Below are 72,089 nucleotides of genomic sequence, written 5' to 3'. Positions count from 1 at the left end.
AACATTTTCATCCTTCCTCAAACCTCCCATAGTTCCCTATACTCCTACCCTCTCAGCAGAGAATCTTGCCTCATATTTCACTGAAAAACAATTGAGGCCATTCATTGAGAGCTCCCTTTTCTCCCTTCCACCTTATCTCACATCATTTAATTGCCTTTTGAAGCTATCTACTCCTTCACCACTGTCTCACATGATGAATGAGGTGGTGGTTCTCCTTGCCAAGGCAAACCTCTCTACATGCATCCCTTCATCTAAAGTAGTTTTCTTCCTTTATCTTTCCCATTCTTTCACTTACCTTCAATCTCTCCCTGTGTACTGGCGGTTTCATTATTACCTTAAAACATGATCATATCTTATCCATTCACAAAAAAAAAACCTCTCACTTAATCTATCAATCCCTACTAACTATTGTCCTAAATCTCTCCTACCTTTCATGGTTCAAATCCTAGTGAAGGCAATCTAGAATTGATTTTTCTATTTCCTTTCTTTTCACTCTCTTCTTAACTCTAGCCTGTCTTCTAATCCCACCATTAGACCAAAATTCATGTCTCCAAAATTACTAATGATCTGCTAATTGCCAAATCTAATGGTTTTTCTCAGTTTTTATCCTTTTTGACCTGTGTGGTCTTTGACACTGTTGATCACCTTCTTCTCAGTTTTTTGTGATACTATTCTGTCCTGGGTCTCCTCCTACCTATCAGACTACTCCTTTTCAGTCTCCTTTGCTAGATTTTCATCCAGGTCAAGCTCACTAATTGTAAATGTCTTCCAAGGCTTTACATAAGCCCTCTTCTCTGCTCTCCTTATACTATTTTACATGATGATCCCATCAGCTCCCATGGGTTCAATTATTATTTCTAGGCTAATGATTCTCAAATCTACCTATTTAGTCCTAACCTCTCTTTTGACTTCCATCTGCCTATTAAGCACCTAGCATGTCCCCATAGCTATCTTCATATGTCCTATTTATGGCTTAGCATCTAGTATGTCCCATAAAGATCCAAAACTCAACATGTCCAAAATGGACCTCATCTTCCTGCAAAATCATCCCCTCTTCCTAACATTCCTATTAAAGTTAAAGTTACCAACCATCCTCCAAGTCACCCAGGCTAATAACCAAAGTCTTCACTGTCACCCTCTATAGGCAATTTTTGTCCAAGTCCTTCAATTTTACCTTTCGAACATCTATGTTCCCCTTTTTCTCCTCTGACACTGGTAACCAGCCTAGCACAAGCCTTCATCACCTTATACATAGACTACTGCATTAACCTGCTGATTGTTCTCCCTGCCTCAAGTCTCTCCCCACTTCTGTCCATCCTCTATTCAACTGTCAAAGTGATCTTCCTACAGTGCAAGTCTGACTCTTTCATCCCCCTACTCAAAAAAACTCCAGTGGTTCCCTATCCCTTACCTTCAATCTCTCCCTGTGTACTGGCTGTTTCATTACTACCTTAAAACAAACCATGTGTTATCCAGGATCAAATATAAAATCCTATGGTGTTCAAAGCCCTTCATAACCACCCCTCCCCCTTTTCATTCTTCTCATGTTTTTCTCACCTTCTTGTACTCTGTGTTACAGTGATATCATCCCCCTTGCTGTTCCTCACATAAGACACTCTAGCTCCAGGCATCTTCACTGACTGCCCCCCGCCTGGAATTCTCTACCTCCTAATCTCTGCCTCTTGCCTTCCCTGGGTTTCTCCAAGTGTCAAGTAAAGTCACACCTTCTGCAAGAAGTCTTTCCTGATCTCTTTTAATATTGGTGCCTTCTCCCTGTTAATTATCTATCCTGTATATAGTTTGTTTGTACAAAGTTGTTTTCATATTGTCTCCCTCATTAGACTGAGCTTCTTGCATGCAGGGACCATCTTTTGCCTTTCTTTGAATTTCCAGTAGTTAGCACAGTGCCTGGCAAAGAATAGGAACATAATGTTTATTGCCTAACTGACCTTCCCTTTCTGTACCCTCCTTATCCCTTATGCTTCTCACTCCTACAGAAAACCAATCACTTCCTACTTTCCCCTTAGGCTGTCCAGGACTCCACACAAGTTTGATCTTTCCTGAGCAGGAACATCAGACAGATTCTGGGACCAGATTGCACTCAGCTTGGTATCAGGTAAAAAGGAGTTAATTAATTCATGACTAGGTAAAAGGAAAACTGGAAAGGAGCTGATTAATTCACAACTAGGTAAAAGAAGGAAAAGTAAAAGATGACATCAAGGTTTCAAATATGGTGTTGCCACTGACAAATAGAGATGTCAGAAGGAAAAGTTGGTTTTCAGGAAAAGATTAAATTCTGCTTTGAACATGATTCTGTGGTGCCAGTTGAACATCCAGGCAAAGATAGATTAGTGATAGTTTGAGACATGAGTCTAAAGCTCTGAAGAAAGCTCAGGATTTTAATCTTCGGGGACATTTGCATTTGGAGAGTAGAAAATGTTTAACCCAAAGAAATGGTTTTCTAATGTTTGAATTTCAAGACTTAGAGGCAGGCCTATGAGATGAACATTTCTGGTAATTCTCAAATATCTTCTTTGATGAAGGAGTTCCCTATACCAATAAAATCATTAGTCAGTCCCTATTCCAATTTCCCAATCCTAAAATATTGCAGTATAGGCAGCCACTATTCCACCTACTTAAAAGATCAGGCCCTGCAGCCTAGCAAAATGGCTTGCTTAAACTAGTCATTGAGATAAACAGGAGTCAGATAACTGAGGCATTACTTTAGTTTCCTGTTCATTAACAGTGAACAACCCCATAAACAAGCTGTGTTAGGTTCCTGCCTTCCTTGATTTAGCCTTAACAGTTTGCTATTAGTCAAATTTCCATTTGTCATTCCATTTGTCATCTCTTAAACAGTAATGAAAAGATTAGAATCCCTCCCCCACCTGACATAATGCAATCACAGAAGACCTAAAAATCTCACCTTAATCAATCAACAGTTTAAACTAGATGTTAAGGAATTTTCTCACCGTAATGTGTGAATTAGTCATTAGGCGATTTGAAAGGATTATAGGGTTTTAGCCATCAGATCAAGGCAGGTGACACCACAATAAAATAAAATAAATAAACTGTATTTTGTGACTGGCTAAAACAATCAGACATATCTCTGGGTTTATGTATTAAAAATAGGATCTAGTTAAGTGTTGAATCAGCCTAATAGTAGAGGAATCTAAATTAGGGAGTGGAGGATTACAGAGCTGGAGTTTGATCCCCTAGACAGATTTGATCTCCGGGATAGTAAAGTTTCTCTTGTTTTCTTTACCTTCCCTTCCCTCATTGACTAAGTCATCAGACAGTACGGGCAAGTACCCAACAATGAATCCAGCTGGAATAAAAAAAAAAATGGACTAGTAGGAAACAATAGATTTATGCGGGAGAAGAATGATACACTAAATACGGATACAAAAAGACAGTCACCCAAGGTGGGAAACAAATTCAAAGAGCATGACTCCTTTTACCAAGAAAAACTCTGGTTTGGGACTTTAAAAAGAAATTACAAGTCATGAAGTGTCAGGAGCTCAGAGTTACCTGTTTGCTACAAATGTATTCAATGCATATGCTCCATTACCATTATTTTGGTGGGTTGAAGCCCACTCTTCCCATGGACTTGAGTGTATTTGTGTGAAAATTATGCCCCAGGCTTTTAGGGAGAATATTTATCATACCACCTTAGCAAATGCCTTTTCTCAAAGCTAATTAAGTTGACTGGGTGATTTTTAATGGGAAATACAAAAGTGGGAGCTTGTGAGCAGCAGTATTAGGCAGTGAAATAACTCAGGACACAGAGCACTAGACCTGTAGTCAAGACTTGATTTCACATTTGACCTCAAGTACTTACTAGCTTTGTGATCCTGGTGGTGAAATGGATAGAGTGTTGGAGCTGGAGGCAGAAAGACCTGAGTTCAAATCCACCCTTAGTCACTTAAAGCTTTGTAACTCTGAGTAATTTGCTTAACCTCTGCCAGCCTCATATTCTTCGTCTGTAAAATAAGGATACTAATAGAACCTACCTTAAGGTTGTTGTGAGGAGTAAAAGAGTTAATATTTATGAAGTGCTTTGTAAGCCTTAAAGCATTAGATAAATGCTAGCTATTATTATTATGTCACTTAATGTCCCTCAGTCTTAGTTTCCTCATCTGCAAAATGGGAATAATAATAGCACCTACCTCATAGGGATGTAGTGAGGATAAAACGAGATGATATTTATAAGCACTTTACAAACTTTAAAGCATGAAAAATGTAAGTTATGATTATTGTTATTGCTATTATTACAAGAAACTCAAAAAAGCAGCTAATTCAACTCACCCCCAACTACAGGTTCAACCCCATTTCAGAATATAGGATCAACAATGTCCCTAGGCAGGATACAAGGAGTCCTACAGCAACAGTTTACCACCTCAGTAATCTTGTAAATCCTTAGTGACTGATTTCTTTGCCTGTATTTTCTGCCACCAGATCCTAAGCTCTCAGTGACAAGGTCCAACAAGTGTTTTCAGATTTTCCCTTCCGGGACCTGGCCTAATAACCCACCTTTCTTATCAAGACCACTGGATCTATTGTTTTGTGTATGCCTTGATTATTGATTGTTCACACGCCACCTTGTCCCTTGGCTCCAACTCCTAGTTTCAAAACTATTTTCTAGATTCACATCTTTATCCCTAGATCAATGTGACTATGATACTCCCATGTATAGATCTCCTCAGCTTTCTCTTGGCTCTGCCTGGATTCTGGTGTTGGTCTCCCCAGATTGATTCATTTAAGACTACCACCACTACTATCACCACTACCACCACCACCCTTTGACAACCCTTAGGTTCTCCCACAAAAGACAATACCTCCCAAGGCAAACTGCATTTTCATAGGAAACTCCAGCAAACTAAAAAGGTTTTAAGACACAAAGGAATAGAGCTAGGAGAGCAGAATGACAATTGTTGGTTGGGGGATATTAGAGATTGCCTAAAGCACTACTCTCTTCCTAGCAAGTGGGCTATTAATTGCCTAATCCAATTGATAAGACTAGGCCTGGGTACTCATCCCTGACTCAAAGTGACTTGGACTTTTTAAATTGAAAACCTTTTAATTCACAAATGAATACACTATTCCTACATACAAATAAGCCCTGTTTAACAAGTGGGGGATGGGGTGGGAGGAGAGAAACTATAGGATGCTTTTGCATGACTTTTAATTTTTCCCTAAATTTGTATTCCCTTAAGCTTATTGATCACTACCCTCAGCAAAAGATTTTAGCTTATTACCCCTTCAAAGGACCTCTTCTTGCTTCTTATACTAGGCAGCAGACCCTGTCTCTTTCCTATCGATGTGTTAATGGATGAATTATTACCACTTTCTCAAAGTTAAAGGGAATTGATCCAAACATTACAAATGTAAAAATCTATCCACGAAACCATTGGACTGGAGAGATGAAATGTCTATACAAGTAAAACAATTAGGAAAGAATTTGAGCAGGGGTGACAGAAAACTCTATTGGGATATTCGAACTAATTCCAAGGACAAGTCTTTGTAGAGTTTTTTAAAACATTTGAACCTTTAGCACCCTTCAAGTACCTTGTAACCGACTCCCTGTCCAAATACATAATAAAAATGAAATGAGGGTTGTGAGTTGAGTGAGGAGAGAGAGCAGAGAGTTATAAAAATGCTTTATGCAGTGAGAATGGTAAAAATGAGAATGTAAATTGAAGACAAGATGCACATCTAGGCATCAGCAAGAGAACCACATGGTGAATCTGGTTATGCTAATCCATGACCTTAGAGAAAGTGATGACGTAGTTAAACAATCCACTCTCAATTATCCATACTAAAGGAGAGTCCCAAATGGCTGTGAAGTCAGTCAGCACCTTCCTCCTCCATATGCTGGGGGAGGGCTTTACCCATCTGCAATGTTACTTGCAGCTGCTTCTGTGACATATAGTGGCTACTCTTTTGAGTACCATCTAGGACCTCACACTTTAAGCTGGAATTTTATGCTTCCATTTTCCTTTCCACTACCCTTCCAGTTTAAGGAAATTAAATGTGTACCCCAACCAGAGGTAGCAATGATCATCTGAGAACATAAGAACCTTTTCTAAGAATAGCAAGGGGGAGTAGAAACCACTGAATTTAACTGTTTGGCACAAGGAAGGTGTGGGCCTTGAGACTTCTTGGTGCAAGAGGGCTGTCCAATTAGGACTGGGCAGCAATTCGACTCCCAAATGTGCAATGAGATTTCCTTTAGGACAAGTTATCTCGGGCTGTGAAAAGAGCTCTCGAGTCAGAATTTGGTACGGTGAAAAGACCTCTGAAATCAGGAATTGGACTGAAATCTAGTCTCTGATGCTTATCTTTGTTACCTTGGCCAAGGCAAGTAGGGGGCAGAGTAGTATAGAGTCAGGGCCCTGAAGTCAGATGGAACTCATTTTCCAGAGTTCAAATCTGGCCTCAGACACTTACTAGTTGTGTGACCCTGGGCATGTCACTTAACCCTGTTTGCCTCAGTTTCCTCATCTATAAAATGAGCTAGAGAAGGAAATGGAAAATTACACCAGTATCTCTGCCAAGAAAAACCCCAAACGGGGCCATGAAAAGTCAGACACAACTGCACAATACATCTTAGACAAATCATTTGACCACTAGGTGGCAAAGTGGATAGAGTTGCTGGTCCTGGAATCAAGTGAACATGAGTTCAAATATGACCTCAGACATTTACTAGCTATGTGACTTTGGGCAAGTCACTTAACTTCTGTTTGCCTCAGTTTCCTCATCTCTATAATGAGGATAATAATAGTACCTATCTAGAACGGTGCTTACAAGGACCAAATGAGATAACAATTATGAAGCACTTAGTAGAGTGTCTGGCACACAGTAAGCACTACATGAATGTTAGCTATTATTATTGTTGTTATGTAATCTAGCTGATTATTCATTTTGTTTAAAAGTCTCTCTCCTCTCTAATCCAATATTCATAATGACATGCCCAAGTCATTTTCCTGATGTACCACTGTGCTCATATTACTAATCTACTGAAAATTAAAAAAAAAAAATCGGTGGCTCTTGACTAGCAGAAAATTAAGTATAATATCCTGGTTAAAGGAAGTTGAAGCATTCAAGGCTTTTCATAGTCTGACTCCAAATTACCTTTCTAGCCTTTTCATACATTCCCAGCTTTATCCTAGTTTTACTCCCCTTCATTGTACTGTATGTTTCCTCTAAGTATTATACATTTTCTCTAAGTTCAACTAGTCAATAAATCAACAAGCAATTTATTAAGCTCTTATTATTTGCCAGAAACTGAGCTAAGTGCCAAGAATGCAAGTACAACTGAAAAGAAAAGAGGGTCCCCAAATGAGGGCATAAGTCCAGACAGTCAAGAGAGGAGCCCAGAGAATAATTAAAACATGGCCCACCTGGGTGTTTTCATTAAATGGAGGTCTTGGGAGGAACCAGTGAGTCAAAGAAAGAGTTCGCAGGAGCAGACTACTACTTATCGCCTATATTTGCACTGCCTTCTCCTGTATCTGTTCCTCATCCACACCATTCTCCAGGCAATAAATTGAGAATCTCTCTCTTCTTCCAAGGTCTAAATCAAAACACCAGCTACTCCAGGAAGATTTCTCTGATTCTGCTCCACAATCTCCCACTCTCTGCTGAGAATCATCTCTATTTCCTCAAAAATATCTCATAGCATTTTCATTGCCTGAGTCCCCCCCTTTGCACTTGATATATATTGCTTGTTATCATAGTTAGTGCATAGTTGGCTACTTCCTTGAGAACTGGATTTGTCTTATGTCCTCTAACAGTGTTTTGCACACATTAGGTGCTTAATAAACATTTGTTCAATTGGATTATCTTATTCCTCCCTTAATGTTGAGGAGAGCATCTGGAATCTTCCCTTGGAAGCCACACCCCAGGCCAGAAATCTTTCCAACATACGTCTCTTTTGGTCTGAAAACTCTGAGAGATCACAAAGAATGAAGACATTCCTAAATTAATCCACCTTAAAATGACAATATGAACAAATCATATTCAAGTTTTGGGGAATGACGTCTTGTAGCAACATACTCTAAAAGATGTCAATCTGATGACTGCACAAGGAAGGTAGAAATAACTGAAGAAATTGGCCAGCCCTGTACATCACATGGCAGCCTTTGCCATCTGCTTCCTCTTGTTAGGATGCCAGGAAGCAGTGCCTGCTGTCCTCATAAAGGAAATGCAAAGAGCAAGTCGGCAACCTCCCAGAGAAAAGGAAAGGGCCGGCTCCTCTTCAGAGGTGACAGCGGGTTCAGATGGAAACTTAACACTGAGTAGAGTTGTGCATGGTAGTTGTTGTTCCTTAAAGGAAAATAATTGAGCAGACTACTAAATAACAAAACAAAGAAGAAAAATGTGTGTGGGAGGTAGGATTGCAATGTTAGAATAATTTAATTACTGTCAGGTGGTTTTGGAGCTGTTACAGGGAAAGGGGAGGGTGGAAGTTTCTGACAATATCTATTACCCTGAAAAGCAGTTGAGTTTCTAGCTCTGTTCCTTTTAATCAAATGAACCCAAACATTTTAAAGGACTTGATTGACTGCAAGTTGATACATGCAATAGCTGCTGCTTGCTAGAGCACAGTGTTAATTGAGGTCAAAGTCTTAGTTTTGGCTTGGATCAGTCACCTTTGCTCTGTTCCATGGCTATAGACTTGTGATCTGACCCCAACCAGCCATCTCACAAATTCCTCCCATTGGTCAAAAGGGAGACTAAAGAAGGGGGAGAGCAGAGATAGCTCAGCACCAACATATCAGCAGGACTGGAAAACAACTCATTGCCTTACTGACAACGGATTCCATTCCCACACAAAGGACAGGCTTTTTGGTGTAATGGAAGTGGGGGGGGGGAAGCCCACTGGACTGGAAGGCTGAAGACCTAGGTTCAAGTCCAAACCTCAGCTCTTTCATCTGTAAAACTGGATTAATAAATAGACTATCTACCATTAGGTACTTGTAATGAAGGCAGTTTGTAAATTGCTATATAAACATCAGCTATAGGCTTTGATATAAATACTATGGAGTCATATATGCACATTGAACTTAAATTCAACTATTGGTGCTCAGCAAAAAAAAAATCATAATAATTGTAAAAATAACAACAATAAGGATAGAAAAATATCACTGTAAAGCGTGTAAATGATTCTATCCCACCATTCCAATCAATGAGCTCACATTTTATATGCATGATAGGTTCCAAAGTCATCATCTAAGACATGATTAAATATGGACAAAATTACTCTATGAAGAACAGGTGCATAATACCTGAAATTTATCTCCAGGTTTGTGGTGGATATTTCTTCCTGCAACAGATTTTCTTCTTTGAGCTAGTGAGACACTGCTTTACTCAAACCAGCCCTCCTACACTGCCTGTCTTTCCTGGATCCCCTTAAAGGTCTCATCCCCCAAGAGGGGAAGGGTGATGGGGGCCCCAAGGTTCACTGAAAGAATGCAGAATAGGGGATCTGGAGGACTAGAGGCAGTATCAACTCTGTTCACAAGGCAGGATCTTTCAGCGTATCGTCCCATAGGGCCCTGGCATCACAGCCACACCCATAGTACCATGTAGGAAGTGTGACACGGGTCTACTTACTGGTGTTGCTGAACGGTTTTGCATATGCAAACCTATATGACAATAAGCATATAGTTTTCTCTTTCTTTGGCCAGACTTACATGTTTGAATTTATAAGTTAAGTGAATCTATAAATTGAGTCCATTATCACATATCCTGCACCCAGGCACACTACAGCAGGAACAATCCACAAGAAGAGCTTGACTGTCATTCAGAGTAACTGAAGCTGCCTTCCCCAGTCCCTAGTGTTCTTGCCATCCCCACTGGTGGACTCATACATTATGGGCTGATCCTTTAGTACCACCTTGGCCAGATTTACTCCATCGTATCCAATTGCTAGTATTATTTTGCGCTAATATTTAAAATGCTATGCACATCACATATCCCAGTTTACAGTAGCCATACAACATTGGTTGTAATGACATGAATGACTAGAACTAGATCTATCGTTTTCATCCTAGTGATCTCAGAGGGATTAAGGATACATTAATGGGAACAATTACAGTAGGACCAATAGTTATCAGCTGCCAAAATCCAAACATTAGGTTTCTTTCTAATGATTGAGTTAAAAATGCTATGGCCAGCTAATATTATTATTTATATTATATTATATTATATTTATTATATTATATTATATTATATATATTATATATATTATATATATATAATGTAACATTATGCATTACCTTCTCTTAGGAGTAATATGGCATGGTATTGTTTTCTTTGGCATACACTATGTAAGTCAGAGGAAGAAGCTCAAGCTGAACCAGACTCAGTGACTACCAGGGCATCATGAGTCACACACTAAATCCAGGAAATACAAGACCATCAGGAAATGTGTTTGATAATGAAGCCGCTATAATCACAAATTAGCCAATAACTTGTATTACTCTGTGTCCTAAAATTGTGATTGTATTTCACAAGTAACCTAACTAGGTGACAGATCAATTAACCAATAGACATCTTGAATCCCTGTTCCTGGCTTTGATAGCCGCTCAGGTGACTTTGGGGAACTAAGGAGCCATGTCCATCTTATCATAGATAGATAAATAGATAGATAGATAGATAGATAGATAGATAGATAGATAGATAGATATGCACATATATCTGTATATGTATGTATATATACGTGTGCATGTATATGTGTATATACATACATATGTGTGTATGTGAGTGTGTATGGGGGTTAGTGACTTTACTTTGTTGAATACCCTCAAAAACTGTAGAACTGGAAGAAATCTTAGGAGTTATCCAGTCCAACCCCCCGCCCAAAACACAGTCCTGTGTTTGTTATATGGACCCAGTGCCCATGGTAAAGACTTCTTCTCTAGGGTTGGGAAACTAGGAGCAAGCTCAGCTGGTATGAGTCATACGGTCATAGGCCTAGAGCCAGAAGGGGCCTCAGAGACCATCTCATCCAATCCCCTCATTTCACAGATGAGGAAACTGAGACCGAGGGAGATTGAAGGACTTGCTCAAGGGACGCATAGGTAGTAAGCCTCAGAGATGGGATTTGAACCCAAGTCCTTTGTTCTAGAGGCAGTACTCTTTCCACTGTACAAAGACTATAGCCACAATCACTTACTCCTTCAAGTCTGCCACGCTTTGTGTGAAGTCATGAATAGCCCAGGCCATGACTCCCTACCAACTAAGAACATCTTCACACACGATAAATGGAAGAGAGATAGGGATTGGTCTAGGAAACTAGCGGATGAGGAAATTCCATCTACCAAGGAAGGCTGGCAACTTCTCTATAGCTTAGAGTCTTAGAGAGTTGCCCAGCACACTGAGAAGTTAAGTGCCTTACCCTGGGTCACAACAACCAGTACATGTCAGAGGTGATACTTGAATCTAGGACTGAACGCTACAAGTGGCACAGTAATGTGTGATTACACCCACACACCCAAACCCTCAAGCAGTCTTTTGCTCACATTCTTCTACCACCTTAATGTGGAGAATATTTAAAGTGCCCAATCCCCAAGTGCCCAGTCAGAGGAAGAGATATGCTACCAACCTTCCCATGATCTAGCTCCCTTAAAATATCTCCAGCAGAAATGCTGGCAATTATACCCTTTTCCAGCCATCTGGTTGTAGGGCGTCAGGGGCTAGTAACCTGGGAGCAGAAAAGTGCAGTTTCTCATATGCATTCCCTATTACGGATGTTGCTATCTGGGAGTCAAGTTAATAGTATTTATTAGGCACCTACTATATGCAAGGCATGGGATCTGAAAAATACATAATAATACCCCATGGAAGTAAAAGAATGACCCTACCTACAACTCCTATGTTATCTTAAGCTTTATTTAAGGATAGAACACAGCCAACTGGGTCTTAAGTGAATTCATGGTACCAGAATACAGATGGTTGGTAGCCCTCACTATTATCATCTGCCATAAGGTTGCTGTGCCTTTCAGGTACTTGAGATGGCCTACACCAACAGACTATGTCAACAACCAATCACGAGCGCATGTAGACCATATACAGGGCAGCAACAATACAAGTTTGGTTGTTCGTTCCTATTGTTTGATAGTCCTTTCTGGAGTATTTTCTCTCAACCTGGCTTTCCTATCTCCACATGGCATCTTACTAATCCATGGTTGGACTGATGAAAAGTCAAAGCATTATCTTCTTATTTCACCTCCAGATCTGGGCATTGGAGGCTCTGAGCAATACAACTGGCTAACTGAGCTGAGGAGGGAAGACCTCCCTCACCCACCCAAAGCTTATTATATACTTGTCATTCATAGCTTGTGGACAGCCTTGCAGTTGGTCACTTATCTGCTCTTACCAAATTCTTTGGAGAAGGAAGTTTGACACAAAACAATACTCTTACATACTTCAGGAACACAACAGACAAGCAAAAAGAGTATTGTTACATATCTTGATAGAGGTTTAGAGCTAAAAGGGCTGTAGAGATCCAGTCCAATTCCTTCATTTTACAAACAAGGAAATAGACCAAGAGAAGTTAAAAGATTTGCCTAGAGTCACATAGCTAGTAAGTATCTAAGCCAGCATACGGTCTTTGTGGTAGCCAAGTCAACAACATTCATTAAGCACCTACTAGTTGCCAGATTCATAACTTAGAAATTTGCCTGGGGCACTAAGTCAAATGGCTTGCTCAAAGTCACACTGCTAGTAGTTACGTGTTCCACCTTCTTACCACATTTTTTCCCTCTAGCTTCCCTTTGCCTTTATAGGTTATGGCAGAGACTACCTGGTTTGCTTGTTTTGTATCCCCAGTATTTAGTACAGTGCCTTGTATTTCAATTCATTCATTTATTCATTGGCTTATTTTAGGTTGCTTACCTCTTAGGTTTTGTTGTTGTTGTTGTTGTTTGGAGGCAATCAGGGTTAAGTGACTTGCCCAGGGTGACACAGCTAAAATAAGTGTGTGAAGCCATATTTGAACTCAGGTCCTCCTAACTTCAGAACTGGTACTCGATCTGCTTTACCGCCTAGCTGCCCCTACTTACTTCAAGGATTAGTTTTGAGAAAGGAAGGGAGGAGCTTACAACGAGAGTCATGCTACTGATGCCTAGTAGAAACTGTACTTAACAAACATTTGCTGAATTAAATTGAATTATGAATTGGTTACTAAGTAGCAAGCATCCCTGGAGTACCCCAGAATCCCAGCACCATTAGCACATAGGGGATATGCAAACAGCAAGAATAAAAGTATCACCCTCTGAAAAGGTTTCATCATTTAACATCAACAAAGGTTTCTTAAGGGCCTAACATATGGGATGCACAGTCCTAGACACTAGAGGGGATTACAACAATAAAGTGCAGTTCTTGCCTTCAAGGAGCTTAAAGGTTAATAGAGGTGATGACAGATGTAAATAACTATTGGTTATGTATTTAATTTCATGTAACATTGTACTGGGTCCCATACAAAGAAAACTCCAGAAACCTGGTCACTGTTCTCTAGAAATTTTCCATGTAAAACCCCACTACATCTTATGTAGACAAGGTGCCTTATTTTGAAAAAGCATTACAAATCTGCATCAGGAGAAAGTTAGGCAGCACAGTAGCACTGGACCTACAGTTAAGAAGACCTGAGTTCAAATGTGACCTCAGACACTTATTAGCTGTGTGAACCTAAGTAAGTCACTTAACCTTGATCTGCCTGATTTTTCTCGTTGGTAATATAGGCATGAAAATGGTATCTACCTCTCACGGTTATTGTGATAATACAAGGAGATATTTGTAAAGGACTTTGTAACCCTTCAAGCACTTTATAAATGCTAAATAATATTATTAATCTGTTAATGAGCACAGATGCCTATGTTCTAGTCATTCCTTTTTTTTCTTACAGAGTTGGAAACTAGAGATCTTCAAACTGGGGAGAAAGGTAGGACTTGAAATCAGTAATTCTGAAAGAGTTTCCATCAGTGCTGTAAATTGGATGTGAACTATGATGTTATATAGTGGCTGCAAATCGAATCCTCATCTTCCCTGTGCACAGAGACATCACTGTCACCCCGGGAAGGTAATAGCTCACTCCATTCTGCACAGCCCTGTTAGATTCTAACCAGAATCCAGCTCTCCATTCTGCTACCTCCAATAACAAGGAGATCTCAACACCTGGGGGGATAGGAGAATGACTTTGGATTAGCTCTGGAATAGTTCTTTAAATATTTTTAAATGTCATTTTTATCCCTTATACCTTAGACAGCTAATGCAAGATAAAGATCTAAAAATCTGAGGTATCAAAAATGCCATTGTGAAGATATGGTCATTTCTTTGGATTAAAAGGCCCCGATTAAAAGTCTGGAGCTCTATGACACTAGGCTGGCTAAGGAAACTCCTGGTCTCCACAAAGTACACCTTTTGTGTACTATGAACATTGTCTCTTGTTGCTTAGTGGTGGTGGTGGTGGTAGTTGTTTTAAGGTTGCCACCCCCATGCCTCTTTTATGAGTTTAAGTGCCTCTGATACTTAGAAGGATTGAGATGCTGATGAAGTGCTATCCATGCTTATTATGTATTTTTCAGATCCCAATGCACCCAGAAACAGTTTCCAGCCTTTTTCCACACACAACTGGGAGGATGCTATGCAGCAGATTTTGCTGAGGTAAATGTTTGAGAGAATCCCTTTAAACTCATTCTCATTCTTATTTTCTATCCCTCAATCCCTTGTCCCTTTGGGATCTTCTGGCAATTTTCTTAGCTCTCTGGAGGCTGAAGGGAGAGAAAACAGATGGTGCTTTATCTCTGCTCTCGGAGTTTTATAAAGCTATAGCTGCTGAGTCATGTAGAGGAAGGTCCTGATCGAGTATCAGAAATGAACACATTTCTGTTCCTCCAAAGAGGATGAATGTATCCTCATGTCCCCATTCGAGATACAAGGAGGAAATCCCTCTTGAGGGTCTAGTGAGGTCTCTTTCTACCACCTGTGACTGCTCTAACAGGCAGGCTTCTTCCTTACTGCAGCTAGACTTTGTCTCTATGGATACAGACAGACAACAACAGCCACACAATTACCTGCACTCTGGTGAGGAAGGAAGGGAGCAGGGCACAGGCTAAAAGCCTTTGTAGAGGGCTGCTCCAAGAATCACTTGATGGGAGGGGAAATAAGGAAGTATTTAAGGTGGAAAAGGATGGGGTAGATTAAGGGAGTTGAGTTAACTGGAAAACCTTACTTCCAACCTGATTTTTAAATATCTCTTCATTGGGAATATTGGAGAGGATAGCTGCTAGATGAGAAGACTGGAGATGCAGTTGTTCACTTCCTCCAATACAGCTGCATCAGGGACAGAATTTTCTGCTCCATTTTTCACATTTGTCACCCAGATCTGCTCAGTTTTCATGTCGCTATGGCTGAGAGCAGTCAGACCCTGAAACTGCTGCCCATGCTTCCCACATGGATACATGCTTCTAGGGGCCATGTGATAAGACCTATTAAAGTCTTGGTTTTAGCCAGGTTCTCATTCATTTTAAAGGCAGCTAGGTGGTGTAGTGGAGTGCCAGGCTTGGAGTCAAGACATTGGGCAAGTCCCTTAGCCCTGTTTGCTGCAGTTTCCTCATCAGTAAAATGAGCTGGAGAAGGAAATGGCAAACCACTCAAGTATCTTTGCCAAGAAAACCCCAAATGGGGCCACAAAGAATTAGATATGACTAAAAATGACTGAACAACTCTCTTTCAGGTGGCACTCACAGCATGGGCACCATGTACTAAGTGGGGGTGGAGGGTGGTGGTAGGGGAAGCCTTCCCCTTCTCTTTAGGTTCCTGTGGCTCCAAGAAACAAACCTGACGTTTGGCTCTGTTTCAGTTGTCCTTTTTCAAGTTTAGGAACAGGACAGTGGAGTCCCTGACCTAGGAACTAGAACCATGATTACCTTGAAGTGAAGATTTAAGACTGAATGTTGCTGCCAGCCAATCAGCTAAGTCATGAGAAGCCAGGTGTGACTATGCTTTATATAGAAAGTGAATTAAACCGGGAAACTAAACCTTCCCTTCCCAAAAGGCGGGGGTGGGGGGGGGGGGGGGGGGGGGGAGGATTAATCCCTCATACATACCGGAAGCTGTGAGGGGATAGGACAGAATGTTTTGCAAGTTTCTTTGGCTATGCCTTTGAAGTAATTATTACTTTGTAAAAGCTAATCTGACTGTTGAGTAATTAAATGGAACTGGACTGCTAGCACTCCTAAAAATGAAGGAACACAAATGGTGGGAGCTTGAGCCAATGGCATAGTATTGACAGCACCTCCCTCCCCAACTCGTTAAGGTCCTGGAAAACCCTGAGGGAAGAGTGAAATGTAACACACCTGGCCTTTGGGCATGGGGAGGCCAAGCAGTTAAAAGTATAAAGGCTGTTGCTTCCTTGCACTTGTCCTTATGATTGACATTTCAATGAGACTAAAGCCTTCAAGATAATTTACAAATATCTCATTTGAGCCTCACAACAACTCTGTGTGAGAGAAGCTACAGAGATAACTATAAATGTTTTTGTAATATAAATAATTCATAATATATTTTAATATAATATATAATATAATATATTTTAATATAATATAAATAAATATTTACAGATAAGGGAAATGAGGCTCTGAGGAATTGTTTACCCAGGTTTACTCAGCAGCAGACGATCTGAACCCAAGTCTTCCTAACTCCAAGATTGCCACTATACCATACTATCTCTCAATTAGTTGTGTTTAAATTGAATTATAAGAGATAAAAGTGTACAGATTGCTTAGCTACAGCATTAGTACATGAAATCACAATACCCTGATGATAGAGGGATAGAAGTTGAGAATAATTTGAAGTTACTACCGTGTCTTTTAGCAAATATGTGACACGTAGGATAATGAGATGCCAATCGTTTCTGGAATATTGCTTTTCAAAAACACAACGATTTTAGCAAACGGAGATTTGGCCTGTGTTTCATATCTCCATCCAGAAGCAATCTTAGTAATTGTTATTTTTTCTACACTAAAACAGTAAGTAATAAACAATAAAGGAATTGAATGGTGGAAAAAGGGCCGGTATATGGAATGCATTCATCCAGAACCTTCTACTCCTACAGAGTGAGACCGATTTATCCCTTGTGACTTAAAAAGCAGGCGAGTTGGAAAATGGCACAGAAGGTTACATATTCAATGAGTCCGATGGCCTGGGCCACACCAGCAATAAATGTTTTGGGGGAAAAGGTTTAGTCTCAGGGCCAACTTCATTTTCAAAACTTAAAATAGAAGTTGACTATATCATTGCAACAGAGTACTTAAAAGCAGCCTTAGGATGTTATGAAATGATGTTGTGAGAGGTTTGAAAGATCAAATAGTCAGTCACACTTAATAACTATCCCAACTATCCCAAATAACAAACAATATCTCATATTCTCCTCTCTCATGGTTGAGCTTATTAATGCAATTCAATCTTACAATTCAAAAAATATATAGTAAGCAACTATTGTGTGAAAAATATTGTGACAAATATTGTGCCAACAACAGGTATCCTAGTAAAGTAGGTAGCCTCTATCTCTGGATATAAATTTTGAGTCCTATTGTCTCATCATCATCCATGGGGTCAATTACTAGCTCAATTCAGATTATGTCCAACCCTACTTTCTGCTGCCTTCCAGACTCCCTATTGCATATTTCTAATTGAATATTCCATAAGCATCTCAAACACACATGTCTAAAACAGAATTTATCTTTTCTCCAAAATCCCCCTCTTTTCTGAAATTCCCATCTCATATATAGATCACCACCTTCCTTCTGGCCATGCAAGTTCTCAAGACTCAACTCTTTACTGCCATCCATTAGTCAGTTCTACCACTCACATCTATCCCCTTCTCTCCACTCACAGGGCCATGACCTTTATCACCTTCATCAGGCCTTTATCACCTCTTGTTTGGAATATTGCAATGGCCTCCTAAAGGGTATCTCTGTCTCCATTCTACCACTTACTTGTGTAGTCTACATCCATTTTCCCTCTGTCTAGTCATAGAATGACCACCCAAGATCAAGCTCTCATCACCTCTTCTCTGGAATTTTGCAATAGCATCCTGAATGGCTTCCATGTCTCTATTCTCTCTCATACTGTACACAGCTACCAAAATGATATTACTAAAGTGCAGGTCTGACCATGTCACATTCCTGCTCAAAAGCTCCAACGGCTCCCCATTGCCTCTAGGATCGAATATAGATTTCCCTCTTTGGCATTTACAGCCTGTCAAAATGGCGCTCCTGCCTACCTCTTCTCAACTCATTATACATTACTCCCCTTCTTTCACTCTTGGTGTAGCCAAATTAAACTACTTGTTGTCCCTCATATGTACCATTTCATCTCCTGCCTCAAACTCCCTGCACAGGCTGTTCCCCTGTCCCTAAAATGTGCTCGATCCTCCTTTGCATCTCTTAAAATCCCCAGCTATCTTCAGAGTTCAGTTGAAGTATCATCTTTTTCATGACACCTTTCCTGATTACTGTTCCATAACTGCTAGTACCTCTTTGTTGATGAGTTGTTTTTAGTCATGTCCAACTCTTTGTGACCACATTTGGGGTTTTCTTGGCAAAGAAAATGGAATGGTTTGCCATTTCCTTCCCCAGCTCATTTTACAGATGAGGAAACTGAGGCAAACAGAGTGAAGTGACTTGCCCAGGGTCACACAGCTAGTAAGTGTCTAAAGACAAATTTGAATTCAGGTCTCCCTGAATCCAGACCCAGCAATCTATCTACTATACCACCTAGCTGCCCTGCCTCTCCACCCCCAAACTACCTTGTATTTATTCTCTGCCTATTTTGTGTCCACTGTTTCTCTTCATAGATTGTCAGCTCCTTGAGGAAAAAGACTATTTTATTTTTATCTTTGTGTCTCCAGCACCTAGCATAGTGCCTGGTACACAGTAGGTACTTAATGTTTATTGTTTGACTACTTAATTATGTGACATTTACATGTGACTATGGTGCACAATAATACACAAGTTCATCAGAGAAAGGCAAAGCATTATGGGAGGTCTGAGGCCTGAGGAGGTTAAAGTCATTATCAACTAAAAGGTTAAAGGAAGGCTTCATGAAGTTGTTAGTAGGACTAAGAAGAAACGATAAGATTCAATAGAGTTGGTAGGAGAGGACATTCTAAGCACAAAGGCTAGAAAGGAGGAAAAAACAGAGTATGCACAAGCAATAGTCCCCAGAAACGTAGCATTAATGAATATAATCCAATCCAATTCACATTTTTTAAATGTCTACTCTGTCACTACCTGAAGGACTTGGGATACAATAAAAACAGTCCCTTCCCTCAAGAAGCTTATGTTCTACTGCAGGAGAGGAAATTAGTAGGAGATAAAGTTTGAAAAGCAGGGTGGCACCAAAGGCCAGAAGGCCAGACCTGGAATCGGGAAGACTCATTTCCTGAGCTCAAATATGGCCTCAGACATTTCCTAGCTGTGTGACCCTAGGCATGTCATTTAACCTTATTTGCCTCAGTTTCCTCATCTGTAAAATGAGCTGGAGAAGGAAATGGCAAACCCCTCCAGTATCATTGCCAAGAAAACCCCAAATGGGGTCACAGAGAGTCAGATACGACTGAAGTGATTGAACAGTAACAACAATGGGAAAGACTTAGAATGTTCTTCCATATGAGGTAACCAAGTTATCAGAGTCTCTAGATATCATAGAGAATGTCACCCTCCCAACTCCTTAGCTCAGCCCAGTGGAAGGTGGGCTGGATTTGAAGCCAGACGTTTCTCAAGAAGCTCCAGTAGCATTCCAGCACAATCATATACCACAAATACCCAAATTAACTACAAAGGACATATGAAGAAAGACATTATCTGCATCCAGAGAAAGAACTGATAAATAGGAGTATGTATAGAATAATTTTACATATATATGTGTGTGTGTGTGTGTGTATGTGTGTGTGTGTGTGTGTTGTCTAATGGTAGCCATCTCTAGGGCAGGGGGAGAAAAAAGTAAAAAAAAAGAAATTTACATGATAACTTTATTATATATCTAAAAGGAATAGCAAGTTGCACATAATAGATTGCAGTTTCATATACAATCGTCTTTTTATTATACTAAATTAAGGAAATGCTTATTTTATTCCATAAATTTAAAAAAAAATTTTAAGAAAGAACAAACTCTAGTAGCTCCTTTTTGGATTCAAGGATCAAAATTCACCTTCTCTGTTAGGTATCACAGCCCTTAATAATCTGACTCCAAACTCTCTTTTCAAATTTAGTGTACATTACTCCTCTAAATGCATTTTGCTTTCTCTGGGCATCCTTCTAAGACTGTAGAGTCACAGCTCTGCATTTGTAAAGCATGTTCCCTCCCCAAGAGCACTCTGCACTGATTAAAATCTTCGAGATTAAAAAAAAAAAAAGAAAAACAGCTTTCTTTCCCACACTCTATATTTTAACCAAAGTGACCTTCTTGGTGTTTGGTCTTCATTGATGATGTTCCATCTTCTGCTTCAGGGCCTTTGCCCAGGCTGCCCCTCATGCCTAGCATGCTCTTCCTCCTCACTTCTGTCTTGTAGAATCCCTGGCTTCCTTCCTTAATATATGATATTAATATATTAACCTGTCATATATTTTATTATATGAATACATACATGTATGATATGTTATGTATAATATATAATTACATGCATATTCTATATACATATATAAGTATACTATATATACACATATACATACATATCTATCTGTCTACATCTATATCTATATATATAGATAGGTAGATAGATATAGATATAGATAGATATGCATTGTCGCCCATTAGGAAGTGAGATACCTGAGGGTAGGGACTGTGTTTTTGCCTTTCTTTGTATTCCCAGTGCTTAGCATAATGCCTGCCACAAAGTAAACACAAACTGCTTATTGATTAACTGACAGGGTCCTCTGAAAAAAGGAGGGACTCAGCTAAACTAAATGATCTGAGGTCTCTTCTCACCCTAAATAGCCTGTTGCTCATCTGTAAGATGGAGATAATACATACTTACCTCACAGCTTCCCAAGCTGGCTGTGATGAAGCATGTACAAAATAATGCATGTAAAAGCATCTTTCAAACCTTTAAGTTATTAAAGCTTAAAACTGCCCTAAGACTTTTGGGATACTTGGTAGGGAAAGACTCTGACATATGTGTTAGTTATACCTGGCAGTACAACTTCTTCCTAGCTAACGTGTTCTCTACGAACTATGGAAAGTTCCTTGTACTATTAACCATTTTCACAGATCACTTTAATTTTTTTAAACAATTAAAATGATAATTTTATAAATTTTAGAGGCTTTTAGATGCACTGTGGTTATTTTAGTAGATTCTGACAAATTAGTAGCCATTTTCAATTATGCCACTTTGGAATGTCCAAAATATTAGAGAATTGGCTTTTTCTTTTCCCTTGACAGGCTTAGACGTGTAAAATTTGCCCCTCGACTTGATTAAACAAAGCTGAAGTTCTTATTGATACATATTTTTGTTAACTATCTATAGCTTAGGAATCAAGATTTAATTATTGAAAGGACTTAGGGGTGGAAAAAGAAGCAATGAGGTCTGAGGATATACACAGAAACCAAGGTGACAATACAATATGTGAATGGATTATGGGAAAGAATGCCCAATTTGGAGGCAGGAGAGACTGATTCCAAACTCTGCTCTGGGTTCTTACTAACTAGGTGACCAAGAGCAAGTCACACATTCTCTCTGAGCCTGGATTTCTTCATCTATGGAACAGAAATAATAATAACTGTCATATGTGCTTTAAAGAGCTGTTGTGAGAATCAGATAAGATGGTATATATAGTGTTGTGTAAATCTTAAAGCTGGAGAAGGAAATGGCAAAGCACTCCAGTATCTTTGCCAAGAAAATCCCAAATCGTGTCAAGGAAAATCAGATACAACTGAACAACAAACTTTAAAGTATTATATGGTTTGTTGGGTTTGCGGATGTTTTGTTTTGTTTTGTTTTGGGATTTCTTTGTTTTGCTTTGGTTTTGGGGTTTGACCTATGTTTCATTTGTGTAAATGACTCCCAGTTAGGAAATGCCATCTACTAATGTAAAGTAGCAATTGTTCCACAATCTGTAGTCATAATCACCTAAGGCATTTAGAGACTGAATGACTTGCCCAAGGTCATACTACCAGTATGTGTCAGAGCCAGGCCTTAAATCCATTTCTCTCAGACTCTAAGGCCAGCTGCCTCTCATAATAAAATCTGTCATCTATGTAAATGTTATCTATAAATTCAATTTGGTCATGGCAATGCTAACAGAATCACAAAGCATAAGCTGTCAAGACAGAGGAAAATAGAAGCCACTTCTGGTGACAATAGTAATTTACAAGCCAAATTGTCAAGCCTGGTGTTTTACCCTTTTCCTTAAAGAATCAAGAATATTTTAATTATTTAAAATATGACTAAGAGATTACTTTGTAAGTTATTAAAACACATTTTGGAACATCTAATACTTAGTTATTCATGCAGATATAAAAAATATATGCTATTCTTCACTGTGGCTGATACATATGGACACCATCATTTTATATGTCAGTTTCTTCATGTGACAGTCAACAGGTTGTAGATATTAGGGGCAGCTAGGTGGCGCAGTGAATAGAGCTCTGGCCTTGGAGTCAGGAGGACCTGAGTTCAAACCCAGCATCAGGCACGTAACACTTACTAGCTGTGTGACCCTGGGAAGTCACTTAACCCCAATCGCTTCACCAAAAAGCATAAAAATAAAAAAAATTTTAAAAAGATATTAAATACAGAGTTTCTTAAATGACCTCTATAACTGGTTGGACTTTAAGCACAGATGGACAGGGGTTTTGTCTCATCCTCTATACCGAACTCGTTGTTTTCTTCCAAGATATAAACTCCACATATGTAGGTTATCATCCCTTTCTTAGTTCTAGATATTGTCTCTGTTCCTATTGATATATACCTCACGGAAGTTAGCAAGATATAGTAGAAAGTGGCTCTGTCTGTAAATCAGATTATTCATCAGAGCCATTTCCATATTATCCCAAAGTACACTAGTATATCTGCAACAGGCCTTTGCCTATTTCATATATTGGTTTATATTATATTAATATAAATATATGTATATATACATATTATATATATAAAACCACATATAATTATATATGTATAATATTATATGAAAACCATATATTGGTTTATATGTTGACTCTTTTACACCATAATAAATGAGATTTCTGTAGCACTTCAATGTGACTTTAATGTTTTATGTTTGCTTCTTTGTCTTTGGGTATCTTTTAAAGATGTTGATTGGTTTTCTTGAAATTTAGCATGAAATACTATCAATATATATCTTAAATACAGGCTATAGTTCAATCCATCATCTTGAAACAAAATGGTGGCTAATATGTTATGAAATGGAACTTCTATTCTGAAATGCCCATTCCAGTTTCTGAATTTCAAGGAAGATTGGTAATTGGGTAGAGGGCACAGAGTTTGAACAGAATACACTCTACAGTTGGCAGAACTTTATTGAGTCTGTGTTTTCTACTAATATTTTTCTATAAGAGAAAGAACGTTGTCTTTTCTTTCTTATCTTTTCAAAGTTTGATGCAGCGATTCATATAGAGAAAAGGGAACATGAGCCTTCAGAGAGAAACTAGAATGAGATTATGGCTTAAGTGAAGCCCAAGTACTAAATAGATGTGTGAAATCTTACAGTTGATACTGTATATAATGTCCCAAAATACAGTTTTGAGACAAATTTTAAAAAGCTAGGAAAGTCTTGAGAGATGGTAACATTTTTATATTGGATCTTATGGGAATTTGTGCAGTAACTATGAAATTACTGTGAAATTGCTGTATGTAGCATGATGGGACTTGCAAAATTCTGATATTGGAATTGGATTTGCTTAGGATGTTTTTCATTGGAAAGCAAAGAATTGTGGCTTGATGGCAGCAGGCTTCTGAAAGCAAACTCTTTCATTATTCATATTCGGGAGGAATATGCAAATGTATTCCACACAAAGAAATTTATTTCTTTTATAGAACAAAAGAAATATTGGGTGCTAATACATTAAGTGGTCCATGCATAGACTGAAAAAATGAATTCTCTTCCTTAAGTGTTTCACTAACTACCACAGAGTGCTTTAGGCACCGGGGAAATTCTGTCTCCTTTTGTATGTGATTAATCAATCACTCAGGAGATTTAAGATAAATGTATTCAGAACCTTCTGTTTCAGAATAAAAATGAAATGACAACTTTTAGGAATACTCATAAATGGAAATTTTCTATAAACAGATAGAAAGACAAGATAGATAGATGGATGGATAGATAGATATGGAAATGAAAAGGGAGAGAGAGAGACAGAGAGAAAGAGAGAGAGAAAAACATGGGTATGGATATAGATGTGGATATAGATATGGAAGTAGATCTAAATATGGCTATAGATATTAGTACAATGGAAGGAGTTCTGTGTTTGGAATCAGTGAATCTGGGTTCAAATCCCAGCTCTGCCAATTACTACCTATGTGACTTTGGACAAGTCACTTCCATTTTCTGGGCCTCACTGTCTTTATCTATAAAATGAGAGAGTTAGACTAATTCCAATTAAATTATAGATTTAGAACTAGAAGGGTCTAATTTAGTTAGATAGTAATAGAAAGTTGCCAAAATTAACAAGTAATCATGAACAGAAAGCCTTTTCACTGTAATTCAATATCAACCAGATAAACAATTACATCAAAGTTTCTTATAAACTAAAAAAGAAATGGCACCTAAGTTTTTCTTTTTATAATAATGGGTATTATAAAGTGTTAAGATAAGCTGTCTAAAGGAGAAACTGGAACTATTTATTGAAAATACCTCATCTTTTGACAATGAAGAGAGAAGTATATTAATGTTTACATGAAACACACAAGTCATTCTTATGTATGCAGTCATAAATAAAATACACCCACTATGTACATAATGGCCCTTTCTTGTAGGATTTATAGGCCAGGTATGACTTAACATTCAAATACATCTTTCTCCAAAGGCCCAGCATCCTCTAAGTACATAAAGAAAAAGCAATGCCATAATATAGGCTTCTGAGCTCTAAGAATAAAAGAAAATCTCCCCAGGCATTTTTGTACTTATTATATGCAATAGTAAATCATCAAGTATTTATTGAATAGTAAGTAGGAAAGAAGGAAATAAGCATTTTTAAGTGTCCATGATGTGCCAAGAACTGTGCTAAGCACTTAACAAATATTATTTCATTTAATTCTCACAACAACCCTAAGAAGTAGGTACTATTATTATCCCTATTTTACAGTTGAAAAAACTGAGGCAGAGGTTAAGTAAGGAATGATTCCTCTCTTCCTCCAGCTTTCTAAGCATTAACCAAGATGCAGCACACCTGCTCTTCATTTCTATTGAAGGACAGTCTATCACATTTACCATCTCAAATAAACTTTTAAAAACAAGAGGTTAACACCTCCCAAACCCAGAAGGAAGCAGAGAGAGTTTATCCTGAATACATGTTAATTATTCACCATACATTAACTCTCTAAAGAGAGGAGGAAAGGGGAGAAAACGAAAAGTCTTTATCCTCAGACCAAGCTGGATCTGTAACACAGGATTCATCCAGGACTTAGTTCATGCTTAAAACACCCTCACTGCCTGGGCTCAGGATCCCTTATGGTTTCTTAAAACCTCCTCCATCCTACTTTCTAGGGGCCCACGCTCCTATTATCCACTGTGGTGTCCACTCCCTCTTCTTTCCTGCTTTCTTTTCAGTTGCTTGACTTACTTCCCTCTTATCTATAAGTGCTTTTTGCAAAGAAGGGAGGGAAGGATTGTCAGGCCCTTTGCCCAAGGGGTAGTTAGTTTAAAACACCTTGAAGTAATAAGGGCAAAGATTTAGGATACTGAGATAAATGCTCAAGTTCATCCTTATCTATTGTGTTTCATTATCATTTACCAGACCCTTAGATCAAGGGAATGCCATAGTCACGAGGGAAAGAGCATTTGTATATACCTATTACTTGCAGGCATTGAACTGAGCACTTTACAAATACTATTTCATTTAATAAATATGCATAGTCAAGCAAAACTAATTCCCATATTGGGCATGTCCAAAAGCTAACAATGCCTATCTCAATCCGCACCCTGAATACATCACCTCTCTGTCTGTTGGTGGGAAGATGTTTCATCATGAGCCCTCTGGAATTGTGGTTGGTCATTCCATTGATCAGAGTTCTTAAGTCTTTTAAAGCTGTTTATCTTTACAATATTGTTGTAATTGTATAACATTTTCTTCTGGTTCTACCTTCTTTACATTAGTTCATACAAGTTTTCCTAGGTAAATTTCTTTAAAACCATTCCCTTCATCATTTCTTACAGAAAACAGTATTCCATTATTTGCATGTACTGTAATTGTTCACCTACTCTCTGTTCAATGGGCTTGATTTCCAGTTCTTTGCCACCACAGAAAGAGGTGCTATAAATATTTTTGTATATATAGGTCTGTTTCCTCTTTCTTTAATCTCATCGGGATGTTTTTTACAAAATAAATAAAAATACAATAGAACATAGATGATGTTAACATGTGATTTTCCAAGCCAACATGCCTCCCAGTAGGGATCCTTATGTACAGGTTAGTGGCCTGTTTCTATTTGAGTTTGATGCCACTAAAGTAGAAGATATATGCTAAGTATGAGTGAAGAGTGGGGGGATCTGAACTTAGATATGATGTGATCCTTGCCCTCATGGGGCTTATAGTTTAATAGTGACATAAGATATATACTTATAGTCATGAATTCTTACACATATAGTTAATGGATATGTAGGACTAGATTGTTGGTTTTTGTGGGGGTTTTTTTGTTTTTATGTCCACAATAATATGTGATAAGCAAATTAGAGAAGACAAAAATGAAATATGTGAGGTCTGAGGAGGCTTATTGGCAGGGGAGATCAGGGAAGGCTCCCTAAAAGAAGTGACTTTTGATCTGCACTTCAAAGATGGGTAAAAATTCAATAGTGAACACAGGGAATATTCTGAGCAAAAGAACGGAGGACACTGTCATACACATTGTAGGATTAGGGAGCATTCCATTTTAATTGGAGCATAAAACATAGTGAAATTTATATAAGACTTAAAAGGTAAAGTGTCCAAATTCCCAGAAGACCTTAATGCCAGGCAAAGGAGTTTGAGCTTCATTCATTAAAAGGGACCATTGAATGTGTTTAAGTAGAATGATACAACAACTCTCTGCCTACTCACTTCGAGTGATCTCTCTCTTTTCCAACTTCCTTTATCACTTTGTTCCACTTTTTGAAAACATTTAATTATGTAATGCTTTGCATTATTACTTCACTATTTTATATGTGTATGCCTTGTCTCTCCAAGAAGATTGTAAATTCCTAAAAGGCAAAGACTATGTTTTAATTTTTTTCCCTATCAACCTCAGTGCCTATCACAGTCAAATGCACCCAGTAGGGATTCATAATTACTTAATTACCTAATTAAATACTTTAAGTGAATGAATGACTTACTATCTGTACCTAGAGGAAGATATAGTAAAATGTCCTAAGCTGGGGGCAAAAAATTAATTGACCAATAAAACAATCTACAAAGCTGTTTAATTTATGTGTTCCTTCTTCCTCCTAAAAAGTTGATCATTTATAATTTATCCAGTGCTTCACACTTCATGCATGAAACAGCAAATAGGCAATGAGATTCTGTACAAGTTGATAAGTAATATGTCCTACGAAGGATTACCATGTTAAAGATGAAAAATTAACATTATTCACCATAATCATTATCACTCACCCTCTCAGTATTATTTAATATCACAAAATGAAAGAAAATAATAAAAGGCTTTACCAGATACAAGTAATATTTCTTGCCAACTCCCCAGAATGTAAATATATGATAATAAACAAATTTCTGAAAAAAATTAATTTCACATGATCTCTACATATTTATTTAGGTTCCTTCTAACTCAATGAATTACTGAAAATTGGTTCATTAATTTTGCCATAGCAAAATCTTGGATTTTGCAATCCAAGGCTACGTGGTATGAGAATTTCTGGAAGCCTCTTTTCTAAATGTCTTGGAGAATCTTACATATGCTCTGACCACTAAGAGTCCAACCAAATGTGCCTGACATTATAAGGCCTTATCATAGACTGTAAAGTCCTTGCTTTCTCTGTACCCAATGTTCAGAATCAGGCCAAACTGAATTAGTGACATTATATTTTTTATGATGAAGAGAAGGGATTTTTTTTTGATGCAAAATGAAGTGAAAAGGAATCAAGGGGCTATCCTGCATAGTTTAGCTTTGAAGATAGTTTAAGAAACTTAGTCCTGGCCACATAAGGTTAAAAAAAATTTTTAATTTAAAAAAAAAAAAGGATCAGGGTGACTAAAAGTGTGAGGGAGCACTTCTAGAGAAACACAGATAGCTTATGACCAGGAACTAGGAATTAAAGAAGATTTATAAGACGTACAAGGATTTAGTGAGATTGTACATAAGAATAAAAAGAAGAAAAATGGGGGAGTTGATGATTTTGCAGATTCTTGTTTTGGAAACCCAGATAAATAGGGGCGTGAGGAGTGGTTTCTGAGGAAAACTGAAAAAGCACAAGGCAAGAAAATATTTTATTGTAGGTTTCACAAAAGCAGAAAATGAAATGAGTCCAATATACCACACTGCAGACACTTCTAATAAGTTAACACAAACTGATAGACTATAAGCTCCTTGAGAGCAAGAATAGTGTGATTTTAACCTTTGTATTCTCAGCACCTAGTACAATATCTGGCACACAGTAGGTGCATAATAAGATCTTAGTGATTGATTGAGTAGAAGGAGTGAGCCTGGGAACCAGGGACATGCAAGGATTCTTCTTAAAGAGTTATTCCTGAGGGGCAGCTAGGTGGTGCAGTGGATAGAGCACTGGTTCTGAAGTCAGGAGGACCTGAGTTCAAATCCAGCCTCAGACCAAACACTTGACACTTACTAGCTGTGTGACCCTGGGCGAGTCATTTAACCCCAACTGCCAAAAAAAAAAAAAGAGTTATTCCTGGTGTGTACCCCTAAAAAGGATATATTGTGACAACTTTGAAATGGCAAGGTGAAATCTTTCCCCACCTGCCCCTAGCCATCATGCAGTTAGGTGGTTTCTGGAAATCGTTTCTGTTTCATGTGAGCCTGCACTCCAGGATGAGAGAGAAATATTGGAAGATGGCCTTTTTCAGAGAGCTTCCCTGTTGGATTGTCTTATTCGGTGGAAAGAAGTTAAGACAAAGAAGTCAAGAGATCAAGTCCCAGGTTTGCTACCAACAAGCTGTATGACCTTGAAAAAGCACTTTACTTCTCAATTCCCTTGTGTATAAAACAATCTAACTGGAATGAATAGTCTCTAAGGTCCCTCTAGCAATCTATGAATCTTTGAAGGTTTTACCAGCAGATTCAAGTAAAGTAACTATTTCTTCCTGAAATTCCTCTTTTCTTCTTGGGTTGCCATTAAGATTTTTTCCCCATTATTATTTTCTATTTTTCTCTTATAATCGGAGGGGAGATTTCAGTGTAATTTTGACTTTTTAGTCTATTCCGGTTTACAGAAATATAAAGAAATTGTCCCCTTCTTTGTATTTACTTGATTGCACTCCAGTTACCCCCTGGATCTTTAGTACCTCCCATCATTTTGGATACTTAAGGATTCAATTAAAGTATTTGATAAAGGACCTTATTCAGTCTTTAAAGACAAAACCCTCTCAGTTCTTTTGATGCATCATTATGCTTTTTAAGATGTAGACACTGCATAAACTTACTTGCTGTATAATTGGTCCCACTTTTGAACATCCATTTTAGTGAGATTTTTTTTAAATTTCTCTTACCTTTTTGTTCTGTTCTTGAAAGCATATGATCATCTAAATCCACTTGCCTATTGATGGGAGTTTTTTGAAGTGACTCTAGTCATAAGTGGCACACCTGCTGAGAAACTGTTGGCTCATTGCTGAAGCTTTGCAGTGTGCCAGGCTCGCCAGCAAGACTACAAACAATTATTGCTGGGCAAAGGAATCTGTGTAAAATAAACCCTGAGAGACACTGAGAGGTCTACAGGCCAAACTGTACCAAAAAAAGAAACTTTCAAGGGGTTTAACCACCAAAGTGGTAATTGTTAGAGGACATAGATATGTCTACTTTCATGCAGCCCTACATTGATGGTCTTTTACATGATGGCATCTAATTGAGACAGGAAATGTCAAAATATTATAAAGACAGCTGTCATCAAAATCTCATTTTTTTAGCCTAGTCAGAAGAAGGCTACCTTGCAAAGCAGATTTCAATTCCTGTACCTTTGATACCTTTGGTACCTTTGATTTTGATAAATACAGACCCATTTTACAGACTTAAAATGGTCTCAAAATCAGGTCGACATTTGAGGAGGGATTAGCCAGCATTTCCAGGTATAACCCTCACATTACATTTTTAAAGGAAAATTTTGTGATGATATCTTGCTAGAAGTTCAAGAAACTGAAAAAATCCAAATAACTATTACTCATCACCATTTTTTAAATTATAGATTCCCCACACACACACACACACACTTAGATTACAGTTAGAGTGTAAGCTCTTTGAGGGCAGGGATTATCTTATGCCTTTTTCTGTATCCCCAATGCTTAGCACTGTGCCTGGCACATAGTAGGCATTTAATACATGTTTATTAATTGATTAATTGACTGATTATATATCTCATAGAATTTCAGAGGTGAAAGGTCATCTAGTCCTATGCTCTCATTTTATAGATGGGTAAGCTGAGGTTCAAGAGAAATTAAATGATTTACTTAAAAATCATAGAGCTAATTAATGGCAGAGGTAGTACTAAAAGTAAATTCTTCTGTTGACCAGTCCAGTGTTCTTTCCACCATGACTAACTGACCTCAGGTTGTTATTTTTATTTGTCATTTCTTGAATGCTAGAAGAATAAGAGCACTGAATTGGAAGTCAGAAGGACTGAACTCTCAGCCTGGCTCTGCCACTATTTCTGTGACCTCAGTCACAGTATCACAGAATATAAGGGTTTGGAGGGAATGGACAAATATGGACAAGAATCCTCTATGCAAAATCTTCAATAAATGGCCATCTAACCTCAACTTGAAGAACCCTAGTGAGGGAAAAGACACTACCTCCCATGTTAGTCTCCTCCACTTTGGGAGAGCTATAATGGTTGAGAAGATTTTTCTTTAGTCAAGAGTACCTCTTCTACCAATTGCTGCTAGTTCTGCCCTCTAGGGCCATCTTCCACATGGAAGCCTTTCTAATAAGGTTGTCCTGTCTTACTACCTATTATTTGTGTGACATTGGGCAAGTCATTTAATCTCTTTGGCCTTCAGTTTCCTCATCTGTAAAATAAGGACTAGAAAGCTTCTGAGATGTATATGAGCTCTATACTGATTATCCATGATTCTGTGTTCCCTCTAAGTCTTCTCCAGATAAAATACCCTAGTTCCTTCAACTGACCAGAGCATATTTCCTGATTTTCTCACCATTCTGCTTTTCCACTTCTACACATGATCCAGCTTGTCTTGCCTTTCCTAAAATGTGATGCCTAGACCTGATCATAGTATTTCTGATGGGGCCTGACCAGGGCAGGGTATAGTGGAAACATCAACTCACTCACATAACATTAATTTATTGCTTGTCATCTGATATTATTGATTCACATCAAGCTTCTAACAATCCAAAATCTCTAGTTCTTTTTCACAGGAACTAGACATGCCTTCTCTATCCTGTATCTGTAATACTGATCTTTTTCTTTGTGACTTTCAGGAAGACCAATAATTTTTAAATTGTCTTTCCTGGATCTATTTTCCAAGTCAGTTGTTTTACCAATGAAGTACTTTACGTTTTCATCTATTTTTTTTTCATTCTTTTGTTTCTGTTTGACTGATTCTTGCTCTCTCACAGTCATTAGCTTTCACTTGCCCAATTCTAATTTTTAGCAAATTGTTTTCTTCTATTAGATTTTGTACCTCCTTCTCCATTTGGCCAATTATGCTTTTTAAGGAGTGGTTTTCTTCAGTGTACTTTTTTCCAGTTGGCCAATTGTATTTTTTAAGGACTTGTTTTCTACAGTTAATTTTTGTCCTTCTTTTTCCCAAGCTATTGACTCTCTCTTGCATACCTCTCATTTCTTTTCCCATTTTTCTTCTACCTCTCTCATTTGATTTTTAAAATCCTTCTTAAGCTCTTCTAAGAAGGCTTTTTGGGCTTCAGACCAGTTCACACTCCCTTTTGAGGTTCCAGATATGGGTTTGTTGACAATGTTGTCCTCTTCAGAATTTCTGCCTTGATCTTCACTATTCCCATAATAAGAATCTATAGTACATTTCTTTTTGCTCATGGTGTTTGCTTATTTCCCGGCCTTTAAAAAGATTGAGCTCTCCTGCTGGGGAGCAGGGGGCATTCACCCAAGCTTCTTATGTTGGGAGCCCAGGGCCTGGTCACTGGCTTTGTATGCTAGGGCCTCCAATGCTGGCAATTGGAAGCTGTAGGGTTCTGGCAGCTTACCTGGTGTTGGGCTGCAATCAGCAACACCGGAACTCTAGGGGTAGGATTGGGTAGTCTGGCCCCTGGAGGTTGCTTGCTCACCCGGGGTCTTTCCTTCCTTTTGCTTTCTTAGGCTCCTTTCGATGGATGTTTCACTGCTGCGGGATGTTTCTTTGCTGTGGGTTTGTTTCTCTGCCGGGGACCCTTGGAGCACTTCCCAGAGTTTTGCTGAGGCACTGGGAGACTTGGTTGCCATATGAACGCTGAGGCACGTAGTGGGCTTCTTGAGTCAGTTTCCACTGGTTCCCTTGCCCTTACTGAGGCACTCGGGGGTCCTGGTGTTAGTGTTTGCCTGCTCCACCTGGTATGCTGAGGTAGAGCTTTCCACTAGCTTGCTAGGACACCTCCCGTTCTGTACTACTCCCCTTCCCCCAGGACAAGAGGGGCCATTCCTGTTAATCTCTCAAGCTACCTGGGCTACCAGACTGCTGTACTCTGTCTTTCTGGTGGTTCAGCTGTTCCAGGGTTTTTCCTGGGGTGATATTTTCTGGGCTTTCAGAGGTTAATAAGGGAGGGTAAGAGCAACTTACTTCTTACTCCACCATCTTGGCTCCCCTGGTGATGCTTCTCAACGCTGATCTTTTTTTGCCTCAGCTCTATAGAACTTTATATTTCACCTTATTACATTTCATCTTTTTCAATTCATCCCATCAATCTAGCTAGTTAAGATGCTTTTGGATATGGACTCTGTCAGTCAATGTGTTAGCTGTCTCTCAAAACTTTACACTATTTTCAAATTTGATGGGGACCCCATATATGACTTCCTCTAAGTCATTTATAAAAATGTTAACCAGCCCAGGGCCAATAATAGATCCCCAGGACATTACAGTAAAGACACCCCTAAAATGTTAAGTCCTTTCATCTCAATAGGTTTCAGTTTTCCTCATCTGTAAAATAAGGGGTATTGACTAGTTGATCTCGAAAGTCAATGATGACATGACCAAAGTCAGGTGTTAAGTAGATTGTAATATAATCCTGATTCTAAAATAAACAAGGAGATTAAGATTTTGACAAAAATTAGGGAATGACTTCATGGGCTTTCAGGAAGTCAGTTAACCATACCAAATGGATCCAGTATAAATTTATGTAAATCTCAACTGGGCCTTCAACTGTCACACAATTCTTTTATTCTTCCCTGATTGGTTCTTTGTCACACTCCACAAAGCAGTTATTAAGAACCGTTTCCTATCTCTCTCCAAGGCTTGAAGCCCTTCCCTATTTCCACCTTTCCACAAATGACCTTCTCTCCTACTTTACTGAGAAAATTGAAAATGTCTTTCGTAAGCTCCCTTATCTCTCCTATTCCACTCCTCATAACCAGTATACACCTTAGTTCATCCTTTCTCCCTTTGCTTCTGTCTCTGAGGAAGTGACCCTTCTCCTTCTCAAAACTAACAACTCCACTTATGCCCTTAAATCCATCCTCCTCAGCCTCTTCCAAGAGCTTTCTTGTCCCAGCGATCATTCCTTTCCCATCTCTCTCCCTTTCTAGTTGTTCCTTTCCTGCTGTCTATAAACATGGTTAGTTCTTCCCTCCTCATTCCTCTATGCAAAAAGTTTCAGAGCCTGTCAAGTGCTTCCAGGATAAACACAAACCCCTCTATTTGGCATTTAAAACCTATCCCAATCTGGTTTCAGCCTATCTTTCCAGACTGATCACACATGACAGTTTCATGCATGCACGAAAGGCAACGTGATATGGTGGCTAGAAAGCTAGCCTTGAAGCCAGGAAGACTTGGGTTTTCTGATAAATTCTGTGGCCCTTGGCAAGTCACTTAACTTGTCCATTGTCTAGACAACTCTTTAAGACCATATGTTGCAGAGAATATGCTGGCCTTCATGTAGAGAGCATTTCTTCATTCAGGAATTTCTTCTATCAGTGAAATCACAGTTCTAAGACTCCTCTCTCTCTTTTGTATACTGTGCTCCAGGAAAATTACCTTCTTTCTCTTCACCATATATATTCCATCATCCACCATTGCCTACGTTGTCATCCAATTCTTGAATGCCCTTCTCCTTTATCTCTGCCTCTTGAAACTCCTAGTTCCCTTCAAGGTTCAGGTCAAGGACCACATCTTTCCAGAGGACTTTCCTGATTTCCCCCAACGGTCCTGCTTCTACATCCAAATCATTTTGAATTGATTTTGTTGAGTATATCATAAAAAGAATTCTTGTTCCAGTATGGTTTGTATTAGGTGGTCTCTGAGGTCTCTTTTAACTCTGAGATTCTGTAATGCTATGGTTCTATAAGTCTTGAAAGGTGACATTCACTGTGATAGTAGTAAAGATGGAGAGGCAAGGAAGTGATTCAGTCAGGAATATGATACATCATCTCAAAGCTGTAGGAAAAGATAAGGGCAGTCTAGAGAATAAAGGCTAAAGTAAATAATTGTGTTTCCTAATGTGGACAAAGATAGACTAGATAGAAAGCAGGAATCCCAATAAATTTAAGAGGGTGATTACAATGTTGACTCTATAATAGTTATGCTATTGAATTCATGTTTTCAGAATTTCTTTACCAAGAAAAAAAGGGGTGCATGAGGTGTTCAGGGAGGACTAGTGCTTCTGATGTGAGGACTAGCAAGCCCTTTTCAGGGCTGCTCATTCACCTTTGGCGTCCACCTGTCACCCAATTCTCACCTGTGACTCCAAGAAACTGTAGCATGCACAGTGCCCACACCCTGGTAAACCATCTTGGCAGATGGGCTAAACCAGGTTGAAAGTAACTTATAGGCCTCAAACACATTGGTGAGTTAGAAGGATGTCTACCCCAAGCACATGAAGACTTCCCCCAGTAAAAGGGGCAGATGAGAACAATTTGTTCCAATGGCCATGACACAGGCACTATGCAGCACTTAGAGCTTGGTCACACATCAAAAACACCAAGGTCTTTCACTGCATCCTGGGCCATCACTAGTCATCCTGACTTTTGTCCTGCCACTAGACTTTGATGACTCTGGAAGAGAGAGTGAGGCTGAGGACTTTGTGCAACTCTGCCTCTCTTAAATCCAATTTATGTGCAAGTCAAGACATCACCCTATGATGTCTTCAGTACTCTTTGAAAATGAAAGATAAACAAGAACAATAATAGTCACTAACTATCCTCTGAAACAGGTAGGTGATGAATAATAATTTTGATTCTTTTTTTTTTAATATGTGCAACTCTGCCTCACTTACATCCAATTCACACACAAGTCAAAACGTGGCCAATCACATCATGACATCACTGGTCCTCTTTGAAAATGAAGGACCAACAACAATAACAACAATGACAACAACCAAAAAAAATGAAGGAAAAAATAATGACCATTAGAAAAAATAAACTAAAAACTTTGTAAAAATAGCTATTGAAAACAAAGACAAAGTGACTACAGGAACTTACTTATTTTCATAAATTCACCCATTAAAAGAGGCATGCTTTCATTTTCATTAACTCAATTGTAAAATATTTTATTTTACATACATAATCCATTCCACAATTTTAAATATATCCTAACATTGGCAATATTTTATTTGTTTTTTTTAAACAAAATTATTATGATTACTATATAATTATAGTTGAACTAAAATATGGAATAGAGAAGAGTGTGGGATTTGGAGTTAGAGGACCAAGATTCAAATCCTAGTTTTGCTACTTAATACTTTTATAATCTGGGGCAAGGGAATTAAGCAAGAGAGTAAGACCCACTCTCCTTGGGTCTCAGTTTCCTCATTTATAAACTGAGAAGGTTGCATTAAATAATCTCTAATCTTCTTCCTCATTTCCTCCTATTATGTCCTGTTGTTGTTTACCTATAATGGTGGTCAGCACAGTTTAGCATTCTCCCCTGGAATGGGCATTGACCTAATTCTGCTTACACAATGACCATGGTGGTCCCAACTCTGGCACATATAGCTGTGTGACCCTGGACAATTCATTTAGCCTCTTAATTCCCATTGGTAAAGGAAATTTCCTCAAGTGGAAGCTCCCTATACCAAGTCAAAGGTCAAGTACCTATAGAATATAGAGAAATGCAGAATAAGTGGGAAGAGTGACATCTGTGGAAAAACTCTTGCTACATCCTTATAGTCTGTAATAACAACCAAGTTCCTCCCATTTAGTACATATCCTCTTGTTATCATTTTATTGTGAAGTACTTTGTTCATTTTGGGCAACTAGATGGTGAAATAAATAGAGTGCTGGGCCTGGAGTCAAGAATACTTGAGTTCAGATCTGGCCTCAGACATTTACTACTCAGCAAGTTGCTTAGCCTCTGTTTGCCTTAATCCATTGGAGAAGGAAATGGCGAACCACTCCAGTATCTTTGCCAAGAAAACCCCAAATGGGGTCACAAAGTATTGGATGTGACTGAACAAGAACAACAACTTTGTTCTATTACTATAATAGTTCCGAAAAACTAACCTTCTTATATGAGTGTCTAAGTTTACCTTAACTTAATCAGCTACCAACAAACATTTATTAACTGCTTACTATGTGCCAATCATTATGCAAGGAACTAGAAATACAATTAAAAGGAAAAGTGGTCCTTGGTCTCAAACAATTTATATTTTAACAGGAAAGACAAGTAAATAAATAGATACAGGTAGATAAAGTAGAGAGAAAATAACCTTACAGGGGAAGGCTCTAGCACCTTGGGGATTAGGAAAGGCCTTCTGCAGAAGGTGGCATTAGAGCTAACTCTTAAAGGAAATCAAGGCAGATGTGAGGAGGAAAAAAATTCCAGGAGTGGGAGACAACCTATAAAAAGACACACAGAGAGGAGATGGAATTTCACGTGCAAGGAATAGTAAGTAGACAAGTATCGATGGATCATAGGGTATTTTGAAAGGGGAATAAAGTATAACATTAGTAAGGCAAAAGGGGGTCAGGTTAGTAAGAGCCTTAAATGCCAAACAAAGGTATTGGATTCTGGGTATAATAGCGAGCATTGTACTTTTTTGGGCAAGAGAATGAGGTAGTCAGACTTACTAGTTAGGAACTATAAAGTTTCATTAAGAGCTAAAGCTAGAAGGGACCTTCAAGATCATCCCTTCATTTTACATAGAAGAATTTCATGCCCAGAGAGATTACCAAAGATTGACCCAAGATCAGACCTGCTCTGCTACCAGTAAGTGAGAGTCAGAATTTGAACTCATTTCTTCTGATTCCAAATCAACTCTGTTTCTACTAAACCAAGCTGCTGTTACTGAGTTTGCTCTTTGTGTAAAGTCCTTTAATTGGGACAGCTAACAATGTTCATTGAATGCTAGCTGTGTTGCCCTTAGATTTTTCTTATCTGTATCTAGCCTTGAATCTAGCTAAATGATGCTGGAATTTTACAAGCTTTAGAGAAACCTGGCTTTGCAATAGTTAAACTAACTACAGATAGGAAGTACTCTTCTGGATTTTCATCCTGAGGCAGACCTGAGTAGTAGCTCAGTTATTTCTGATGGCAGTGACCCTCCAAAGTGAGAGTATTACATCATCAGCTCCCACTGGCTCTTACCTTTGGCCCTACTCCAATGATAGTCTGTATTTGACCTCTAGTATGTCACAAAAGAAAGTAATTTTGGTTCCCAGGAAATGGGAATGCCTGTCTGGCAGTTTCAGAGACACACTAGTTGCTACTTAGGTCAAAATGACCCAGGGTTTGATTCTTCATTCTATTCCTGCCTCACAGGCCAAAAAAAAAACTTCACAGGCTAAAAAAAATCAATGCTTTATTACTTGAAAAACTATAGAGATGCCAAAAGATAAGAGGAGCTGTATTTAATGTTACAAAAGGGTAGTTCTTTAGGAATTGATTCCAGTCCCCTACCATGCTGCAAATGACATCTCTTAATGGCCTACTCACCCCATGTATCTTCTCTACACACAGGAAATAAAGCAGGAAGCCACTACAACTAGAACAAAGGATTAGCAAGACAGTTCCCCAACCCCAAGGTTTAGACTATTAATAAATGAAATTCTCCATTTGTGAATAACTTTTGATCCCACAATTTAAACAACCACATACATATTTCACATTATTTATATTTTCAACCTGCTTCATTCTTTATATGTGTGCCTCAGTTTAGCAAAATATGTTTCTAAAAAAGTTGTCACAATTTAATAACTTGAATCATATTTTTACTATCTTAGTTTTCAATGTTAGTCTCTATTTAAAGCAAGGTTTTTTAATCTTTGTGTCACGGGCCACTTTGGCAGTCTGGTGAAGCCTATGGACCCCATCTCAGCATAACATTCTTAAGTGTATAAAAGAAAGTACAGAGGATTTCAAAGCAAGCCAATTATATTTAAATAGCTATAAAAATGTTAAAATATTGAAATTAAATATTTAATACACATATTTTTAAAATATGTTCATTGTCCCTAGGTTGAGAATCCTGAGTAATTATTTCACACACTTAGACAATACCAGGGTGAAATAGACTTAAAGTAAGTTCAAAATCAAATTTTAAAGGAACCTCCTTTAGCTGAATTATTTTCTAAAATGCATAGCCACTCACCAATGTATTGTGTAGATTGGGATTTTTGTATAGCAGGTTTTCTTAGAATGAAACACACCTATGTTGGAGTCAATGCCTCCATTAACCCCCAACTAATTTGGCTTAACAAGATGACAGAGTCGCCTTTCTTATAAATGAGTATTCAGCAAAGGAAACAGTTCACAAAAGATAAACCCTGGCAGTCACCTGTAGGCCCTGGATGAAATCAATAGGTAACTGTAAGTCACAGCACTTTTCCATTATGAGAAGTATTTACAGGTTGAGCCTGACAAAGCCCATCAGCAGAACAATAAGTCATTTCATTAAAAATGGGGTGAATTGGGCCATTTAGTCAGACAGAGTTTTTAATGGAAAAATATTTGAATCCCTTTCTGGCAAGGAAGACAAAATGAAAATGATTTCAATTACCCTGTGGTTCAAGGCTTCAGGTTCAGAGAACCAGAGCATTGTTGCTAACTAATAGTGACACAGATCACAAAGCCTCCATTCAGTGTCATCCTATGTTAGAAAATACACTTTGGGGTTTCAGGAAAGTGGGAAATAAAATCCCAAGCCATCTAGACTATATCTATGCTGGTGGAGGAAGGCAAAGAATTGGAGCAATCGCCTGGAGAGAGCGACAATCCTTCCTTCCCCAATCCCATAAGGAAAATTAATATTGACCAGAATAGACATCAATTATTTTAACATTACTATAAAGGGAGTGTCCTCTCACTATCCTATATTCTCTTCTCCCATTGATGAAGGCTTCGTTCTGATGTTTATAATGTCTCCTTAACAAGATCTGAAATTCCCTTAGTGAGGTTAATTCTTTGATAAAGTCTGAATCCTCCTTCCTCTGGACACTTGTTGCCCCATTGATACCATTTTAATATGGACTGATGTTGATTCATTGCCAGTTCATAAATATATACAGCCTTGGATTTGGTCTTTAAATAAAAGAGCAGAACCTCAATAGTATCAAGAACCTGAGTTGAGAGGTTAGAGAGAATTCAGTCACACATAGAAACTCAGGTCTATAGAGAGAAGACTATGCAGCTATATAGCCTATAGAACCACAAAACAGTATATTCCAAAGAACCAACAGATATTCAAAGACTGAGAGGAGTTCCTTGACAAGAGAAAGAATATCCAAATCAGGAGATTCCTGTTTCAATTAAATCACAGATCTGGACAAAAAAAAAATCTCATGTTGTCTGTGAACAAAATGGAGAAATATTGGCTAGACAATAGTACTGTTAGGAAGATTCAGCACTGATTATACAACCAGATCCAAAGATGAGATGTTAATCAATTTGACATTAACATGGAAGAATGTCTCTAATGGAATGTTCCAGAGGTCTTTCCATGGCCCTGTTTGCCATTTTTATCAAATCAAAGAAGGTATATTTAATGAGTACACAGATAACACAAAACTAGGAGAGAAGACTAACATGTTGCTCATCAATGTGGGGATCCAAAAAGTTTCTGAATAAGAAAAAAATAATTAAAAGAATTTAGTAAGATAATATTAACAGAGATAAATGTAAAACTTTATCCTTGGATTCAAAAACTAAATTTTATAAGTACAAGGTGAAAATATGATGGTTTCTTCTAAGCTAGAAAGATTCTACCAAGGTTGGAAATTTCTGCCAAATACAATGACCCAAGCCAATTCCAAAAGACTCTTGATGGAAAATGCTGACCACATCTAGAGAAAGAACTATGGAGTCCGAATGCAGATCAAAGTGTACTATTTTCACTTGTTTTTTGTTTTTTCTTTCTCATGGTTTTTCCCTTTTGTTGAGATTCTTTTTTCACAACATGACTAATGTGGAAATATGTTAAGCATGATTGTATATTTATAACCTAAAAAAAAAAAGTTTCTGCCAAGTTGGAGGCTTAGAGAATAAGCCTATTGTCACCCCCAGGATGAAATATAAAATCCTCTGTTTGGTGTCCAAAGTCCTTTATAACTAGCCTCCCCTACATTTCCAGTCCTCTTATACATGACATCCTACCCTTCCCAGTTTTTAGAATTAAACACACCTATGTCGGAGTCAATGCCTCCATTAACCCCCAACTAATTTGGCTTAACAAAATGACAAAGTCACCTTTCTTATGAATGAATATTCAGCAAAGGAAACAGTACACAAAAGATAAACCCTGGTTGCAAGCCTGAGGGCCCGGGAGGATGGTATTGTATTCTATAGCAATAGGAAAGGGGGAAGGGGAGGGATTTAGGTGTTGGGGGGAGAAAATTATGAGTAGCCATCTGGTCAGCCACCTATATATGTTCATACACAGACAGAAATATACATTTGTTATTTAAGAAAAAAAATCCAGAATACATAAGCTCATAATTTTAACTAAAAAATGTAAATGTCTGATCTCTTTTGGTAACAATTTTTATGTTTCTAATACAGTTTAGCAAAAGGATAACCCAATATCTAATTAGCCTGTTATATTCCAATGACTTGCCTCCCAGTGTCTTCACAAATATACGCTTCAGTTAACTTTGGTAAATAAAATAGCCAAATCATTATTCAACTTTCCAATATAGCTACAAAATTAATATGAAAATACCAAGATAAATCACTGCTTCTACATGTATAATAAGCATCCTCTAAAAATGAAATCTACATCTACCTCTGCATTGAAAAGAACCTGTATTAAATTTAGAACAGATAGATATGCACATTTTATGGGGGGAATGGGATCATTAAATCCAGTCTTTATAACTATTGATTTTAACCCTAGTGTAAACCCAGTCCACCCTGACATTGAAAAAGTTTATCAAATAATTACTCAATCCTCTGCTTCACATTGTATTTGTAGACATAAGCCTAAGGGATTGTTTCATCCTTATCTTTGAATCCCCAGAACCCAGAACATCTTAGGTGATTGATTCTGTAACTCCTTAGGGGAAAAAAATTACATAAGTCTAGTACCTTCTCATTGGGATTTTTTCTTATATGATTCATAGCTCAATCTTTATGTATCTATGGACAGTGTGGTAGAGTGGACAGTATACACCAAAGTGAACTAGAGAGCTCACTTTGAAGACTGCAGGACATGAGTTCAAGACCCATCTCTGACACATACTAGCTATGTTACCTTAGGTAAGTCATTTAACTTTTCAGAGCTCTAGGCAACTGTCAAAGACAAAGTTTCAGAGAAAGTACCAACCTGCTTTGGTAGGAGTTTCCTAACCCAGGATTTCCCTATACCAATGAAATCAAAGGTTCAGTCCCCATCCCTTATCTGTATGTATGTCAATGAATCATATGCAAATACCGCTCGGTACACATGCTAGTCAACCTAACAATTTCTGATCAACTTATGAGTGAATTCTGGCATATAAAGTAATTATTTTAGAAATTTTAAAGTCTAGGGCTGTATTGAGTATTATGGATTTGAAGGTGAGGTACTATTTAAATTCAGACCTATTTCTATTACAGAGAGGGCAAAACAGCTCAGAGAAGGATTTCAAAATCCACTATCAGGAAAAGAAGAAGAAAATGAGCCATAAACTCGGTTCTCACACTTGTCAAAGAATATATGCTTCTTATTCAAGGGAGAGGAAAGAGGCTTCTATGCAGCCTGGCCTTCATCTCAAATTGTTTTACTTCACACTGGCTTACCCTATCAAGTCTTTCTGGTTCCAGGACAACCCTACAGCTGGGAGAGGCAATCTGAAAGGCTTCCTCTGACTTAGTGCTTAGGTGGAGAGACAGAACACTGTGTCAGAGATCACAGCCTTGGAATCCCCATGAATGCTCAGGTAGCCAGGCTATTACCTGCCCAAGTCCTATGGGAGAATAACTTATGTTCCGTGGTTCAAGCAGGAGGAAGGTCAAAGCTTCAAAGCATAATCTAAACACCATTATTTCTGAGATTAATTTGATTTCCACTCTGCTGAGTTCCACAGCTGGAGAATATGAACAATGAAAACCTGTTCAAGTTAACAGTGAAATACAACCACAAATGCATTTTTTAAAATCCTGGCTGTCTCATCAGAAGCTCTAGAGCAGGGGTGCCAAATCCAGGGCCTGTGAACTTTTGCTGTTTCTTCAGAAAATATTTTATATCATATTTAATATAATTGATTTCCTTTGTAATTTTACATGTTTTTCTTTTATTCCCTCAAAAATGTGATTCTGAGCAGGGGTCCACAGGCTTTTCCAGACTGTCAAAAGGGTCTACGGCACAACAAAAGTTTAAGAACCCTACCTTAAAGCACAGAAAGAGATCCCACCTCTTATTTTTGATCTACATAGATGGGATTCACTAATTATTCCATATTCCCAGGAATGGTACCAGATGTCCTACTCCAGTACCAACAAAAACTCATTATGCTTTATTCCATTACTTTAATTATAGACTCATTACTGCTATTATAGTTATCGTACAGGGCCTGGTACATAATGCTTACTAAACCTCCTTCATTGATTGGTTGCTATACAACCTACGTATTTAGTACATTGAAAGGCAATAAATTATTGAGGCAGAAATTTTTTTTTAAAAAAAGCAGGTAGTTAGAAGAGTTACTAGAATACTTATGGCCAGGAGTGAGCTCTTCCCCTTCCTTTTTCACCCACTGTCCTTCTTCCCAAGAATTAGGCACATCCTTAATCAACCGTACCACGCTATGACCCAAATGATAGGTACATCCAATGTACAAAGGGTTCTGGACACACAAATAACCCAGGAGGCCAGGCACATAAGAGAAGTGCTGTCTCCCACCCAGGGAGCAGCCACTATGACTAAAGCAGCTTGAAAGAAATCTCCAAGAGTGCCTACAAGAGAAACCAAGGTTTCCTCCTTCAAATATTGTTTCTAGTTATACCTGCTCGAAATTTACCTGGAATCAAAATGCTGAAATAAGGGAAGCACATTAAGGCTGGATTTACACAACAGGCCATTCTGTTTTCCAACTCTTTCAAAAGACTTCTAATTCAGGGAAGGACCTTGGAATCTGTCAGGCACAACACTTGTCAATCATGCCAACCTGGGATAATGGTCTTGTGGAAGGAGTGGAAATGTGTACCAGCACTTGCTTCCTTAGCACACAGGACTTATAAAAACATAAAGGATGAAAACAAGATATTTTATCTTTTCACAACGGTACTGAATTCTCAAGTTCTTTCATCTTTTTAGGAGGCAGCCTGTTTTTATTTTGACATCTGACAAACTAAACATAACTTCCTTGACATGTAAAATTAGTGAAAACTATGCCTTCCTTGCACTTCATTACATTAAACACATTCATTGAGTGTCCATACCCATGTCATCCAGATCACTATGTCAACCATTCAGATGCAGAGGCAATTGCTGAAACCAGAGAAAACAACAGATCATTGCATTTAATAGTGTAGTGGGAAGGATATGACAAACACATGCAAAAGTGGGAGAGGGTAGTGCATAGAAGAGGGAAATTACCTAATAGAAGATGAAAGTGGGGAGATAGAGGTCCTTGTATACATGCAAGATGATTAAAATCAGTATTTCATGAAATTACTTTCTATTTTCTGCATGAAAATTAATCATAAGTAGGGCATGAGCATAAAAGAGGGGGAGGGCATCCTTATCTGTAAGCCTATTTTAAAGATATTTTCATGTTAACCTTTTACATTACAACTCACATATTTTTCACAAGCTTATGATATGCAAAGTCTCCACCAAAAAAACAAAAAGTCCTTCCCTCTTTTTGGAATGTTTGGTAATATTCACAGAATCGTCTTTTCAGTTATGATTTTAGCAAATTCAGTTTGAGACAGAAATATCTGTAGACCAGATGAGCAAATAAACAAATGCTTAATGTACAGGAGAAGTTAGGCCAAACATCACAAGAAATAAGCCTATTGGGCAAGTAGTGATTTTAGAATAAATTTAAAACTGTATTGGTAAGAACCCTCTTGAGCTTGTCAATATATACTTCCTGTCATCAGACACATCATTAATGTGACATTTCAGAGGGCATGATCTGCTATTGAAAATACAGGCTAAAAGATGATTTACTCATTTTAAGATTATTTTACACTATTAATAGTTCCAAAATAATACACTCTCCTGTGATATCTTCTGTATATCATTTAGCTAATTTGCACATTACCCCACTTTCCAGCTCAACCAATTATCCACACTCATTTTCCATCGTTTACTTTGGTTGCTTCTATTTAAGTTACTGCTGACTCACCCACAACAAAAGACATATATCATACATCCCCGATATCTCTGTGAGACCCAGAAACTGAGCTAAAGCATTGACAATATTTTCATGAGAAAATTGGGGGAAAAAATGCTATCTTCCAAATTACAAATGGTATCTGTGTATGAATGGAACCAAATATGGGAAAAACACACAGCATCTTAAATAGAAGTCAGTGACAGAAGCCCTTTGCTTCTAGTTGAACTCATAAAGGAAAAGGCAAAATGATGTTATAATTTCAGGTACAATGTTAAATTCCCTTTCATTTTTAAAGATATTGAGTCAAGATATGAGATAGTATTATTACTTTAAGGATCTGAAAGAAGACTAATAATCCTTTATCCTTATATTGAATTTTAATTATTTTTTTAAATTATTTTAAATTGATCTTGGAAATGGCTTACTTATCCATTGTTGCAAGAAACAATTTACATGGCATAAGATTTGTTTTGATGGATCTTTTTCTTTTTTTAATTATTTTTAGTTTTCAACATTCACTTTTATAAGATTTTCAGTTTCAAATTTTCCCCACTTCCTTCCCCTCGCTCCTCACTAATACAGTATGCAGTCTGATATAGGCTACACATGTACAATCATATTAAACATATTTCCACATTAGTCATGTTATGAAACAAGAATCAGAACAAAAGGGAAAAACCTAGAGAAAAAGAAAATAGTATGCTTTGACTCCATAGTTCTTTATCTGGATGTGAAAAGCATTTTCCACCATGAGTCTTTTGGAATTGTCTTAGATCACTGCATTGCTGAGAAGAACTAAGTCTATCAAAGTTGATCCTCTCAAAATGCTGCTGTTACTGTGTACAATGTTCTCCTGGTTCTGCTCACTTCATTCAGCATCAGTTCATGTAAGTCTCTCCAGGTTTTTCTGAAATCCACCTGCTCATCATTTCTTATAAAGCAACAGTATTCCATTACATTCATATACCACAACTTGTTCAGCCATTTCCCAACTGATGGACATCCCCTCAATTTCCAAGTCTTTGCCATCACAAAAAGAGCTGCTATAAACATATTTGTACATGTGGGTCTTTTTCCCTTTTTTATGATCTCTTTGGGATACAGACTTAATGGTGCTATTGCTGGACCAAAGGGTATGCACAATTTTATAGCCCTTTGGGTATAGTTCCAAATTGAGGCATAAGATTAAAATATTAATTTCACTTATTTTATCCCTAATGTAATTCTTGGAATAAGGAAGAGTTAGATATGGCTTAATTTTGTACCTGATTACAAGGCAATTTTAAATATTTGAAAGTATGCCCAATTGCTAAATCATTAGTGGTGGTCATTTTTTTTAATAGTATTTCATTTTTCCCAATTACAAATAAAGACAATTTTAACATTCTTTTTTATAAAATTTTGAGTTCCAAATTTTTCTCCCTCCCTCACTCCCTATCCTTTCCCCTCCCTAAGACAGTAAGCAATATGATATATGTTATATATGTACAGTCGTGTAAAACATATTTCTACATCAGTCATGTTGTGAAAGAAGAAACAGAACAAAAGGAAAAAAAGGGTGGTCGTTCTTAAGACTACATTCAGCATAAACATTCCTCACCCTCAATACCCACACACACACACACACACACACACACACACACACATACACACACACACACACACACACACAATCATATAGAAACCAACAATAGCTGCAAATCTGTAAAAGTCTCCATCACCAATTCTTACTTATAGGAAACTACATTCCAGAAAGGAAATAAACATATTCTCAAGGTTTGGGGGATTATAGGCAACAGAATAGAGTAGAAAAAAATAATTTTTTTAAAAATTGATCATCTTGAGGAACAAAAAATAAATCTCTGAATACTGAAGAGAATGAAACTCAGAAGGGCCAGGTTCCATTCTTTGCTATCTCTCTGCAAGAGGGGAGAAAGGAGCACATTAGAGAGAGGAAAAGAGTATCACAACTGAAAAATCTAGGGACTCAAACAAAGAGTGTAAACAAATAGTTGGGGAAGCATTATTAAATCTCAATTATATCCCAAATTTCCCTTTTTTATGTGCATAACTAGGTGGGATATATATTGGGTCATTGTCAATATGATAAGTTTTTAGCCCTGGTTTTCCATTTTTTTTTAAAGACAGCAACAATTTTATTCCTGTCAACAAAAGTCATCAGCTCCATTTAATTAATTTTGGTCTTGATCCTGATTGATCAGTGAGCAAGATTTGCAAGGACCACAATTAAAATGATGGGAGTGGAAAGGAATTGAAATGAGTGTTCTAATCCTAAATAAGATAGTACACAGAGCCTTCTGTATATAGAAATATGAGCTTATATTATTATTCTTAGAGTAGACTGTGGTCATGGAATGACAGGTGCTATGGAAGCACAGTTAGTTCAAAAAACTTGCACTGCTGTGAAGCTGTGAATTGGTCAAACTTTTCTGACAATTATGATTTTTTTAACAATTAATTACATAAATAAAATGGTCATATTCTTTGGCCCAAGGATACCATTGCTGCATGTAAACTCTAAGGAGAGAAAGAAGGAAAATTCTCATATAAACCAAAGTGTTTCTAGAAGCATTTTTTAATAGCAACAAAGAACTGGACAGAAAGAAATAGATGATTGTCTATTAGATAAAGTCTAAACAAATTGTGGCACAGCAATGCAAAAGAATATCCTTTCACTTTAGAAATAATGAATGTGAAGAACTCAGAGAAGCATAGGAAGGCTTACATGAACTGATGCCAAGTGAAATAAGCATAACCAGGAATACAATATAAAAAGAAGATAACAATGGAAATGGAGAGAACAAAAAAAGAAACTAAATGCTATGTAATTATAATGACCAAGCTGGTCTCTAATGAAGAGATTAGAAAATGAGCTTCTTTGCATTCTTTTCAGAAATAGAGAAATATGCGTGACACTGAATATACTCTTTTTTTTTTTGGCTAGGCAACAGGGTTAAGTGACTTGCCCAGGGTGAGACAGCTGGTAAGTGTCAAGTGTCTGAAGTAGGATTTGAACTAAGGTCTTCCTGACTCTAGGGCTGGTGCTCTATCCATTGCTCCACCCAGCTGCCCCAAACACTGAATATACTTTTAAACAATCAATGTATGGGTTACTTTTTTCTAACCTGCTTTCTTTTTTTCTTTTGTCATTTCTTTTTCAAGAGATGACTTTGTGTGTAGGCAAAAGTGGGAAGGATACATTTGGAAATAAAAAACAAACATTTTCAATATTTTTTAAGCCAGGCATTAATAGATACAAGAAATTAGGCAGAAAAAAATATAATCTAAGACTAAGAGAATCAGATAAAAAGGTGCAGACTGGGGAAGTAAAAGGGCGGTCATGTAAAAAGCAAAATCTGAGGAAAAAAACACACACAGAGGGAGAGATGGGGGTTTAGATATGGCCTGTTGTCTCATAAAAAGACTCAGTCCCTGGCTAGCCAAGAACCCCTCCAAATTCAGTTAGAGGATGAGTATACCATTGTGTACTCAGATTCAGGAGTCCTCTGGATCTGGAGCAGCCTCTTCTCTGAAACTGTGTTGGCCAATTCCATGTGTACATCACAGGCAGAGACTAAAAACAGCATAATCTGTTCCTCTCAAAGACCTGACATTCTACGAAAGGCCTATGCAAAAAAAAAAAGAAAAAAATGGATTATTAATGTACCAAATCTAGTTTAGAAGACAAATCTTTTACATTTAGGTCAAACAATAACCCTAAGTTCTCCCAAATATGTTTCCAAAATGGTTTGTCTACTGTGAAATACAAAAATCTTAAACACTATTAGAACTAACATAAAAATCTAAAACATGATTCCCCCTTTCTTTATAAGCCACTGCCCCTTTCAAATAGTATAAAAGAACAACCATGACACACTCAACACATTCCCTTCAAAAGGAATTTATAGCTGAAGTGAAGTACCATGTGCAGTCACCATTTCCATGGTAACTATGTTCCTTATTAAATGGTAACAGGAATGGTATAATTAACTTACATGACCTCCTATTGCCTATAATATTCAACAGTCTACAGTGAATATGTCAGATTGGTGTGAGGGAAGTGTTTTGAAAACCTTAAAGCAACTTAGGTGAGTTTTAATTATGATTATCATCATCATTTTCAATCTTATTTAGTCAGTCAACAAGCATTTATTAAGTCCTTACTATATGCCAGGCACTATGTTAAGTGCTGGGAATACAAAGAAATGCAGAAATTATCTCTGTCCTCAAGGAGTTTTTATTTTAATCAGGGAGACATCTTGTAAATAATTAGATGCACACATGGCCTATACAGTGTAGATAAAACGTAATCTCAGAGGAGAAAAATCTAGCCACTGGGGGAGGGTGGAGGACTGGGTAAAGGTCTCCTGCAGGAAATAAGATTTAACCAGTGTTGAAGGAAGACAGGGAAACTAAGAGTCAGAAGAGAGGTGAAAGAATTCCAGACATTGGAGAAAGCCAGTGGAAAAACATAGAGAAGTGAAATTAAATGTTCTTTGCAAGGAACAATAAGTGGGTCAATGTAACTGGACTGTTATATGTATGAAGAGGAATAAAGTATAAGAAGACTCATGGGAAAGGACCATGTTATAACAGTTTTAAATGCTGAACAGAGGACTTTTTATTTGATCCTTTAGGTAACAGGAAGCCATTGGAGATTCTTAGGTGGAAGAAGGAAGTGGTATACTCAGACCTACGCTTTAGTAAAATTTCTTTTGCAGCTTATTGGAGAGTGAATTGGAATGGCAAAGACATGAAGCAGGCAGACCAATTAATAGTCCAGCTGAGAAATGATGAGTATGAATCAGGGTGGTGGCTGTGTAAATAGAGAAAAAGGGATATATACAATATAAGAAGTTAAAGTTAGAAACAAGATTGGACAATTAAACAGATATGTGGGGCAAGTTAGAGTATAGAGTGGAAGATGCACCTAAGTTTCCAGACTGGGTGATTAAGAGTATTAATATTGCCCTTGACTTCCTTATGAAATGGAAGTGACCCTGAATTCTTGAAAGCTATGCCAGGGTATCATACTGAAGATGAAATTTTTGCTATTGTCAGAAGAGTATCATTAGCTAAGTTCAAATACAGGTTGGCTTCAGGGTAATGTATTTTTTAGCCATAACAACTCACAAGGAACATCTCTTAAAGACGGAGGAGGATCATGATTTGCACTGATGAAGGAAGTACCCACCATGTTGATCACATCAAAATCAGACCCATTAGCTGACTGAAAAAAAAAATCCCTAAAGAAAATAAAATATTTGGAAAATATTAAGGACAAAAATAGAATATATACTTTTACTATATGAAAAAGAATAAAAGAATTATTAGAATTATTTCAATTCTTTCACTTTTCTGTCACATCTCACATTGCCTTTTATCATTATTATTTCTGCTTGTGACTTTCTTCCCAATCAAAATGTAAGCTCCCTAAAGACAATTCATTTAAACTTAACAGATATTTATTAAGTTCACATTAAGTACAATGTGAAAGATAAGTTGGTGCATAGGGTTGAAAACTGGCCTTAGAATTCAAAAGATTCAGATGCAAGTTCTGCCTCCAACACAAATCGGCTACATGACCACACCTTTCACTTAACCTCTCAGAGTCCCAGGCAACTACTAAAGTTTATATGTTATAGACAAGTTGGGAAAGAGAGCTTCCAGATCCAGAGTACCTTGAAATATTCCTGAGGTTCAGTGATCTCAATAGTGTTCATGCTTCCTTTAAAGACACATATCACAACTTATCCATGCTTACTCATCCTGTGTGACCCTTATCCAACCCTCCCTATAAGTTTGCCACAGAAGGTCTGCCGATCTAAGGAGAGGTCTTCCTCACTCTCTCTTAAAAGCCCAAGGATACCAGAAGAGCACAAGATCTGTCCATTAATTATTCCTTGCTCTCATAGGACCATTCCATTTTCTTTTTTCTACTATATACTTCTTTGATGATATCCTTTACTCTTGTTCTTAATTGTTTTTGATTTGTTACATCTTGAAGCCTGCAGAGATTACTACCTGTTTCTATGTTGCTCTCTGAATGATGCTCGTTTGAATACCTCAGGGATTGTAGTACCCTGTGACATTCAGTCATACAACAATGGTAGCATATTGGTATTAAAAAGATAGAACTTTATTTCAAGAAGAAGTGTGGGGGTGATTAAAGAAGCTTTACTATTTCCTGAAAGAAATCTAGCCCACTTTCATCCTCTTGTTAATTTCTGAGCCCAACTTTATGCCCATTTTCAATGTCTGTCCAGGATAAATACTACTGGAGGAGCTCTGTGTGTTGTACATCAAACTGCATCTCATAATCTAGATGAAACACATGCTTAATCCACTTGGTTTTTCCTCTGTGGATAGTAAAGTCAAACTCTTTTGAGTGATTATGGATCATTCTGTCAGTCAACAATCATTTATTAAACACATATTACATGTTGGGTAGTGTGCTTAAGCACATATTCAGGAGACTGAGTTGTGTGGTGTTCCAGAATTTGATGCAATAAACAAAATGTCATCTACAGACAGGAGCATCTGGAGGACCTCCCAATCTATAAGGAATCCTTCTTCAATCTGGACTCTATTATGGATCTCCTCTATGAAAGTGGAAAATACTCCAAAGACAGGGTGACTATTTACATATATTTTTTCAAGATTTCTCTGAAGAACTTTTGAATCGATTGTATGACATGGGAAACACTGGCAAAGGACCACCCAGCAAGGCAGGCCCACATCAGAGAAAGCAGAACTGCAGTAGTTCAAAAAAAGCATGAGATATACAAATTTAGATGCATCTCAACTCCAAATGTTCACGTGGACTATTTGTATCTGACCTGTGACAGAGCCTTCCAAGCTCATATTGGTCTGATCAACCATAATCAGACATAGTATACCTTGACTCCAATATAGTGCTGTCATTTTGGTCCTTTTCGAGAATGAAGAACAACAACCAGTTATGTATTTCTATCCAAATTGTATGTCTCACCTCATATTAATAGTCTTATTGTCATTTCAGTCGTTTTATTGTTCAAAAATCTTGCATAATTTTGATATATGCATGGAGACATTGTTGCAAAAGAGCTTTTAAGATAACATTTTTTCTCTATAATCAACATACCAGTAAGAACAATGAGATTGTACATTTTCTATGTATTTCAGTGAATTGTGTGATAAGATCTGACATACTATGAAATATCACTTGCAAAAGCCTCTCTGTTTCACATGAATACTATCACCAAACACTCCCTTGATTAATGTATATATTATTCTTAAAAAAATTTTTTACAAAGATGGGAAAATAGATGTATAAATTGGTAGTCAATGATGTTCTTCCAGTCATTTTTTGGGGGGGGTGTACTGATAAGGTCTTAGAATTTTCCCCACCTTTGATATCTTCCTTCCTTCAGATATCTCATGAATTACTCCCTTTATCCTAATGTATTAACATGTGTCAGCTGTAGCAATAATGACATCTTTGTACTCTTGGTCTAATTTAGCTTTTTCCCCCTTTTTTCTTCCCTTTAGAATCATTTCTACTTTTATAATCACCAATTAGAACTGTGATGTTAGATTCCAAGTATGATGACTTCACTATCCTTGATTTTCAAAAGTCTCATTTACTAAAAATCTTTGTAGATTATTTCCATCCTAATCTATTTGTTCTTTTACTTGTAGTTTTATCCTTAAATGCCATTGGAGTGGTTTTGTTTAGTGGATTTCTAGCCAATCTTTCAGTAAACTGGTTTTCACTGCTTCTTTTTGTTTCATGAGATGATACTGCTTATGATATTCCACCATTCTTTTCTTTAAATGTTTAAAAATGAGTTTATGTTCTAAAGATGAGTTGCTCTCAGATGTGTTATATCTGCACTTGGCGAGTATGGCAAATATTTGCTGATGAAGGCATTTATTAGATTCTTTTGTTCTCATGACAGCAATTGATTTACATTGGTTAAATTGTATATGAATTATTATAGTATGTGTCTATATTCTTTCTTGCATCCACATCCCATTTTTCAGCATTTCATCAAATTGGTCATGTTAAAGTTGTTTTAACTGTTATCTTTTACTTATTTTTATTCTTTCTTCTAGCTTTGTACTAGGTCCTACACTGATAACCTTATCCTGGTATGGAAATAATTCTGGGTTCTAAAAGAATATGCCAGCAGAGTAATTCTGGCAAGTCCTGCTATGCTAGAAAGGTTTTAATACGGTCCCAACAATAAATTGAGTCTGCTTTCTGAGAACAAAGTCTAACCAAGTAAGGAAAGGACCTTCTATAATAGTTTGGCCACTTGATAATGAATTCTTTGTGCTTGGTGACCTATGAAACAGGGAAAAATACAATACTCAACCTCCTTCAGCCTCTGTAGTACCATTTGACATACTTTTGGAAAAGGGGACATAGAGATCTAAGAATTTCAGTTTTTATATTATAATTCTGTCTATACATTTTAACTTAGTTGTTACTGCTAGAAATTTGAGATCCTCATCCAATGACTGGAAAAACCATATCACAGCAATCTTGACATTCCCAATATGAACAAAACAAAGAGACAGAAGGAAGTTACAGTTAAATGGAGGGACACATTACAGGTTCTCCTTGGAGAAGCAAATAAATGAGTTGGCAGATTTGGTTGTATTGTGCATTCAAAGACAATATAAAGCAGAATTTCATGGAACTTTTGAATCACCATGAACATTGCAGGGCTCATGATAAATATTTGCAAAGAGAGGATGTTGAAAACAATTGTAGTTTATGCACCACCATCTGTAGAAGATAAAGTTAAGAAATTATGCAAGGACAATAATAAAACCTTCTAAATTAAAGCAGTACATACTTTGGTACTCAGTAATTCCTAAGTGGGAATAGGTGAGATTGGAAAAAAAGTGTGTGTGTGTGTGTGTGTGTGTGTGTGTGTGTGTGTGTGTGTACATCCATATGCACACACACATATGTTAATGTTGATATATAGACAGCTATTGGCAAATATATGTGTATGTAAATATGTACATTGACAGAGAGAAAAGAGACAGAGAAAGAGAGACATGGAGAGAGATAGAGAGACAGAGACAGAGAGATCAAGAACAAAGAATGAGAGAGCCCAAAGCTACAGACTCCACAGAAGCCTCATGCCTATAGCCAACAAATTAGAGGAAAGAATTAAAAGGTTCTGTATACATGGTAAGAATTGAATAATATCATGAAAAAAGTTCTTTAATGGAAAGAAAACAACCCATTCTTGATATTGAAGTCTATCCTGAATTGCACGCAAAACACGATCTTGTTACACAGTTACCTACACTGATAAAATCATAGGACTGGACAAAATAAATATGCACTGAACTGTGCAACCAATCCATCAACAAACATTTATTAATTTATTAGGCACTTATGAAACACTGTGAATACAAAGGTAAAACAAAATGTAGTCATTGTCCTCAAGGAGTTTGAAATCCAGTAGATGAGACAAATACACAGACATTTATAATACAAGTGAAAGTATAAAACCAAATGGAGTAATATGAGAAATTAAAGAAGGGAAATTAAAGAAGGGAAATTAAAGAAGAGGGGATGAGGGAGGGTTTTGTGAAGGAGGTACAGCAGAACTGGCCCTTGAAGGAAGAGAAGGTTCTTAACTGCCAGAGATTTAGATGGAGAATATTCCAAGCGGGGACAACAGTATGAACAAGGGCAACAAAGCAAGAAAGAGCAATACTAGATTTAAGAATGATTACTCTAGCGTGACTGGAACATAGGGTACACGTGATAAGGATGAAAAGGAAATTTGGAACCTTGATTTGGTAAGCATTGGGAAGCCATTGAAAAAGATTTTTTTTTATGTTTTGAGTTTGGTTTTGTTTTGGGTTTTGTTTTGTTTGGTTTGGTTTAGTAAAGGAATGAGGTGGTCAGACCAATGGTTTATATAGATTTCTCTAGCAGTAATATGAAGGATGTACTAGAGAGGAGAAATACTGGAAGCAGGGAAACCAGGTGGAAGCTATTATAATAGCTCAGACAAGAAGTAATGATGACCTAAACTAAGTGGGTAGCAGTGGGAGTGGAAAACAGAGCAGATAAAGAAGACAGTTTAAGGGTAAAATTTATAGTACTTGAAAACTAATTGGACATGAGGACAAAGGAAAGAAAAAAGTCAAAGATCATTTGGGCCTAAGTGTCATTAACAGAAATAGAGAAGGTAGGTTTCTGGGGAAAGAATAAGAGTTTGATTTTGAATTTTTTTGGATTGAGGTTTTTGTGAGGTTGAGAAGATACGACCACAGATGCCCAACTACACAATGGTATGGTTATAAAAGATCTGCACAGGAGTGTCTGCGTGTGAATTTTGTCCTGCTGGTGGCTCATGAGTATGAGGCCCCACGCCTAGTACTAGCAAGATTGAAAGGTATGATGGTAAACGTGGCACAGCATTGCACATGTCCAAATTTGGTCTGTTCAAACCTTGACATCAACGTACTTTCATAGCCTCTCCATCAGCGTGGCTGAATCTTCCCCCTCATTTTCAGCCTGATCATACTCTGATTTTGGGGGCCCTTCAGGGGAAGCAAGCTACCGCTGATCGGTCTTATAATCAAATTCATAGTAGATATGGAGCATGTAACAAAAATGGATATGGCAGGACTCCTCAACTATTTCTTTTTCCTGTAGGTAGCCCTGAATATGCTCAAAGATGGCACAGACATGATCCTTATCCTTGAGATAACTCCACGTACTCTTAGGAATGAGGATCTGTGTTTTACATTATCTTGGTAAACTCTTCACTCATCCTTGGTAAACATTCTACATTCATCATAGCAGAGGTAGGATATAACCACAAACATGAAGTGGATAGGTTCTCACTCTCTTCCAGGATATTCTCTCCCAAAAAGTGTTGGAGTTTGCAAACAAGCTGTCAGTCAATGTGTTGATGTAGTCTAAGCACTTCTGCCACCTCTCTGGCTTTGTGTATGTGGCCAGGTTCAGGTTGTCATCATAAAGGGAAGATTTCATTTTCTGGAGTGCCTTTCTATTTCCTTTTACAGCTCTTGCGGAATTAGAGTCCAATTATTCACCTTGATAAGAACCATAGGCATTCTTTATATGTAGGCCAGACCTATCTGAGTGAACCACAAGCTTCTCTTGGCCTCTTTCTTTTCTTAATCTTGAACCATATTTTGCACGATTTCCCACTTTTCCCTTTTTCATGAGGTCACCAAATATCAAGGAATATGGTGACTTGGTTTTGAGTTTTACTCCAAGTTCTTAATAACATTCTTCTGCCTCTTCATCTTTTGCCCCAGATGTTGGTATATTAGTTACAATCACAGCCATGGTGGTCCTCTTGCCTTCACTCAGCATAAGCACTACAAATCAAGATGACCAAGTATCCAGGGGAATTCTATTTCTTCTTGCACAAAAAAAAACAACTCTTTTATCTGCTTCTCCAAGGAAAACGTGCAAAATGGCCCTGCCATTAAGTTGTAATTTTATTATGTCTTTAGCTTTAACTTATAGCAAGAAAATCAACATTGACATAATTGAGATCTTCCAGTGGTATATTAACTCATTTCTCATTGGACAAATACATTGTCCTTAAAATAAGTTAAATTAATATTCACAGATAGTCTAAAAAACAGTGATTCTGTTTTTTCAGCATTCTCTTCCTTCTTTTCTACCAATCATTGCTTTAACTTTGGAATAAGAAAGGAACCACACAGAAGAGATGATTCCTTCATGTTTCATTTATTTTATGATTTGTCATGACCAAAGAGTTCATCGCTTAGTGAATAACCTGCTAGTAATGATACTTGCTTTACTTAGATTAGGCCTGCACAACCTGTGGCTTGCCAAAAGGATTTCCTCTATATTTTCTCTACATTTTTCGCAGGCCACCTGAAATCCTTTGGAAGGCCTCAGGTTGTGCAGGCCTGACTTAGATAGTCTGGTCCTTGAACAGCAGATAGACCTAGTCTGTCACTAGAATGCTATTCAAAACGTTTCCAATTTGGTAGGTTCTTTCAACAGTATACACATCACTGACAATACTTTTGAAAAACCAAGGTCACTGCCAGATCACAAGAAAGCAATGGAATTAAACTTCTGAAGATTCTACAGTATATCCTCCAAAGATTACCAGATGTCTGGAATTCTCCAGGAGACAATAAGCTCCATGGGAACAAAAACTTTCATTTTTGTTATTGTATCTTCAATGACTAACAAAGTGCCTAACGTGTAATAGGTGTGTAATAAGTGCTTTTTAAATTGAATTGGACTTCAGGATCTACCCTTTTAGAGATCCTTATATAGATGAATGGCTTGATCTGGCCTTGTAAATAGCTTTAAAAGAAGCATTAGGCCTCAAAAATCTTTCTGGTCTAAAAGTCTTCCGTTAACTCTATCCATATTTGCAAAGATCATTCCTTGGCCTTCCTATCCATGGCACATCAGGGCTCTAAGAAACTCAAAACTGGATTCTACCCATTATTTTCTCTGGAGAAAAGAGAATTTAAGAAAGAACACGCTAGTTGTCTCTAAGTATCTGAAGCAGTAACACATCAAACTTTTTCTGCTTAGTCCCAGGAGGCAGAACTAGGAGCAGACATTGAAAGTTGACAAGAAGAAAATTTAATAATGTTAATAATACCTGACATTTAAATATCTTTTTAAAATCCTCAAATCTCTTAACATATATTGTCTCATTTGAAGCATTGGAACCATTCTGTAAGATAGGGGCTATTATTATCTCTATTTTACAGGTCAGTCAAGTAGCCGATAAGCATTTGTTGTTATCATTCAGTCATGCCCAACTCTTCATGACCCCATAAGGGATTTTCTTGACAAAGATACAGGAGTAGTTTGCCATTTCCTTCCAATAGGCATTTATTAAGCTTCTATTATGTGATCAACTCTTGCTAAGTGCTAACAATACAAAAAAAAAGCAAAAGAAAGTTCTTGTTCTCAAGAAGCTCACAGTCTAATGAGAGAGAGAGAGAGAGAGAGACCATAAAAGCAACTGAGGCTCAGACAGGTTAAGTGACTGACCCAGAAAAAAAAATGTGTAAAGCTGAATATGAACTCCGGTTTTCAGATTCCATGCCCAACATTCTATCCACTAGGCCACAGTGACTATTTTAGGCTTCATGTAAACTTCTGAATAATTAGTGCTATCTAGTAGATTTTGTGTACTGGAGGTATTTAAACAAAAGGTGGAGGTCACTTATCAGATATGAGACGGAGAAAAATTGGGCTCAAGTATGGGGTTGGACTAGTTGGCCTACCAGCTCTGAGATTCTGTGCTATTTGTTTGCCACACGTATCTAAATTGCTGCTTCCCTTATCTCAATCAGCTTCCTCCAAGATAGCACCTTCTTCCTCCTAGCCTCAAAATATCTTTGCATATATCAACACCTTGCCACAACAGAACCACCATATATCTAACCCATTATCACACTCTATCATAATTATTCCTCTTTGCAGGGCCCGACAAACTGTCTAACATAGCAATAAATATTTATGTAGCCTCTTACTTAGGAATCTCTATTTTATGCTATTAAAATAAAGTACAAATTAGCATATGGAATAAATTATCAACATTCTACTAGAAAACCCATGAATACAGATGAGATTTTTAATTCCCAGAGGTCAAGAATTCTGCCTTTTCCATAAGTACAATTTCTCTAATTTGGAAATTCAATACATAATAGTTATAGATGATGATGATGATGATAGTGACAATGATTTAGAAGGCATTCAAGCCCCTCACAATCTGGCTCCAACCTATCTTTTCAACTTTATCTCCTTCTACTCCCTCTCATATGCTTCATGTTCTGGCCTACGTAGATAACTTGCTATTCCCCCAAACATACTATAGAGGTATGCAAAACTACTGTCACACCTTTTCTCATGTTGTTCCCTATTTCTACAATGCCTTCTCCACCTATCCCATATTGGATTGTTAATATATTAACCATTATTCTAGCCTCAGATCAAATTCTACCTTCTTCTTGAAATCATACTTAACCTCCAGAGGAAAAGGCTTTTTCCCTCATCTGATCTTATGAAACTCTGAATTCTTCAAACTTGTATTATTGTTTACCTATGCACACTGCTTAGCTACTTACTATATTGTAAGTTTTAAAGACTGGGACTATGTCTCAACTGTCTGCTCTCTCCCCAATAACTAGCCTAGAGCATTATACAGATAGACCCTTAATAAATGTATTGAAATGATTAATTTGTTAATTATAATTCATTTCCATCTATTCATCTGTCAAAAATTTTTATGCTGGTCCTCCTTGCCATGATCTGCCAAAGTTATGCTTTACACAAAGAAGGTATTCATTCCATGTACATAGAGTTCCATTTCCTATCTTCGTTCTGAAATTTTGAGTTGGCATGATAGGAGCAAGTAATTACATCAACAACACACTCACATATACTTAGACTCATATAGTCAATCAATAAGACTGGGACAGAGTTGTCAATATAGGCATGAAAAAGACAGCCCATATCAAAGCTGTTTTGCAATGCCCACTGTTTTATAGTAAAGCATGAAACAAAACTTTCAGCATTGAGACTGCGGAGGAGAAAGGAAGTATAGATTACTCTTTCCACCTACCATAAGAAGACATATTAAAGAATTCCAGACATTGCATCTTATTCTTTTTTCATGATCTGTGGCTCTCAGAAAATTCTGTCTTCTATTACTTTAATGCATAAGTAGTAAGCACTTAGAAAACTGCATATGAAATGATTTATGTATTCATTTATTAAATATAAATTAAAAGTGGGGAAGTATACCTTATATCCACTTGAAATACATCAGAGTTTTGCCTACACAGCTTCCAACTTGGAATATGATGGAAAATCATAGGAGGAAGGAAGGAAGGAAGGAAGAAGGAAGGAAGAGTTTAGGAATGAAAAATAGCCACAAAAGAATAAAGAATAACCAGAAAATTTTAAGAAAGTACATCTATATATTCGAAAGAATTCCTTATTAAGAGTAATGGGGGAGGGCAGCTAGGTGGCACAGTGGATAGAGCACCAGCCCTGTATTCAAGAGGACCTGAGTTCAAATCTGGCCTCAGACACATAACACTTACAAGCTGTGTGACCCCGGCCAAGTCACTTAACCCCATTGCCTAGCAAAAAAAAAAAAAAAGGAGTAAGCCAACTACAATAGTGGTGTTATTCTAGGAACAAATATAAATACCCCCCAAGAATTCCATTTTGTTCTCATCTTATGGGAAATATCTATGAGCCGGAAGACAACATGAGATTGACCTGCAAATGAATAAATACATCAGGCAGCTTACTTTGCTGGGATGATCCTAAAGGAAAGGGATATCGGACTGCTCATTTGCATGTTGGTTCCCAAAATACTTTTAAAGTTCACAGCTGTTAAAGAACCCTGCTCTCCAAAGCCTGGGAACAAACCAAAATGTAAGAGCTCCAGTGACGTGGGCAATGAACTGTCCTCTGTATAGCTCTTAGAAGACAACATGCCTTATTTGGGACATAAATATTAGTGTAAACTGGCACTATGCCAACCACTGCACATTTCTCTTTTTAAAGAAAAGATCTCTAAGAGCACAAAGGCTGCTTTTCCATCTTGATCTCAGTAATACTAATGTGTCACAGAGCCCCATTAATTTCTGCCTCTCAAGAAAGGCAGTATCTCACCCTTTTGGGGAATGTCTTTCTTATTTATAAGCTTGCAGTTTGAGGGGGGAAACTCTGTATATCTCTGAATCTTTCCTTTTCTCCTTTATCTTTTTTTTAACCACAGTAATATTTATTACCACAGTATTCATCCTTTGGCAATCCCACAATTCTCAATTTGAACACAGTACCTTATAGATAGCAAGTACTTAAGAAATGCCTGTTGAATGAATGAATTGCCATAGCAAAGGTATTGTTTCATACTTATACCCTCTGCTTCACAAAGAAAAGAACACGTTTCATTTGACCATGTTTCTATATGCATTATCAGACATATATTTTCTTATGATAAAGTCACTTGCTTTTGACGTTTCTTTTCCCTCACATCTTTCCAGACAGCATAATTCATTATTACTCATGAAATGCCTATACCAAGGCCCACAGGGAAATTGTGCTAACCAGAGCACAACACAGACCATCCCTGCCCTTAAAAAACTAAACATTGAAGATAACACTAGTGTGGCAGAAATGGATATTCCCTGTATCACAAACCATTCAAAACTGAACAAATTCCTGAAGGAAGAAAAAATACTTTCTTAAGTACAAGCAGTTGGAAGGATATAATTCTGTAGGGTTGCAAATGAAGCAGAGGGAATCCTGGGAGTTGTGTTTTAGATAGATTGGAGGACAAGGGAAATCCATCTCATTTCCCATTCAAGAGAGGTGATAGGATATCAAGAATGAACACAAATGAACTAGGAGAGTTCTAGTATTTCTTTGTCTTCTATAAGGAAAGGGCTAGCTCTTCTGAGATGGGATTATTGTGTTAGATGTGGCTGGGTAATAGATTTCATCAGTCTCATTCACAAAGAACAGATCAACTTTGATACATGACCAACCCCACAGAAGAGGTCTGAGAGTTGAATTCCCAGTCACTTTTGTTAGTTACACTCAAACAGGAACAATGGTCTGGTTGTTTAACCTCATGATGAAGGACTATGCAGGGAAAATACATAAAGATAATTCAATAAATTACATAGTGGTTGTTTAAGAACAATAAACTATAAATAGCAACATCCATACCAGAAGACCTGATTAGATAATTCTGTCAATACCCCATGTGTGCACAAGGACACACACACACACACACACACACACACACACACACACACACACATACCATCTTCTTCCTAGTCTATCTTGTGTTCTTCTGCTGCCATGACAGCTAATACCAATATCCAGCTCATGACTTCCAACAACAACAAATCTCATTTTTCCCACTTCAAGAATCAAATGAAAACATTTAACATTTATCTTATTAGCTTTTTATTTTCAAAGTACATTATGTATGTCTTAGGTGAAGCAGATGCATGACACAGATCCAATAAGGTAATATTTGTAAAGTGCTTAACACAGTACCTGGCACACAGTACCAGATAAACGCAAGCTATCATTACAAATGCTAGATATACATTTTCATACTACCAACTTCACCAAAGAAACTGAGGAAGGAAAAGTGACTTACAAAGGCCTCAGATCATGTTGAGAGGAGAGGCAGAATATGGCCTCTAAGGCTCCACCCATTCATGAACAAATATTACATCTAGTATTCTGGAGCTCTTAAAGGAACATAGGAAGTTCTGGCATGTAGCAGTCAGCTGAATGACAGTGAGATGGATTGGAAAGCACACTTTTCATATCACAAGAAAAGGCAGGAAGCCTGATAGAAAGAAATAAAGCTTCATTAAGGAGTCCCTAGCATAACTGAAGCAATTTGCCAAAGTATGTCATAGAAGTCATATACAAAGGCTATGAGCAAGAATGTTAAGGGTCTGAGTTTCTTACTCCCAGCAAGTATGAAGGGCAGGAATACTTTGCAATAACTTGCAAAGAACAAACAACATTTTTGTTCCCACCAGTGCCAAGTAACAACTACATATGAACATGTTAGAAGATAAAGCAAAATATCTAAGGAAGCCCCTTGCATCTCTACAAGTTATCAGAGAAAACTATTTTCTGAGTGTCCAGAAGAAGACAACCAGGCTGATGAAGGGCCTCAAGATAATGCCACATAAGGATCAGTTGAAAAAACTGACACTATAGAGTTTGATGAAGAGACGTCTTGGGGATGGGAGAGGATATGCCTTCTTGAGTCCTAAACCCTATGCTTCTTAGAATTAGGCAAAATGTTGCATTGGCCTTTTAATTGTTTTATGGTCTGACCTGCAAACTACTTAAATCCACAGCTCTTTTTCATACAAACTGCTTTCTAGGGAGTCTTCCTCCATAATGTACTTGCTAAGTTGAATTTTTTTAAGCAAAATTGAAGGCTTTACATTTATTTTTAGTATATTTATCTTATTAGATATGATCCAGCTTTCTGGCCTGTTGAGGTCTTTATGGATTCTGGTTTTATCACCTAAAGTGTTAGGTATCTTTCCCAGCTTTATGTCATCTGCAAATCTGATAAACATGAAATCTCTGCCTTTATTTAAATTATTGATAAAAATATGAAGCAGCATAGGGCTGACCACAGATCCCTAGGGCCTCTACTATATACTTTCTTCCATTAATGGCTATAAGTTATCATTTCCTGTAGCCTCTACCTTTCATAACATTTCTCATATACATCATCTTCTTTCCTCTGACACTGCTACCATTCTAATGCAGTCCTTCATTTCCTCACACAAAGATGGTTAATAATCCTCCAGTACTTTGCCTTGCTAAGACCACGTCTGGACTAATAATTATAATGATCATAACAACAATATTTAAATATTTAAGGATTACAAAATACCTTACATGGGCTATCTCTTTTTATTATTATTATTATAACCTTCTGAGGAAGGTGAGATTATTGTGGTCACTTCCAGGTACCACATTTTAGGAAGGATACTATGAAGTGCAACATGTCCAGAGAGGAGTGACAAGAACCATGAAGTTCATGTCATGCAAATAATACAAGGAACTGGGTGTGTTTAGGTTAGGAAGGAGAAGGCTTAGTTAGGGTAAAAGAACTGTCTTCAAGTATCTGAATGAACATCATATAGAAATGGAATTCAATTTCTTCTTCTTCTTGGCTCAAAATAGCAAAACTAGAAGCAATGGCTGAAAGTTGAAAGGAAACAGACTTCAGTTTGACATAATTTTTAAATATTTTAGCAATTGGAGCTATCCAAAAGTTGAATATGGAGAAACAAAGTGGGAAAAATCTCAAGGGGAAAAATGAAGAAGAGTAGGAAGAAAAGGAGCCTAGTAATGGCAAATCTCCAATTATACTACAAAATAGTAATTGCCAAAACTATTAGGATTGAATAAAAACAGAGAGGTTAATCAGCAGAACAGACTAGATACACAAAATACATAAGCATACAAATATAGTAGCGAAGTTTTCAATTAACCTAAAGATGCCTACTGTTGGGCACTCCTTATTCAACAAAAACTTCTTGGGAAACTGGAAATCAATTTGGCAGAAATTAGGTAAAGACAAATATCTTAAACCATAGATGAAGTTGAGCTCCAAATGTATGCATGACAGATATAAAAAGTCATGTTATAAACAAATTAGAGGAAGAAGGAAGGAAATGTGTTTTGTTACTGTGAATGGGAAAAAAAAGTTCATGACCAAATACAGGATAGAGAGGATCACAGAAGATAAAATTGACAATTATTTCATAAAATTAAAAGGGCAGGTAGGTAGTACAGTGGATAGAGAACTGGGCTTGGAATTAGGAAGACTCATCGTTAGGTGTTCAAATGTGACCCCTACTAGCTGTGTGACCCTGGGAAAGTCACTTAAAACTGTTGGCTTCAGTTCCTCATCCATAAAATGAGCCAGAGAAGGAAATGTCAAACCACTCCAATATCTTTGCCAAGAAAACCCAACATGGGTTACAGAGTCAGACTTCACTGCAAAGACTGAACTGCAGCAGCACATTGAATTTAAAAGGTTTTGCAACTTCCAGGAGCCAAGATGGCAAAGTAAGCAGGAAATCACCATAATTCTCCTATATTCACTCCTCCAAACAACCATAAAATAGTGCCCTGAAAAGAATCTTGGAATAGCAAAACCAGTAAAAAGACAGGGTGAAACAATCTTTTAGCCCAAGAAACTTGGAAGGTTGGGAGGAAAGGTCTGTCTCACTTGGGTGAGCACAGTCCAGGACAAGAAGCATCCTAGCAAGCCAGCAGCAAGTCTTGTTTTAGCAAACCAGTGGGAGATCCTGAGCTCTAGTAAATGGAACAGGCAAACACCAACAACAGGAGTTGCTATGTGCTTCAGCTTAGCCCTGGGCAAACTAGTAGACACCAACCCTATAGATGCCTAAGCAAATGGATAGACACTAGCTCCTGGACCACACATATAACCCAGCATAGCCAGACAAATAGGAAGCCATCAGTGCCAGGCCCTACCATTTGCTTCAGTGTAGCCCCAGGCAAACAGGTAGGCATCAACCCCGGAACTGCCACATGCTTCAGTGTAGCTCAGGAAACAGGGAGAAGCCAATGCAGGAACATCCCACTGGCCTCAACACATGTCAGACACCAGCACTGGTACCCTGGCTCAGCACCAGATAAGCTACCAGTCCCCTATGGCCTCTGCTAACCACCACTGCCAACCTCACCCTCTCAGTGCAGCACCTGACATTAAGGTCCCCCATGGGCCTCGGGGCAACATCAGTGCAGCACCAGGTAAATATCCAGGGCCTGCAACTCTGGGCACAAGAAGCCTAAGACAGTGACCCCTTTACCCCCAGAGCAGAGCTCAAATTTAAAAGAAAGGAAAAAGGCCAAAAGAGATGAGCAAAAAAACAACAAAAAATCTGGCCATTGAAAGTTATTGTGGTGACTGAGAAGATCAAGGCACAAACTCAGAAGAGGACAATAATGTCAAAATACCTATGGGCAAAACCCCAAAGAAAAATGGGAAGTGGTCTCAAGCCCAGGAAGAATTCATGGAAGAGCTCCAAAAGGAACTTAAAAATCAAATAAGAGAGGTATAAGAAAAATTGGGAAAAGAAATGAGAGTGATGCAAGAGAATTATGAAAAAGAGCCAACAGCTTCGAAAAAGAAAACAGTTGCTTAAAAAGTACAATGGCCAAATGGAAAAGGGAGTACAAAAGCTTATTGAGGAAAATAATACCTCAAAAGATAGACTTGGGCAAGTAGAACCTAATGACTGTATGAGACATCAAGAATCAATGAAACAAATTCAAAAGAATGAAAAGAAGAAGAAAATGTAAAAGAACTAATTCGAAAAACAAATGGGCTGGAAAATAAAGCCAGGAGAGGAATGTCAGAATCATTGGACTACTTGAAAGCCATAATCAAAAGGAAGACCTGTACAGCATCTTTCAAGAAATTATCAAGGAAAACTGCCCTGATATCCTGGAAACAGAGGGCAAAATAGGCATTGAAAGAATTCACTGATCACTTCAGGAAAGATATCCCAAAATAAAAACTCCAAGGGATATTATAGCCAAATTTCAGAATTAACAGGTCAAGGAAAAGATATTGCAAGTGGCCAGAAGGAAACAATTCAAATATCAGGGAGCCACAATTGGGATTACACAGTACTTAGCAGGTGCAACATTAAAGGATCAGAGGTCATGAAACATGATATTCCAGAAGGCAAAGGAGTTAGGACTACAACCAAGGATCACTTACCCAGGAAAATTAAGTTTAATACTTCAAGGGAAAAAAAAACACAAAAAAATAAATTAAGTGAAAAAATATACTTAGATTTGCATTCAGAGTCCATCAGTTCTTTATCTGGATGTGGATAGCATTTTCCTTCATGAGTCCTTTGTATTTGTCTTGGATCATTGTGTGGCTGAGAAGAGTTAAGTCATTCATAGTTGATCATCACACAATGTTGTTGATACTGCTTATCTATCTTATTGATTTTTTCATAAAACCAGATCCTACTTTTATTTTTTAGCTCAATAGCTTTTTTTTTACTTTCAGTCTTATTAATCTCATCTTTGATTTTCAGGATTTCCAATTCAGTGCTCAATTGGAGATTTTTAATTTATTCTTTTTCTAGTTTCTTTAGTTGTATGCCCAATTCATTGATCTGTTCTTTCTCTATTTCATTGATGTAAGAATTTATAGAAATAAATTTTCCCCTAAGTACTACTTTGACTGCATCCCATAAATTTTGGTATATTGTCTCATTGTTCTCATTCTCTTTAATGAAATTACTGGTTGTTTCTATGATTTGTTCTTTGACTCCCTTATTCTTTAGGATTAGATTATTTAGTTTCCAATTAAGTTTTAATCTATCTTTCCACTGCCCTTTGTTGAATGTAATTTTATTGCATTATGATCTGAAAAGAATACATTTGATATTTCAGCCTTTCTACATTTGATTTTAAGGTCTTTATGGCCTAATACATAATCATTTTTTGTGCAGGTGTGATGTGCTACTGAGAAAAAAGTATATTCCTTTCTGCTCCCATTCAGTTTTCTCCAAAGGTCTGTCATATCTAACTTTTCTAATACTCTATTTACCTTCTTAGTTTCTTTCTTGTTTATTTTTTGGTTGGATTTATCAAGTTCTGAGAGGGGTCAGTTGAGGTTCCCCCACTTGTATAATTTTGCTGTCTATTTCTTCCTGTAGCTCACTTAATTTCTTTAAGAATTTGGGTGCTTAAAAGAAAACAAAAAAAAAATTTTAATTGAAAAAAAGAATTTGTATGCTATACCACATGTGGTGCATATATGTTTAATATAGATATTGCTTCATTGCCTATGGTACCTTTTAGCAATATATCATTTCCTCCATTAACTCTTTTAATTAGGTCTATTTTTGTTTTTAATTTGTCAAAGATCAAAATTGTTACCTTTGCTTTTCTTTTGATCAGCTTCTTTCACATCTGTGACTAACATGGAAATGTGTTTACATAATTGTATATGTTTAATTTTAGGAAGAGGGGAGGGAAGGGATGGACAGAGAAAATTTTGAAATTCAAAATCTTGTAAAAATGAATGCTAAAAATTATCTTGATATATAGTTGGGGGAAAAACTAAAATAGTATTAAAAAAATAAAAACTAAGAGGTTTTGTACAACAAAAGCAATATAATTAAGATTAAAATGGAAACAATTAGCCAGAGAAAAAAATTAACAGTATTTCTCTGATAAATAAATATCCAAGATACGTAAAGAATTCCTTTACAAAACTGTTGACCCTTTTTTTCATCTATTTGTTATATGGAAGAGCTCTCTGAAAGGGGGAAAAGGAGAGATGCTTGGGATAACTATGATTATATAAGAAACAGAAGACATAAATTAAAATTTGTTTTAAAAAAATAAATATTATTATGCCATAAAAAATTAGAAAAGGGTTGGATTCAAAGAAACCTGGGAAGACTTGCATGAACTGATACAGAGTGAAGTGAGATGGACAATTTATACAATAAGAGTAATATTGTAAGGAAAAATAATTTCAAATGACTTAAGATCTCTGATCAATTCAATGAACCACACCATAGTAGAGGACTGTTGTTGAAGCATCCTGAAAGAAAGATAAGGAACTCAAGATGCAGAATGAAATACATTTTTATACATAAATGATAGGGGAATTTTTTTCTTTGACTACACATATTTCTTACAAGGGGTATGTTTTTCTTTTTTCAATGAGCTGAAGATGGGAGGAAGAAAGGAGTTGATGGAGTCACAAAAAGAAAAATTAAAGGGTCATTAAAGCATTTTTATATGCAGAGAAGATAACAGGAGGAAAGACAGAAACATATGGCTCTTCAAACAGAATAAATGTTACTGGTAATCAATGAATAGAAAAAAATTGATGAATGATTATGTATTTAACTAGAATGGAAGTGATATGAAAATGTTACATATTTCATATTTTGAGATGGAGCCAAAATGGTATCCTATGATATGATAAATTATAAAAGTTGAGCTCTGTGTTATAAAATGCTAGAATGAGAATCTTGCTTTCAAAGGACTTCCCTTTTTTGGTCTTTGAATTTTGTGAAACTTAAAAAAAAATGGTCCCTAACAAAAAAATTTTAAATGATAAGTGGAGATTATTCCTGCCAGTTGAACTGCAACCAAGCTGAAAATTCTGCTCTACCTTTAATAAAGAGAGTAAAATAAAGAAATGAGGTGGAAAGATTTTTTTAAAAGACAGAAACACAAACTGGCATGTCAGCTTTGATGGTAATAGGTTGAATTATTATATACTTTAAAGGAAAAGCAAACTGTACATAATACAAATTCCATTTCATATGCAATTCTTTGTTTTGTTCTATTTTGTATGTAGAAATGTTCATTTTATTTGTTGTTGATTGTGCTCAGAATTTTTAAAATTATTTTTTAAAGAAAAAAAGGATCTACCCTAGATATAGAGGTTAGGAAGAAAGTTTTAGAATGGGGCCTTTTGCCTGACTTTAGTCCTAGAATGGGGGCCTTCTGCCTGGCTTTTGAAAGACCAGGAGAATAATTCTTATAATGTAAAGACAAACTCTGAAAGACTTAAGAACTCTGATAAGTATAGCGACCACTCATGATTCTAAAATACCACTCATGAAGCATGCTATCTCCCTTGACACCTCATTTTCTACCCAGCTGCATGAATATTAGACTTTTTTGACTTCTCATTTATAAACCATCATTTGTTCAGCTATTCACCCAATCAATGGGTACTGTCTTAGTTTCCAGTTCTTTGCCACCCTACTGGATGTGATCTGACTATAACTAAAGAACTGTCAATTTACCTCTATTAGGGAAAAACAGTTGTAGTTATGAAACTCTTTAAGTCTGAAGCTGGAAGAGGATTCTGGGAAGATGGTGCAGCATGTCAGAAAACTTTTGGTTCTCCAAATTTCCTCCACAAAAAAAAAAAGACAGAACAGCATATCAGAGGGAAAGCACAACACCTCAGAGGGAAAGTAGAGCAGCTGTAATAGACAAAAGTCAGGATAAAGCAATTGTCCTCCAAAGACAATCTGATAAGACCCCAGGAAAGACAACCTTCAGGGACTGAGGTTTGACCAGAGTGAAGTGCAAATACCTCTAGGGAGACTATGCAGAATCAACAAACAGCAAGTCCTGGGGGCAACTGGGTTGGAAGGCAGCCTCAGTCTCAGAAAATATTCATCTCCTAGACAGTGTGGGTGATAGGCTGGTTGAGTAAGAGAAGATTGAAGGACCTTCCACTGTTAAGGGATGCCACGCACAACTGTGCTGACCAGATGCTTCCTGGGCTGTGGCCACTAGGGAAAAGGAACTAGCATACTTCTGGTGAGTGCAGTAGTGGAGACCCTGCTAGCTGTGGGCACTTGCAGGAGAGCAAAGTCCCTGTTTTCAGTTCCAGAGCCAAGAGGACAGCTCTAGTTTTCAGCCACCTGTGGGATGGCAGGGAGCACGATCAGTTGTGGGACAGCATGGCTGGCAACCCTAGCCATGGCTTAGAAGTAAAGAGGAGACCACAAGGTTGGGCCCTGGGGCAGACCTCAGAAAATAACATTAAGATGGATCTGAGGCTTGGGACATCATTCCCTATAACTTGGGATTAGAACTTGATTATATTAATAGCTCCTAAAAAAAAAAACACACATAAAACCAAATAAAAATAAAAATAAGTAAGCAAAGGAGAAAGAACCCAACCATAGATTGTTACTATGGGATAAAGAAGATCTGGGTTCATATTCAAAGAAAAATAATGGAGCTAAAAAAAAAAAGCCATTCCTTTTTCAATGAAAAATGTGAAATGTTCACAAGCACAAAAAGAGCTCTTGGAAGAACTTAAAAGAACTTTTAAAATCAAATAAGAGAAATCAAGGAAAAATTAGGGGAAAAGAAGAGCAATCCAAGAAAATCATGAAAAGAAAGTCAACCAACTTGAAATAATCAAAAACTTAAGGAAGAAAATAATTCCTTGAAAACTAGAATTGGCCAGAAGGAAGCTAACAATATTTTAAAACATCAAGAAATAATAAAACAAAATCAAAAGATTGAAAAATATAGAAGAAAATGTGAAAAATCTCATCAGAAAAACAACTGATCTGGAGAACAGATCAAGGAGAAATATATAAGAATAGACAAACCACCTAAAAATTACAACAAAAAGAAAGAATCTTGATAGAATATTACAAGAAATTATCAAGGAAAATTGCCTTGAAGTTCTAGAAGGCAAAGCAGAAATAGAAAAAATCTACCAATTACCACCCCAAAGAGATCCCAGGAGGAAAACTTACAAGAATATGATAGCCAAGTTTCAAAGTTTCCACATTAAGAAGACGATATTGGAAGCAACAAGAAAAAGAAACAGTTTAAATATCATGGAGCTACAATAAGGATTGCACAAGACCTAGCAGCTACTATGCTGAAGAACCATAAGTCTTGAAAGACTGTATTTTACTGAGTAAAAGAGCTGAGCTATGATCAAGGGTAACTTACCCAGCAAAGTTAAATATAATCCTGAATTTTTAAAAATGGACATTTAATGAACTAAAAGCTTTCAGGTTTTTGTGACAAAAACAGCATAATTTAATGGAAAATTCAACATATAAGATCCAGGAGAAATATGAGGTAAACATTAAAGAACACTTATAAGGGACTCAATAAGGTCAAATTGTTTATTTTTTATATATAAAAAAAATCAGTACTTTTATGACTGTTATCATTTTGGGGTAGTTTGAAAGAAAGGCTTGGGCTGAGCTGAGTATGATGGGGTGATTCTTAAAAAAAATAAAACTATGTAGGGAGAGATAAAAAGGAGTGACATGCTCATACAAATGAGGCATAAAAGGAAAAATTGATACAGAAGAAGCTAGTCGGGGGCTGGGGGGAGATAGTGTTGCAACCTTACTCTCATTGGGAATGGTTTAAAAAAGGAACAACATATATGTATCTAGAAAAGTATAAAAGTCTTCTAAATTCAGAAAGAAATAAGAGGCAAGGAGATAGAGCAGGAGGGAGAAGATAAGGGAGGGACTCGGAGGGATGGATAGGTTAAGGAATAAGAGGGCAAGGTAGTAGGTAGAAATAAAGTAAAGGAGTGAGGAAGAATAGGGTAAACATATGAGAAGGATAATGAGGAAAAATAGAAAGGAGGAAAATATACAAGTAATTAGAGCTTAGAATGTGAATGGGATGAA

This window comes from Vombatus ursinus, unplaced genomic scaffold, assembly GCF_900497805.2.
Source record: "Vombatus ursinus unplaced genomic scaffold, bare-nosed wombat genome assembly UNPS02014813.1, whole genome shotgun sequence".
Classification (NCBI taxonomy): Eukaryota; Metazoa; Chordata; class Mammalia; order Diprotodontia; family Vombatidae; genus Vombatus; species Vombatus ursinus.
This window is presented reverse-complemented; position numbering follows the sequence as displayed.